This window comes from Notothenia rossii (genome assembly GCF_949606895.1).
Source record: "Notothenia rossii genome assembly, chromosome: 8".
In the NCBI taxonomy this organism is placed as follows: Eukaryota; Metazoa; Chordata; class Actinopteri; order Perciformes; family Nototheniidae; genus Notothenia; species Notothenia rossii.
The window spans coordinates 51,469,281-51,541,369 of record NC_136906.1 but is presented as its reverse complement, the minus strand read 5'-3'; the positions used below and the strand labels follow the sequence as shown (position 1 = coordinate 51,541,369).

The following is a 72,089-nucleotide window of genomic DNA, read 5'->3' as shown; positions in this document are numbered from 1 at the left end:
GGCGTGGTGCTGGGTAGTATCGCTGCGGTGCATACCCTTGTTGAAACTGAGCCGTTTCTCTTACTCGTGCCGGGTGGAATGCCGGTCGGTACTCCTGCACTGCTGCTGGTGGCTGCTGGTGGTACACGCTGTTGGCATTGAATTCAGCCCTATAGGGAGAGGGTTGTTGGGGTGAAAACACAGGATAAGGGGCGGAAATATTAGCTGGTTCTCTGCTTGGTGAGGGATGCTCTGGGGGTGCAGATGTGGCCGTTTGGATCGTTTCTCTGATTTGGGAGACCTCAGCTCTCAGGGCTTGCAACAGCACCATGTCAGAGCGCATTCCTTTGATTTCTGACAGCAGATCAGTGGGCAGAGTAACTGTGTTTTGCTGGCTGGTGCTTTTCATTTCCACCGGAACTTCAGTGGACTTGACTGTATTCACATTTGTTACTCGTGATGGGGCAGCAAGTTTCTTTTTATCCTGTCTCTCTTTTTCATTGGTGTACGCAATGTTCAATTTCTCCAGCAGCAGCTCATCCGAAGTACTTATCTGCATGAGGAGAGGCTGCAGGTCACTTTTAATATTGTCATTCTGTAGACCAGTCAGGACAGTATGCATGAAGAGACTCTGGACTAGTGCTGGGTCATATTTTAGGTTTGACTCGGCTTCTTGAGAAGCAAACAGGATTTTCTGTCTCATGTCCATAGTTCTAATCAGGAAGTTTTGAGGCGTTTCTTTACTACTCTGAACCTCAGAGGTGAGTTGTTTGTATAACTCTGTGGCACCTTTCTCCTGGTAATGAGACCTGAGAATTCAGCGAAGGGCAGGCAGTGTAAGGTTTTCCTTCCCTTCAAGGTAACTCCGTAACTGCAGGCCTGGTGTGATGGCACGGATTACAGCATCAATGATCTCTGACTCTGGGTAGCCCTTACTAAAGCCATTTTCAATTTGTCTGGCCAGACTAGAAAATGTGAGCCTATCTTTTTGTCCTGGCTCGCCTATTTGGCCTGCGATCTTAAGATCTTTGCGCCACATAGAACTACTGGGGAGTACTTGGGCCAGATTTCTTTCTGGGGGGCTGAACCCGGCAGGGTGGTTCATGCTTGTGTTCATTAGGTCATGCATTGCATTTTCTTTTTCTTGTAATGACAACCTTAGTGCCTCTACCTCCTTCTGGAGATCTTCCCTTTTGACACTGTCATGTACCTTTGTTGTAATTTTGGCTTTGTCTATGATATCCTGCACATTAAGAAGTTCGGACATGCCTTCATCCTCTAGCTCGGCCATTTCTTCACGTTCATTATGCTCTGTGACATGAGAAATTAATTGACTGCGAGATTTACCAGTCACATGCACATTATCCGGTCCTGAAATCTCCAGTTCATTGCACACTTTAATCAGTTGTTCTACAGTCAGTGTATACAATGCACCTGTAATGTCCAGCTGCAGCTTCTCCAATTCAGCCTCCATTGTATCAGAGAAGTGGGCAGAAATAGCAAATGAGGGTTTATCTTACTTAATTAGTTTTTTTTGCTGCTCCCTAGTGGTGACTTTTCACACTTCAGGATGCAGGTTACCAACGTTGTCTGAAAACGACCTTGACTGCCTTTCCAAGCTCCTTTCTCCGATGACTGGGTTGTTTAAGGGGATGATTGATCAGAGGATTCCACTAACAACTCAGGGATGGTCCTCAAATCAAATCTCCCAGCAGCGCCTCCAAATGTTATGCCCCTAATATGGGGAAAATATAAGACAAAGGAAACAGAGACGATGTTAGCTTGCTTCAAGTCTTATGTATTATGCCCGCCAACAACATGGTACACATAGCACGCTGTATAATACAGAACATGGATTCTTGATATAAAACAACCACTAACAATGCGCGTACTGCAAACATACATCCAATTTAACACACAAGATGTCACTTTTTAAATGCACAGTACAAACATACATATCCAAATTAACACCCAAACTCCCCTTCTTGGAGCTAAACTACACTATCATAGCTAGCTGCGCTAGCATAGCTAACGGCGCTCGCAAAGCTAGCATACACAGCTACAACAATTACAGAACCTAGAGAAACCCTCCAAAAATACCTCTAACAACTATCACTATTCACATTAATATTATACACAGTCAGTCTACATATATAACGTTTCTCACGGATGAACTCACCTAATATGGGGAAAATATAAGACAAAGGAAACAGAGACGATGTTAGCTTGCTTCAAGTCTTCTGTATTATGCACCCGCGGCAAGCAACACGCGCCCTCTGCTGGACAGACCCGGAAGGTCATCAACCATGACTTATATCTATTACACATTCACAATGACTTCCACAAGACAGACCAGGTTAGAGAAAACTCTAACGCAAGCACACATCACCTACACACATGAAGGAGTTAACAGCGCAGACACCATTGGCAGCGGAGAACCCCATAGGTGTGAGGAAAGAATCATCCAGGATGTGAAGCTAAGAATAGATCTCAGAGACGAGCCTATGCCACATGCAGAAAACCTGTTCACAGACGGCTGTTGTTTTAGACACCCCACCAAAGGGTTCCAAGCGGCATACGCAGTCGTGAGTCAAAAAGCTGAGGGAGAGTTTGAGGAAAGATCAACAGGAGAAGTAACAGGGAAAGTCTCAGCACAGTTGGCAGAAGTAATGGGAGTCATTGCAGCATTAGAGCTATCAAAGGGAAAAGATGTAAACATCTATACAGATTCAGCATATGTTCATGGTGTCATACATGTGGAGATGCGCCAATGGATGCGAGCAGGATTTGTAACATCCACCAATACTCCCATCAAACACGAAAAACAGATCAAAAGGCTTGCAGAAGCAGTAATGTTACCCAACAAACTAGCTTTACTTAAATGTAAAGGTCACAGCACGGTGGACAACTATTTGGCTTGGGGTAACAATGCAGCAGACAAGGCAGCTAAAGCCAAAGCCGGGTATATGCCCCAGTTTCAAATGCTGGTCTTAAAATCTGCTGACTTACTGCCCGCAGTAACAGATGATACTCTTAAAGAAGCTCAAGCAACAGGGTCTCCTCAAGACAAGACAGTATGGTTAGACAGAGGAGCTACCAACAAAGACGGGATATGGTACTCCCCAGATGGGAGACCAGTGATACCCCCAGGATGGATAAGATCAATGCTTAAAGAAGCACACGGCCCAACACATTGCGGCAAAACTCAAATGAACAGACACCTGACTCACTGGTGGCACCCTTACCTACCTGACATGATAGCTAATTACCTAGAGGAATGTGTAATTTGCTTAACCCATAACATCAGAGCCACTGTAAAACCGCACCAGGGAAAGTTTCCGTTACCTAAGATGGCAGGAGAAGAAATCATAATTGACTACACTGACATGATTGACAAAGTAAGAGGGTTCAGATACTTACTAGTTGTAGTCGATGCATACACAGGTTGGCCAGAAGCTATGCCATGCAGGAGAGAAGATGCAGACTCAGTGATCAAGTTCTTAGTCACTCATTACATTCCACTACATGGGTTTCCTAGGAAAGTGAGGTCAGACAATGGCAGCCATTTCAAGAACCACGACCTACGCACAGTAGAACAGTCTTTAGGACTAAGACACAGTTTTGGAGCTGTCTATCACCCCCAATCTCAGGGAAAGGTAGAAAGGATGAACCAGAACATCAAACAGAAACTCAGCAAAGCATGTGAGGAGACAGGCATGAAATGGTTAGAGGCCTTGCCTCTGGCTCTCATGTCAATTAGGAGCTCTATAAACAAAGGGACAGGCTTCTCCCCATTTGAGCTGACACATGGCCATCAGTTTCCTGGCCCAGGAGCCTTGAGTGTAGGAAAGGAAGTAGAGGTCCTGAGTCCGAAACCTTATTTCCAGCAGCTTAAGGGATTGGTGTCAGGATTTTCCACACAGGTTGCTGATGCCAAAGGGGGACCCGAAAAACACGAGGCCAACACAGCGGAGTTCGTCTGGCTGAAGGTCATCCGGCCCAAGTGGCTCAACCCCAGGTTCACCGGCCCCTACAGAGTGACCCAGCGGACATCCCGTGCTGTCCGCCTAGAAGGAAAGGGGGACATCTGGTACCACTGGAGCCAGTGTTCAGCGGGGAAATCACCTGGAAGGACCCTCGACGACATCCGGACGGACCTGGCTATCATCAACGCGGACATCCCTACAGCAGACGACTTGGAAGCAGGCATCAGCGGACTGGAGGAGAAGGACCTCGCGGACATCCCTACAGCAGACGACTTGGAAGCAGGCATCAGCGGACTGGAGGAGAAGGACCTCGCGGACATCCCTACAGCAGACGACTTGGAAGCAGGCATCAGCGGACTGGAGGAGAAGGACAACAAGGACATCCCTACAACCGACAGCCCAGAAGTCGCCATCAGCAGGCCGGAGCACGAAGACACAGGACTTCACGGGGGCTCCCCTCTGATCAGGTTGCTATAAGCTACACATAGCACCTCATTTACTAACCCATTTTTTGAGGGAAGTGGTATCTTAACCCACAGTTTAAAGTTATTTTAATAACCCATTTTTGGAGGGAAGTGGTATCTTAACCCACAGTGTAAAGTTATTTTAATAACTCATTTTTGAGGGAAGTGGTATCTTAATCCACAGGTTAAAGTCATTTATTAACCTATAAGAAGACCCCATTTATAAACCCAAATGTAGGGAGTTGTTTTCTAAAAAATCTATATTTAAGGGATTTGTCTTTCTTTTTACCTCATGTAATACTGACACAGGGACCAAAACCTCTCAGAGAAGAATAGAAAATGTCTGAAGGAGCCCTGAATTTCCTGATAACCTGTTGGTCACTACTAGTGTTAGGAGTAATAATCTACTTGTTCGCCCTGCTGTATGTACATTGTAACCTTTAAAATCATGGTTGAGTGACCCAGTGGTTCACAGCATTTTTTAATAACTTGGGGGTTAGAATAGACGTATACTGACACTAGAAGGGTTGGAGCTCACAGTATAACTATGTATGGTAACTGGAAATGGTTAGCAGGATTAGCCCTGGTTTCTACTGTGATTGTTACCATTATTTTAATCTTATGTGATTCCATTGACCACCCAGACTCCACTCCTCCGCCAAATGAATCCGTAACTAGAGTCAAACGGGGCCATTATGAGACAGTAGTTACCCCAATGTCTCCTAGACAAACCTTCACTCTCCATGCAGGTAGTGATGGAATAATACAACTCGACCTGTGCAAAATTGCCCCCTGCAGAAGCCTCGACCGTACCTATTCCTACCTAGCCAAATATGTCTGCTTAGCCCCTGCGGTATGTAACAGAATCACCACAGATACGGTTAAAGGTGCTCCTTACATTTACAGAGGCAGTACATACAAGACCAAAGGCGACCCTTATGTGTCCGTCACATACACATACGGGTGCACCTGCGAGTCCTGGTCCGGTGTCCTAGCAAATTCGGGTCCTGATGACTGGGGATACACGCCACCTTACCGATCGGCGGAAATTGTTAGATCCCTCAAACATAGAATGAAAGTGATTAGGAGAAACCCAAACGTCCCATGCGTTGTCAGGTTTTGTAATCCAGTACGCATAACGCTAAAAAATGTAATGCTCTCCGACGCTGGACTTTATGTCCTCGCGGTACATGCAGGGGGGGGTTCGCCACAAGGCCTCTTCGAAATTAAAGTTAAACCAAAGGTGGAACGAAACCTTCCTCGTGCAGCATCTAATATTAAATACCTGTCTAAAATTACATGTACGGATAAATGCACGGGGGATTATAGCCAACTTCAACCTCTAGACGTCATCCAAATGGCCACAGGATACACAGATGACAACCTATGGTTAAAATGGGTTGCCCAAACAGCCCAAGAACAAATGGCAGGGGATTGCCTAGCCTGTGCTACGGCCCGCCCGCAATTAGTCACTGACCCTGCGCCCCTTTTTCCCACAGATACCTTGGGGTTCAACTGTATGTTACAACTGACTAGGATGGCCAGCCCTCCTAACTGTGCCACCCTAGCCAAAGTTTTCCCTCCAATTGATAATGACACTAGGACAGGCCCATTTACGCCTGACAAAGGCGCCGGTGGGTACACATGTTTTTCCATGGTTGAAAAGTCCCCACGTTTTGACCTAGGAAATGTCTCTACGGATTGGTGTAACCTCACCATGTCTAGCACTAATATAGGACATTGGGCCAGAGCTGGGCTCTACTATTATTGTGGGGGCCACCGCCTGTTCACCCGTATTCCCGAACTATCTGTGGGATTGTGTGCTATGGTGCGCCTCCAGGCACCCCTAATGTTATTAGGCAAAAAACTGGGGCCCACGGACCCTAAAGCCACACTTAACACCAACCTAATCACTCGACGTAGGAGACACGCGCTGTCCAAACGCCACGCCCGGGCTCCTTCGATTTGTCTGTCGACTCTCCCACCTACATCGATTCCATCGGAATCCCACGAGGGGTCCCTAACGAATAAAAACTAGCGGATCAAATCGCTGCAGGGTTTGAAAGTTTGCCAATTATCTCTGCCTTCTTCCCTGTGACCCCTATCAAAAATGTAGAAAGGATCAACTATGTACATTACAACATACTCCGATTGGCCAATCTCACTAGGGACGCGGTAGACGGCCTGGCTGAACAATTGGGTCCAACGTCCCTTATGGCTGTGCAAAATAGGATGGCGTTGGATATGCTTCTTGCAGAGAAGGGTGGAGTTTGTGCAATGTTTGGGGAGATGTGCTGCACATTTATTCCCAATAACACGGCTCCGGACGGTTCCGTCACAAGGGCTTTAGAAGGCCTTCGCACCCTATCTAAGACTATGCATGAACAATCGGGGGTACACAATTTCTTAGAGGAGTGGTTTGCTAACATGTTTGGTCAATGGAAAGGTTTAATAATGTCTCTTCTGTAGCTACTTTTATGGCCATTTTAATAACATGTGGTTGTTGTTGTGTGCCTTACATCCGCTCCTTGTGTGTCAAACTAATCAGTTCCACCATTGAAGGAAAAGCTGCTCCTCCCCCACTGTACCAAATGCCCTTGTTGGCTTGGGCAGAGGGTGAGGATGAGTATGATGAAGCGGCAGACAAGGATGCAGTTTGTTAGCGTATTTTGATCTTCCTCCCCTGACACGAGAAACTGTTATGAGGAGCTGTTCCCAAATGTTTGGAGTGCTCTAAATCCCAGCTTCTAATGGATGTATATGCTGTTCGGGAGCAGACACAGTGGCAAGGAATGACATTAGTTGTGTTTCAAATGTCTTATGTGAGTTGGTCTCGTGGGGGGGAGACCAAAAGGGGGATTGAAGTATTATTGGAGTTATTTGAAGTATTAAAGTAACGTGTTAGGGCAGGAAAGTTCAATCTGGTATATTCATTTTAATGTCACCTTATATAGAATATGTGTTAAACTTGTGATTTCTGCATTGAGTGACTTCTGCCTAGCAGATACCAAGAAGAGGCCCCTAGGGTCTCTCTGTTAATTATCAATAGTCCTTGCAATTAACAGGGGAAGTCCCAGATACATTTTCAGATAATGTAGTTAAAGTCTTGTAGAATTAATGTTTATCTCCTACACATCCTGCAGGCCTGGAGACTTGGGTCACCCAGCAGTAACCAAGATAAACGTCCTTTTGAGCTTATCAATAAAATGTATTCATTCCTAGCAAGCTGACTTTGGGGTGAAGGGAAGTTCAGGGAAGCCATTAAGCCACAAGAACAATTAAACTTCTGTTAATCAACCAAAACTCATGACTTTCAGGGGACAGGACATTCGGACCTATAACAAGGGTCACTTCCTAGAGAATATGTGTGTGTATTTCTTACTGTGATCAGATGTCCTGTATAATCAATTATCAACTATTCCTGTATTGGTGTTTTATTTGATTCCTCTGCTTTTATTCTTTCATATGTGGGTACTGGAGGGCTACAAACAGTGTGGAGAAATTAGCTTAAACATGTTTTATTACTCTATGGGAAATGGAAGCAGCATGTCAAATGATCAGGGAAATCTACTTGTTTTAAATATATGTGTGTGGTTGATTACTTTGTATTAATAATAGCAGTATGTGTAAAGGAAGCTGGAAATATGCAATGTGAAACCTTTTATTTGAAATAAAGATTCTGCAGGGAATATTCTTAAAGAACAATAGCTCAAGTGTCTGGAAGAGCTGCAGGCTAAATGAGTGTGCGGTATTTTTTACTGCTTGAGATCAGAGCTGATGATTTCCTCTTGTTAGTATTGTTTGAGGTTAAGGTAACTCACATGTGTTATTTGTATAATCCAACTATAAAAAACTATATCTTAAAACTATCTTTATAAAATGCCAAAAGTATGTGAAACTTGCAAGGAGGGGTTGGTTATCTCGAATGTAAGGGTCGCCTCTGGCTCGCGCTGATTGGCTGTCTTTTCTAAGTGGAGGACCCCTCGGGGGGGGGGGGGGGGGGGCAGCCGCATAGCTCCTCCTGGGGTTTTGGATATAAGCCTATGTTTTCTTTAGACGAGCCTCTTCTTTTCTTCAAACTGACCAGATCCGTGAGATTGGAGGAAGAGCAGGAAGTACTTCCTTTGTGTTTGTATTTGTATTTGTATTTGTATTGTTACTTTTTATCATTAAAACAAGATTATTGTTTAACTTGCATTCTGGTGTTTCTTAATCCCTTCCTTTTTACGAATTTACCCAGCTTATCAAACGACACGCGGAGACGAGGTTGGTTTTGAACATCCTCCAAATCTCCAACACTACCTACATTCCGATTCCCGCCAAATCACCTCCTCAGCTGCTGCTCATCTCACTGATTGCCACTACTCACCTGCACCTGCTTAAAACCCTGGTTCCCATCTTCAGACTTCGCCAGTTCTTCGTTTATTCTTCAGTGGTAAACTATCGTCCAGGCCTACTAGTGTTTTTTCCTGGTGACTTTTTGATGCTCCTAGTGAAGGGAGATCATTTCCTAATCCTGCTTGTTTTTCCTGTTCCAGATCCACATACTCCAGCCTCTCTGCCTGCCACGTCCAGCCTCCCCTCCTGATCAGCCCAGATCCATGTCTTCCCCCTACGTGTGCTTCGTCAACTCCTTGTCAGTGTCGTGGACAAAATAAAGCCTTTTTGACACTTCACCACAGTCTCAGTTGTAGTGCTTGCATAGCGGGTTCTCATCTCCAGTCACTTCTCGGGAAACCTAATAGTATGTGGCTGCTATATCAGCTCAACATGCAAGGGTTGACAATAGAGATGCCAAATCCGGATCCTTTTACGGACTCTGAGTCTTCTGAGTCAGTCATTGAAGAGACCCGGATCATACAAGTCCTTTGAGTCATATGAGTCAGCATCACCAAGAACGTAGAAATCCTACCGGTGAAACCGAAAAGTTGTTGCATTTCACGAGCATATTAAACTAACCTTACATTAACCTCCGCTACACAGTGTCTTTTGCTTTAAAGTGGACCTATCATGCTATATTTGAAAAAGATATTGTAGGGCCATAATATAAAACATGTCTGTGAAGTTTTTTTTTCAAAATACCTAACAGATCATGCATTTTAGCCATGCCTCATTTCGCTCCATTTGCTCTATTCCAGCCCTGTTTTTGCAAGGGCTGATTCTGTGGCGTAGCTTTAATGCAAATGAGCTGCAGCTGACCACGCAGCCCTGCAGGAGAGGGGAGCGTGCTCTGATCAGCTACTGGGCTCTCAGATGAGGAGGAGAAAAAGAGATCTCTGTCCTCTGTGTATTATTCTTATATGATTATATAGAGTCGTTATTCATTTGTTTTAAAGCTCAATAAATAACAAAGAAGACCTCTGACCGGCACTTTTCTAATTTTGTCCGGAAGATTTCATGTAAATGTAATTTGTATAATCACTCTTTTGTCTTTATTCTACATGAAAATGTTAGAGATCCCATTCAAATCTGTTGATTATTCATATCTTCCTCAGGCTAGGAATAGTATGTCGAATTTGTATTGCTAAATGTATATCATTTTCTCACAGGATATAGAATGAGACAACACAGTTTTTATCCATTGTGTATGAATGCTTCAGCTCTTCAGACCAACAGTAAGATATGAGCATGTTCCTAATTGTGTTGGTATGCAACCTAGGTCTGGTCTGTTTAAAAAAGCAAATCTGCCACTTTTATATTGTAGAATTTGTTGAATTAAAGCAGTATTTAATTATTTGTCCTAAACATAGCCATATATGCTTTTGAAATGTAACATGTCTTTGAAAAAACAACAGTATACAGTTTATATTGTGTATCACCTTTAGCTTGAAAATACATACGTAGATGTGTTTTTTTTATCTATATAATAAATAAATTGACAGACACTTTATCAATCCAAAATTGGGAAATTATTTTACAGCAGCAGTGTGTTCAGGTATTAAAATATTTAAAGTTGGAATAAAGTATAAACTACACAACACAAGTATAATAAACAAGAATCCATAAGAGAAGTCCGATATTTTCATGACAACTCCCCAGGAGACACCAACACTAACGTGGCCGAGTGGACTCCGGAGTTTGCTGCATGAGTTGCACTGTTTATGATCTGTGTTGTAGTGGGCTGTCACTCAAAAACTGAGTAGCCAATGGGGATGCACCCCTGAAAGTCCCGCCCACCTGAGACGTTTGTGTCAAAATAGAAAACAAAAAATGAAGAAGCGCAAACGAGAAGAGCTGCAGCGAGAGCAAAAGTCTGATCATTGAGAAAGAAGCAAAGAGAACTGGACACAAAAATATATGTTAAAACAAAGAAAAAAGACTTATAGTTTACATGATTACACAAATGATTTGTTTGCAACTTATAGTTTTATTTTTTAAATTACATTTTTTTATTTTTTTACGGACCTTTATCCGGGCCCGAAATCGCGTAATTTGCAGGAAACAACGTCTAAGGAACCTTCATATTTAATAAACTATGAATGTTTTATAGCCATATAACGGAAAAAAAACTCAGTTAACTGATCTTTTTCATTTCTTTTTTTTTTAAACTCAAAATGCTAACAGTGACCCTCTAAATTAGCCCGAGCGAAAAATGCTAACCTATTTCTGCACCGAAAATCACTCCTAGCACCCTTATTACTTATCCTAGCTGCACATCCAACACATCGTTTATGATCGTAAGGAGACACAGAATCTATTGGTACCCTATCCAGAAAATAACAAAAACCTACATCAAAATATGTGGCGCTAGGTAGCCCAAAACGCTAAAATTGGCTTACCTTGGTCTTTTGTCTGGTTTTCTATGGCATTAAAACGATAAAAACGATGGTGTAGTTTATCCATAGGTTAACCCAATGTGTCTGTGTCCCCTTTCAAATGTTCTGATAATCCATAAATAATAAAAACTGCTTTTCCGTTTCCAGAAATCAGAGCAGGGATATTCCTACGCTCTGCAACAAGATTGCATGCAGAGAAGCACCAGCTTTCTTTTTTTAACATGAGAGTCTATGTGACGATTTCCCTTCGATTCTATTGGCTCTAATGGTCAGGAAGAGATGTCACATGTCAAAATCGAACAAGGGGGGCCAGAGATATGGAAAATCCACCCAAATGGCCCCAGAAGAGGTTTTTTTTGCTAAATCTGTCTAAAAAGGTAAAATATCACTTGTTTTGCATCAATCTTGGTACAGGGCCAGTTGTGGCGCTAGGGGGTGGCTACTTGGGCTCAAGCCCCGGATGTTTTCTGAAAAGCCCCGGATGTTTCACTTAAAAAAAAAAAAAAAAAAAATTAATTAATTTTTTTTTTTTTTAAACGCCTCGGGAGTAATGTCCAGTACCGGAGTCCACCAGAGAGGCAAACACTGCGGGACAGTAGCCTGCGTACTGCGTAGCCTTCCCTGCCCTGAAGAAGAAGTTATCCTTCCTAGTGCGCAGCGCCATATGGCTCTGCTAGTGCCTGACGGGTTTTAAGCTAATAGCCTTTAAAGTTATGGATATTAGAAAGTTATTTTCATTGAAAAAGGCACCACAAGCTGCTGCAGCAGCAGCAGTATCAGCAGCTGACAACAATGTCATCCCCAGCAGTGAAGAAATGGATGATGTGTCAAGTTTGTGAATCTAATGGTGATATCTGCAGTCTGGCTGACTGAGTAAGAAGTGAAAAAGAGTGATGTAATGTTAATGTTATAGCTATTAAACATGGAGTAACCACACTAATTATACCCTTATATGTTAGTATGTATACAGAACATGACTAAAAATTGTCCTAAGATGTAACGTTAACCCTTCATACCTCAGTCTACCTTTAAGACACTAAAATAACGTATTCCAATTTTTTATTGTTTTGGAATTATACCGGCTCTCGTTTCAGTACAATTAACAACGGAACCATAGCAACGGAACTGACAGGCAACGGAACTGACAGGCAACCCTCTGAATCAGACTTCGATTGGTTGTGACTGCATCCACTCAGAGTGTCCGATTCACAAACGTGACTCTTACACTCTTTACGTCACAAACAAAGATGGTGGATGAGAATAGATCTATAAACAATAAGCAATGCACCAGAATCCAGGTGAGACTATCCGTATCCTTTAAAACTCGTTTCACCGAAATAAGTAAACTACTGTATTTGAGTGAATTAAGGCATTAGTTTGCTTCATTAAAGGATGTTCATGAATAAATGTTCTCCAGTGCCTTTTTTCCGCTTTAAGGTGTTATTAAGGTAGGGTTAATGTTGCTTTTAACTTCAATATTTAAAAAAGAAATCTTCCCGGGAGCATGCCCCCGGACCCCCCTAAAGGTGGCGACGACCCCCCTAAAGGATGTTCGGTCAACCCCCCAGTTATAAAAAAAAAACTACCCCTGCACCCCCCAACAACTCCTGGGCTAAGCCCCGGATCTCCTACAATCCTAAATCCGGCCACTGTACAGGGCACTTATTATCTGTTGTACTTTGGATTCCTAAAGTTTTAGTCTACTAACCCATCATCCAAGGTTAGTTTTCACTATAAGCACAAAATATATTTTGGACGGACACTATAATTTACAGTTTTTTACCATGTTCAATCTGAATTTTCTTTAAAATAAAAACATCTATATTGATTTAGACTTTTCTACATCCAACTCACAGGTTTATCATTACTTTGAGAAAAAAAGATTATTAATTTAACCCTTTTAGAAGGGAAGATATGGTCATTTGTTCTGGGAATGTCATTTTCGAGCCTGAAACCTGAAAAATAGGCTTGGAGCCTAACAGGTTAAACTCTTAGTTTTGCTTGATTCTGAGAAAGTGTCGCTTTATCTTTATGAAACAAAACTAATCCCATTGTCATCCAGGATTCATAGAACCGTAGTTACATACGTAACTATCGTTGTGATGTGTGGAACTGCAGCGGACTGATGAAGAGGTTATATTGTTAGATTGTGTTTGGAGAACATTTGGACATCCACAATACACTGTCCACATTGTATAGATCACTGCTGCCCCAGTGTGTTCGAAGACGATTACTACACATCACTAAAGCTGCATGGACACAAATAATAATAAAAGACAATGTAAAAGACCAATTTGGTCATGAGAATAGTATTGTTATGCTCAACCATTACATTAAATACTTACTGATTGTGTTTTGATCATTTTCTAATCCTTATGATAGGCATTTTACTGTATTTTTTGGGCTATTGCAATTGAAACGCCTCAATTGGACTCCTTTTTTACTTCTGTAACATAATGACATTACAATGTAACACTCTCACTTCTATTGGCTAGCTCTCCGCACATTGTACGTGATAGGAAAAGGAGCGGGACATCTCTGAGCGGTTGACCAATCACAACAGAGCAGACTGGGCTCTGGTTTCAGACAGAGGGTGAAAAGAGGTGCTGCAGCACAGGCAGTATGAGAAATATAAAGAGCTTTTTGAACATTAAAGCATGGAGACATGTCACAGTAGAGTCACTAAATACTAATACGAACCCGAAAATGAGCAGAATGTCATTTTAACTCTAATACAGTTTATATCCAGTACATTCAAATACATATTTAATGAACGTCCAAATTATCGACGAGATAGAAATCTACGTCTGACGTCCAACTGATCATGTATTCTCTGCTCACCTCTTCACTCTCAACAGCCTTGTTCACATATTAAATGAACAGTTTCACATGTTACTGCAATATTTTAAATATCATGCTATGTACTTCCACTTTAACATCACATGTAACTCACCCCTTTTTGTGATCATATTTTAAACTTGACATACCATGACCATGTAGATTTCATACAAGGAATCTGTTACCAAGTGTTAATTTCGTCAGCTATTTTTTAATTTAGTTTTAGTCTTAGTCCTGTGTTAAATTTCCTTTTTAGTTTTAGTCATATTTAGTCACCTTCATCCTTTTTTTATTTAGTCAAGTTTTAGTCGACTAAAACAGTAAATATTTTAGTCAAGATTTAGTCGACTAAAAGTCTGAGCATTTTAGTCATATTTTAGTCAAAGAAAACGAATTATTTTAGTCTACTTTTTGTCAATGAAAACTGTTGGGTCTTTTTTAGTCATCAGATTATATAGAACATTTCAGTCAAACTAGTCTAGCCAAAACCAATAATTTGTCATTTTAGTCAAATTTATTTCACAATAAGATTATATCTTGTCCTTATTTGATGAAAAACACAGGTTGATTAAGAATGCAGCTTTGCAGAGAGTATCAGGTCAGGTTGTGGTGTTTTTACCTGTGTTATGGCCACATTGCTTCCCTTCTGATAAAACAATGCATTCGCTTTTTTCCTCCGCCTCATGGTAGTGCATACAGTACATGCCAACCTTTCCAAATCCAAAAGGTTTGCGCGTGGCAAATGTGCACGCCCAAATTAGGTAATCAGAAGACATGGAACCCCAGTAATTACATGTATAAACCATGTATTTAACATATATTGCATCATTTTATGCATTTTTCAGAAAAATTGGTAGTTTGGTAAACAGTGACATCAACGACATGTCTGGTCTGTAAAATGCCCGAAAAGTAAAAGAATGGGAGATAAATATCCCAAAGTCTCCACATTTTATTGTATTTTTAATGTGTTTCTGGTCCTCTTTCAGTTGAGACAGTGTAGATGAAGGATGTGTCAGGATGTAGAACTCTTGTGTGAACATTGGATAAAGCCAGGTTCATATTCTTGTTTCATGTTGTTGATATATGAGAGTCAAAGGTTTGCACAGAGCGAAATATCTTTGTGTTGCGCCATAAATCAGAAAATACTGCATTAAAAAAGTCATTTGCTGCATTTTTATACTGATAAAGTGTGATATAAATAATGTACAGGCTTTCAGATTGCTGTAGTTCACTAAATACATTAACGACATGTTTGGTGTTGAAAATGTCAGAAAAAGTGAAAGAATGGGAGATAAATATCCCCAAATCTAAAAATTGCATTATATTTGGTGTGTGTTTGTGGTCCTCTTTCAGTTGAGACACTGTAGGATGCTTCCGGAAAAGACCAAACACTGGATGTCTTTCAGTCGCCAACATGTGTTTTCGAGACACTGATATTAACGGGGAAATCCTGCAGGACTCAAATGCCTCGTCGGGGGTAATGCTGCCTTTCCCGCAGCGTTACCCCCGGTCTGCAGGTTGTTTCTCTTTCAGGAACACTGCAAACGGTGTCCACCAAAAGTCGAGTCCAGTGTCTATGGAGTGTCATTTTTATTTGTTATAGTTTGGGAAGATTGAAAATTGGTAGGGAAAGCCAGCTAAGTCGGTATAGGCGGTAGAAACATGTGAAAAGCGGTAGACTACCGCCCAAATCGGTAGGGTTGGCAGGTATGTGAACATGGGCTCAAATATCACATCGTTTCTTTCTCCCAAGAAGTGTTGGCTTTAGACTTCTTCGTTGTCAGTCATTTTGACGGACAGGATAGTAACATTTCCGTCATAATCCATTATTACCCGTCGAGTGCACAATTTATCACTCACTCGCGCTGACGGGGGGGGGGGGGGGGGGGGTATTCGGTTAACGCGACCACTGCTCCCAAGCCCTGTTGATGCCATTTTATTTTCTGTTAAATAAGGTTTGTTAGACCCAAGTCTTCCTGACAATTCACAGTGTGCCGCTGCTCGGTGTAATTCAAATGTACCGCCGCGCGCAGCACAGACACACAGCTGCTGCCCAGCCGCAGCACCGGAAATGGAACTGCTGGGAGTAAAACTGACTATCAGAGATGTAACGTTATCTTTGATAATATTTCGTCTCCTCATTTTTCGTCAACGAAAGTAAAGACAGATTTTGGCATAATTTGATTTAGTAAACTTCATTTTCGTCTCGTCACTTTTCGTCAACGATATTGCATGATGATTTCGTTACAGTTATTGTTTACTGCCGTTGGTGCCGTCTCGTCATCGTCTCGTTTTCGTCATGGAAAAAAAGGTCGTTGACGAACATATTTCGTCATAGTTTTAGTCAACGAAATTAACACTAGTGTTACCCAAGATAACAAACTGTCCTTCACTGCAAACATCGCTGCTACAACCCGCTGCAGAGACACCCTTTACATTACACAACCCAGTCTCATGGCATTTCGTGTTAACCAACATGATTTTTAATCTATTGATTCGTGTTCACCAACACAATTTTCCCCTTTTTTTTGTGTTGCACAGCACGATTTTAAAAGAGATTTATTGGTCGTCTCATGGCATTACGTGTTATAGGAATAGCTGTGTGGTTCATAAAAACATGTTCTTACTCAATATCAAGCCACAATTATTGCTTTTATTTTAAATCATATAATTTCTCACTTTTGTTGCCGTCTGTGAGGAAAATAAATGGGGCTGAGAGCCTCAGGATACTGAAATCTGTATTTTTTAAATCTATTTTCCTTCTAATTTGTTATTCTTTTCAAAATAACACACTGTTATTTACTCACCAATAACACACAATTATCCTTGTTTTTATTTATTTGTTTGATTCCATAATCTCGGGCTTTTTTGGCGTCCGCCAGGAACTGTATTTCAAAATAAAAATAACCGTAAACAGACGTAGGCATTTCGAGCGATTACCCAAAATCCTCAGCTATGGTTTAAGCTCGCTGATTGGATGTTTTAGCCACAATGCATGTTGGGATTTGGTGTTTATATGATATGAAATCGGAAAAACATTTTAAAATAATACTTAATTCTGAGTGTTCTTGCTTTTCTCTTTGAAAGTCATCACATAAAAGCATTGTAATACACGGTTCGGCTCCATTACATATTACAGATCTGCCGTAGTTCTTTATTTATAGGGCCCTGATGAAGAGACCTTTGGAAAAACTGGAAGAAATGCCGCCGAAACTGAATACTTGACGTGGATCATAAAGATATCAACAATTAAACAACATCTTCAATTTCTCTTCACACAATACGTCTCCTCGCAGTATCAACACTAATTTGGCTGACTTTTACATTTGATCTAATTCATAGATAGGTTATATTTACACCATAACGGTGCACAGCTGATATAAAAGGACTTGTAGTTTTTAAAGATATTACTGATTTTCTTTGAATATAAGAATGTAAATACTGAGTCTGAAATAGTATAGCAATATGCTGTAAAATTATGTGAAAGCATGAATAAAACTACACATCTTCAGATGTTGTACATACATAAGTGTCCTACACTAATAATAAAAAGTGATTATTTCCTTCTAATTTGTTATTCTTTTCAAAATAACACACTGTTATTTACTCAACAATAACACACAATTATCCTTGTTTTTATTTATTGGTTTATTTCCATAATCTCTGGATTTTTTGGCGTCCGTCAGGAACTGAATTTCAAAATAAAAATAACCGGAAACAGACGTAGGCCTCTAGGAGTTTAGGATGGCCGAAGACACTACACTACCCATAATCCCCAGCTATTGCTTAGAACTACAGTCCCCGTGATTAATCTTCAAGCTCTGCGATTGGATGTTGGAGTGGCAGTGTGCCAAGGTTCTATTTCGTATATGGCTTCGCCCTCTAAGGCTATCGCTATTGGGTAATCCCCCTGCGGCTCCGCGCAGCACTGAAACACTTGTAGTCCACGCCCACCCGCGAGGTGGGCCCCACCCTCGGGCCTTCTTCCGGTATAAATAGGAAGGTGGCCCGGCAATCTGCTCCCTCTTTTCTTCAGCAACCGTCAGCAGTACTGAAGCACAGGAAAGGAATTAAAGTCATGAGCAACAATTGTGTCCGTGATTGTCCCTCATGTTAAACGGGGTACATCATGAGCTATGACCTACACGCGATATGCGAATCCTGTCTGGGGCCAGAGAACGCGTACGCGGCTCTCAGCCAGCAGGTCGCGTGTTCGCATTGTGCCCGTCTCCCATCAGCCGACAGGCAGCGAAGAGCGGATGCTCTAGCTGCGGCGGCTGAGGAGGACGACTGGCCCGTCCAGGAGCACAGGCAGCCTAAGGCGGCAGCCTGCATGGGTCTCCTCGTTCCCCTAGGACGGGAAAGGGTAGCTCTGGATGACATGGCCGGAGTTTTTTCCCGGGTTTAGACGGGCAGGAGTGACCCGATCTGGCGCGCTTCCCAGCCATTAGGAGGTACCAGGAGGAGGCTGCGGCGAACCCGAGGACCCTGAGGGCTCCGGTGGCCACCTTTGTTCCCTTCACTAAGGTGGAGGGATTCACTGACGAGGGTTTCGCAACCACCCCCGCTCTGGAGCCCAGCTTGACGGCGTTCTTTGGGTTTAAGCAGGCCAACTTTGTCGCCGGACGTCGCCCTGTGTTGTTCTCCCCCAAGGACCAGTATGTCGCCCACCAGGCTGACCGGGCGCACCAGTGTGCGGTTCAGGCGTCTGCAGCGGCGAATAACATCGCGTTGCTGGCAAACTCGGTGGTTACGCTGGTGGAGCTATCCACCACCGTGGCTCCAGAGGAGGCGGAGGTGATCAGCAAGGCGGCCAGCACGGCGCTCACGCTGTGCGCGTCCATGGCTGTTTCCCAGGCGAGGATCGCAGCGTGGATGACGCAGATCCAGCGCCACTTCTGGCTGCAACAGGCGGCTGTTAAAGAGCCAGCCAGGAAGGTCTTGCTGGACGCTCCGATCAGCTCGGACGGGCTGTTCGGACCCCAGTTTTTGGCCGGATGATATCCGCCAGCACGTTGGCAAGCTCCAGCCTGCGGCGAAGCCTCAGCGGCACCAGCAGCAGCAGCGGCCAACCCGGCCACAGCGGCAGGCAGACAGACAGCCGAGGCGGCAGACTCGCCCGTCGGCGGCGGCAGGGGCACCGTCCCGCGCCTCCACCCCCAACCAGTGGAGAGGGGGGGTCCGAAGGGAGTGAGGTACTCCCGTTTGTCGTCTGCTCCACGAGAGCCGCCGAGGAAGCAGAGCCGGCCCTGACGGTTTGGGGGGGAGTGTGAAGGAAATAAAAGAAGCTTAATTTCCAACCTTTTGTCATCAGTTTCAAATGTGTTTCACATATCCCCCACTCTGGGTGAACCAGCTGCCTATGACCTATCGGTTAATAGCCAGCAGGGTTCGTTACAAAAGCCTGCACATTTTAATCTATCGGTTAATAAGTTACAGAGCGCAGTAACTACGCCAGCTGCCTCCAATCTGTTGATTAGTAGGCAGCGGGGTTCGCTGCGGAGGCCTGATGGTTATAACTTTTCGGTTATTAAACCACAGACCTCGCGGCATTCCTCTGTCCGAGATATGCCACCTACACACGGTCACAATAAGCCCATGAGCGCCGTGGTAACGCCTCATGTGGATATCACTGCACACACCTCCACTCGTCCTCTGAGCGTGTACGCGCCTCACGATGAGAGTCGGAGTGAAACGCAGCGTGTGGAGGCCCCCTCACAGCCCTTTCGCTCTAGGCCCACCTTGGGTTGCCTCACGGGCAGCGGCGGCGAGGGATCTGGCGTGGCTCGTCGTCATGACGACCACAACACATCTCGAGCATGTGCGCCCGCTCTCAGAGTCTTTCTCGGAGTGGCAGCGCGTGTGTGTGATGGACAGATGGATGAGCAGGCTGATCAGCAGAGGGTACACCCTGCAGTTCGCCTCCCCCCCCCACAGTTCAACAGGATACAGGAGACACGCCTGTCATCCCGGGAACAGTGTCGGGCACTCCAAGCAGAGCTACGGGAACTCCTGTTGAAAGAGGCTATTTCCAGGGTTCCCCGAGGGGAAGGAAATCAGGGGTATTACTCCCGCTACTTTCTTATCCTGAAAAAGACGGGGGGAATGAGACCCATCCTCGACCTGTCAGCGTCCAACAAGGCAATAATGAAAAGGCCGTTTCACATGCTGACGGTCAAAAGGGTGCTAGAGTGTGTTCACCAGGGAGACTGGTTCATTTCTATAGACCTAAGGGATGCATACTTCCACGTACCCATCATCCCACAACACAGGAAATTCCTGCGGGTTTCATTCCAGGGAATATCGTACCAGTACAACAGTCTGCCGTTCGGTTATTCCCTGGCTCCTCGCACCTTTTCAAAGTGTGTAGAGACGGCATTGCACCCGCTACACAGAGGAGGGATGAGAGTACTGTTTTACCTGGACGACCTGCTGCTGATGGCTCGCTCCAGGGAGGAAGTTGCTTTACAGACGGTACAGCTCATATCGCATCTGTCAAAGCTGGGTTTCATGATAAACTGGAAAAAGAGCTGTCCTCTTCTCTTCCAGAGTATTGTTTACCTGGGTGTGGAATTGAACTCAGCCCGCATGAGAGCGCGACTCTCACGGCAGAGAGTGGAGACGCTGACAGCTCTCCTTCGACGCGTCACACCCCGCAGCGTGGTGACAGCCCTCTCCGTGATGCGGCTGCTCGGCATGATGGCAGCCGACCACGGGTTGATTCCCCTGGGTCTCCTTCACATGAGAAGACTCCAGAGGTGGTTTATTCGCCTACGCATCGACCCTGTGCGACAGAGGAGGCGCATGGTCATCCCTCTGTCCGTGGGTTCAGACTTAACCTATTGGAAAAGTCCCCACGTCCTATCAGAGGGTGTGGCCCTGGGCAGAGTTACGTCACACATCTCGGTGTTCACAGACGCATCTCTCTCAGGGTGGGGAGGAACGTGCATGTCGCGGGCAGTGGGGGGACAGTGGCCGACTCACATGTCCTTCGACATAAACGTGCTGGAATTGATCTCCGTACGGAGAGTAATTCAGCATTTTGCCTCGCTGCTGCAGAATCAACATGTATTGATTCGCACAGACAACAGAGCCGCGGCAGCCTACATCAATCGCCAGGGCGGGGTACGCTCAGCGCAGCTTCTGAACACAGCCAGACGGCTGTTGATCTGGGCGCGCGCACACCTGCTCTCCATCAGAGCACTGTATGTGCCCGGCGAGTTGAACAAAGGGGCAGACCTCATGTCCAGAGGAGGTCCTCGCCAGGAGGACTGGAGCCTACATCCCGAGCTGATCGCCCAGGTTTGGAGCCGGTTCGGGAGGGCGGAGGCGGATCTGTTCGCCGCACGCGGGAACGCGCAATGCGCCCTCTGGTTCTCCCTGTCAGCGCGGGACCTCCCCCCCCTGGGGGTGGACGCGTTCGCACATCGTCCATGGCCCAGGGGACTGCTGTACGCCTTCCCCCCAGTCCCGCTGATTCCCCGGTTTCTGGACCGAGTGCAGGAGGAGGGGCTGTCAGTGATCCTGATTGCCCTGGAGCGCACGGGCACTTCCTGGTTTCCATGCCTACAGCGTACGCTGTCAGGCAGGCCGTGGGAAATTCCGTGGCGCGGGGACGCTCTCTCGCAGGTGGAGGGAGCGATCCACAGTCACCCAGTGATAGGCCAGCGCCTATGGGCATGGCCCCTGAACGGGAACACTTAGAGAGGTTGGGTCTCTTTCAAGATGTTGTACGCACCATTCAGGACGCCAGTGCCGCGTCTACCAGAGCGACCTACACAGCCAAGTGGGCAGCTTTCCAGCGTTGGTGTGTAGAAAGAAGCCTGGACCACACTACGTGCCCCCTGCCTCACGTGCTGTCATTCCTCCAGCTGTTGTTGGACAGGAATTTGGCTTTCAGCACAATCAAGGTATATGCGGCTGCAAAATCATCTTGTCACGTGGGTTTCGGAGCCGGGACGTTGTTCAGTCACCCCCTGATGAAACGGTTTCTGCAAGGGGTACGAAGACTCAAACCGGTGTCACGTGCACTGGCGCCTCAGTGGGATCTGGCTTTGGTGTTACGAGCACTAAGCAAAGCCCCATTTGAACCGTTAGAGCAGGTTCCCCTTAAAATGTTATCAGCCAAAGTAGTACTGCTTTTGGCAGGGTTGGCAGGACCCCCAGTAGAAGAGTAGTCGGCGGGACCCCCAACGGGACAAGACATAGGATTGACAGGACCCCCGGCAGGAAAGTAGTCGGCGGGACCTCCAACGGCACAGGACATAGGGTTGGCAGGACCCCCGGCAGAAGAGTAGTCAGCGGGACCCCCAACGGGACAGGACATAGGGTTGGCAGGACCCCCGGCAGAAGAGTAGTCGGCGGGACCCCCAACGGGACAGGCCACGGAGTTGGCAGGACCCCCAGCGGAACCTCCAACGGCACTTGAGTAGGGACTTGAGTAGGGACTGGAGAGGGGACTTGAGATGACCAGAACTGGGGCTGGAACCATGGCTGCTTGGGCCGGTACTGGAGCCGGGACCATGGCTGCTGGGGCCTGTACTGGAGCCCAAAGCATGGCTTCTGGGGCTCGGGCTGCTAGCCTGGACCTGCAACTCCTTCTCTTAAGAGCCTTTTGGAGGCTCTGTGGACCTCCAAAAGCCAGACGAGTACGCGAGTTCGGCTCCTGGACAGGAGCAGGAAATGGGGAAAAAGCAGGAGTTGACTCCAGACGGAACACACTGAGACGTATGGCGTCAGGTTGGGAATTGGGAGGCAGGGGGCTAGCATGCCTGGGGCTAGCAGGCCGGGAATCACATGTTGAAAGGAAGTCCAAAATCCAGTCAGGTAAAAACTCAACAAAACATGGTTTTTCTGCTACCAACCGGTGCGCCTCTACCAGAGCGGCCCTCTTCTGCCGAACACTGGACGCTCCCTTCCACCAATCAACGAGGCAAGTCAGTTAAAAGGTAAAATGCTGTAATTCTACCTCAAATGAATCATCTGCTGGGTCCATTTGTGGTCGGTTCATTCTGTTACGGTTGAGTGAAGCAGGCAGGACCCAAATGCAGAATAAACTGAAAAAATACATTTATTTCAAGGTCTAGAGGCACAGACAGAACACTAACACGAGAACACAGTCAAAGACAAGCAATGAACCGACAATGACAGACAGAAAAACCAGAACTTAAATAGACACAAGACTAATCACACAAACCAGACACAGGTGAGGAGGCAGGAGAAAACACAGGGGCACCAGTTGAACACAATCGGGTAATTAGGTAGGAGGGAAAACAGACAGACAGCAACAGGCAAGACAGGAGGTGAAGACTTTTCAAAATAAAACATGAAACCAAAGACAGAAAAAGACAAGACAAAACACAACACAAACAGATCGTGACACAAACCGTGTATTACAATGCCGTTATGTGATGACTTTCAAACAGAAAAGCAAGAACACTCAAAATTAAGTATTATTTTATTATTTTAAAATGTTTTTCCGAATTCATATCATATAAACACCAAATCCCAACATGCATTGCGGCTAAAACATCCAATCAGCAAGTTTAAACCATGAGGATCTTGGGTAATCGCTCGAAATGCCTACGTCTGTTTCCGGTTATTTTTATTTTGAAATTCAGTTCCTGACGGATGCCAAAAAAGCCAGAGATTATGGAATCAAACAAAAATAAAAACAAGGATAAATGTGTGTTATTGGTGAGTAAATAACAGTGTGTTATTTTGAAAAGAATAACAAATTAGAAGGAAAAGAATATTTAAAAAAATACAGATTTCACTATTCTGAGGCTCTGAGCCCAATTTATTTTCCTCACAGACGGCAACAAAAGTCAGAAATTATACGATTTAAAATAAAAGCATTATTGTGGCTTGATATTGCGTAAGAACATGTTTTTATGAACCACACAGCTTCCGGTCTTCCTATAACACGTAATGCCGTGAGACTACCAATAGAAATACATTGCTTTTAAAATTGTGCTGTGCAACACGAAAAAAAAAGGGGGAAATCCTGTTGCTGAACACGAATCGATAGATTAAAAATCGTGTTGCTGAACACGAAATGCCATGAGACTGGGTTGCATTACAACATCAGAAGGATACGTCCCCTCCTGACCCAGAAAGCGACACAACTTCTGGTCCAGACTCTTATCATCTCACGCCTAGACTACTGCAACTCCTTTCTGGCTGGTCTACCTGCATGTGCCATCCGACCACTGCAGCTCATCCAAAATGCTGCGGCTCGTCTGGGGCCTCATTTATAACGCCGTGCGTAGGATTCACGTGGGAATGTTGCTTACGTAGTAGAAATCCGAAACATAGGTACATACATTTTCCGACATTTTCCGATTCACCGAACATTGTTTACCGGCGAGGAAAAATGCGTACGGCACTTCCTACGCCGGTTTCCCTTTATAAATCCCAATCAACTTGAAATGCGGTGCAGCTTTTGCGGGCTTCCCGTCACACCCATATTTGTCTATAAATAGTCATTGATATGCCCATAATGAATATTCATCAAACCAATTTCAGGCAAAAACGAACATGGCAAAGAGCGAAAAAAGAGGTAAGAAAATAAACTTCAACAACTGTGAAGTTGAAATCCTTGTCCGAGAAGTAGAGACAAGGCAAAACATTTTGTTTGGTGGCCATAGTATTGGCGTAACGAATGCCAAAAAGGCAACAGAGTGGCAGCATGTGGCAGATGCTGTCAACTTTGCATCAGCACAGGGTCGCACTGTCGCGGAAATAAAAAAGAAGTGGTCAGACATTAAGGTGGACGCCAAAAAACGCCTGGCCTCACACAGGCAGATGTGCCACGGGAGGGGGAAAAGGGGCACCGCAGCTCACCCCTATGGATGAAAGGCTGGCCGGGATAATCGGTGAATCCCTGCATGATTGGAGTGGTGACGGAGGCAGATGGGGACACCGATGTTAAGGCTGCACTGGATGAACATAACCACATTTATATACCCGTGTTTGAAATGAGAGTAAACCAAATGCATTCAACTTGTGTGATATCTGCTGGTAGCCATATGTAAAGAAAACAATAAGTGTATTTAGAAAAACAAATCATAACTTTATTAAATCATTTTTCATAGATGCTGGTTCCAGCGGCGTAGGGGGACAGTGTACCGAGGAACCTCGTGCCTCGAGCCTCGTCGTCTCCACGGCACCTCCTGCCTCGAGCCCCGGCGTCTCCACGGCACCTCCTGCGCAGCCCTCCAGCAGCGGCCGTGTCCTCACAGATGCAGTCCTGCAGATGCAGAGGGACACAATTGCTGCAGTACACAAGGTTGCAAGAGAGCTGGGACAACTTCGTCATGTGTTGGCTGAAATAAGCACTTCGTTAAAAGATTTGGCCAATAAATAAGTTGTTTCCATACCTTGTTGTGTCTGTTTTACAAGTGACGCATCACATCCAGAGGCTGTTGCAGTCCACCAGGGTTTCTCGTCCATGCCTGGGGAAGGGGGTCGGGCTCGTCTTGGGCACAAGCAGCCTCAGGGGATAATGGGACATTTTTCAGCAGTGCCAGATTGTGAAGCACAGCACACGCCCTCACAATTTGGCACACCTTGTCAGGCTTTTAACACAGTTTGCCTCCTTTGGCATCGAGGCAGCGCCATCTGCCCTTTAGCAGCTCTATGGTGCGCTCTACCACAGCTCGTGCCTGGCTGTGGCGAGTATTATATTGTCTCTCCTCTGCGTTCTGCGGTTTGTGGAATGGGGTGAGCAGCCACCCCTTGAGGGGATATCCACTGTCACCTGTAGGGTTGATAAATAGGTCATATAACGCAGCATATATACATTATTATTTATTTAGGAGTTTTACATTAATCATTCTTACCTGTTACGGCTGTATGTATTCCCTGTTTCTTTTTCCCGTTGGTTCCTCTACCCAGGTGTGCTGCATTGCTGTAACGAGGTTCAGACGAGGTGCACCTGGAGAAGGAAGTGCTTAAAAGCTCCAGTGCAGCAGCAGAAGGGAGAAGCCTCTGGGGTGGGGACTGCTGTGTCTCTGCTGCTCATCCTAGGAGAAAAATTTGATGTGTTGTCTATAATAAATCCTATGGATTCGATGATTTTAAAAGGTGTCTTTCGTGTTATATTTGGGTCAGTGGTGGAATTTTGTCAGCTCCATAGGGCCATTTTTGTGGGGCGTAACATTACCTAAGAGCCATCCATCACGCACAGCTCCGGCCTCAAGTCTGCGGCCAACACTGCTGTTACGCCAAATGAAGCCGTCATGGGTTGACCCAGGCCACCGAGCAACTACATTTGTTAACAGCATGTTCGCATCACATATGATATGAACATTAATGGAATGAAAGTGCTTTCGATTAACGACTGCACTTTCATTCACACTAGGTGCCCTTAAAGCAACGTGAGTGCAGTCAATGGCACCGATTATATTTGGGAAACCGGACATTGCTGCAAATTGCATTTTTTTATTTGCCTGCTCACCCACCGTGTAAGGAAACGTAATGTACAAATGCGACAACACAATTATACCTCCCAACACATCTGGCATAACACGGCTGAGGGTTGGCTGGGATATCCCCGACCTGTCAGCCATTTCCCTCTGAAACGTGCCAGTTTGCCAGAAATCCAAGTGTTGTAAGCACTTGGATTGGAACCGGCACGGCTCGGTTTCTTAGTGTGCTTCTCTACAAAGCCGGGCCCAACACAGCACAAAGCTCCAACAAAATGGCTCTTGGAAGATGGAACCGACTCATGAGCCACTCATCATCATTGGCCAGCAAATCTTGCTGCTCTCTGAAATGCCGCTCCCTCCGCACTCTTCCATTCGCCAAGTCCTCTAGCAGTGCCAAATCGGCCATTGTGCGTCATTACGCATTGTGATGGCACACATTTGTATACACACCCGGTCACCTGATTGTATCTGATAAGGTACAGGTGGTGAAATGACCCTGCTTTTATTGACTGGTCCATTTGCTAGCCATAATAAGACGAAGATTCGTCATCGTAATGAATATTAATACTAGTTATATGGCTTCCTTTTTACTCTATATGGTATGTAAGGCACCTAAAGCTGAATCTGTGTTAACCCTTGTTGTAGCCTATGTTAGAAATTTAAAATCAATGTTTTGATGATATAATGTAGTTTAAACATACTGTCAAGTTAAATGCTCTTTTATACTGAAAAACCAGAAATTCTCGTGCACAACCAGTTAAGCTTTTATTCTGAAAATCCTTCATCTCCGGTTAGCATTTAGCATGTGGCTAATATACGATTTCCTAAAGAGGTGAATTTAGTAGCGAAATGACATGGTGTGGTGAAAACCGAAACCTACTGATTTAACACTACAACTATAGATGTCGAGATACTACCATGCTGAATATTAAATGAAGGTACAGTTTATTTAAATACATTATTGTTTACAGACGAGAGTAGCATGTGACAACATCCGGAATGACTGGAAACCAAACCAGCCGTGAAGCATTTTCTGTATTTTTTAGAGTATTGATTACAGCGTTTAGAATGTGTTACATGAAAAGTGATGAAAGAGAATATGAGGAGAAAAGGCGTGTTAAGCATATGTTGAATGTGAAAAGTACCAATCTTCTGTTTAAATGCAACAACGGACATTAGAGACGAGGCGAGCCGGCTGGCGGGGAGGAGCCAGCAGAGGATATATAACAGCACCGGACGAGGGATTCTATCTCTTCTCTTGCTCAGGAGAGCCGGTGTCGGTACCAGATGTGTTCGGGGTACCATATGTGTTCGGGGTCCGTCTCTTACCAGTGACGTCACGACGTCACGACGTAATGACGTCACGCATTGTGATTGGCTCTACGGTAATTTACCCACGCTGTCTAGAGTATAGAGGGGTTTTTTGATCATTACATTACATTGTATTTAGCTGACGCTTAAGTGCATTCGACCAACAAGATAAAAACTTGAAGAAATACAATAAAACTTGAAGAAAAACAAAGACGAATGAGGAGAAGAACAAGAGAAATCGAAGGTAAGAAGTATAAAACGTAATATGGTAGGTAATATGTAATATGTTCAGTGCCGTTGGTACGTTAGTTCAAACAGTAACAACGGACTATTTTTCTTAGCGTATGCATGTCAATTTAAATCAATACATACAACTATTTCACATGTACAATATTTTCTTAGCCCTAATACTTAATACTACTTATTTCGTTTTGATTGTTATATTTGATTATATTATATATTATCAATAAATTATATATTATATATCAATATGATATACTTTTCTATATAATAGATTATCAAAAAAAGTATTTATTAAGTAAGGGATAATGTGCAGCAATCACAATCAAGTCCACAATCGAATCCATAAAGACAAAGTAAATCTGTTTACAGTTGTTTCATATGTATGTTGAGAGGTATCCATATATCTCTTCATTTTGCTCTCAAAGTGCACCAGATTGATGCATTTAACTTCAATATTTAAAAAAAATCACTCCAAAGGGAGTGCTTGTTCTTCCTTCTGTCTGTCTGAATCTGTGTATTCTCATGTTCCGATTAACCCAGCCAAATGTTTCTTCTTTTGTGTCTTGATGTGATCTTGAGTCGAGGCTGATCCTCTTGCTGTGGTCCCGCATCCTGGATCCTCTATCCTGAGTTCTGGATTAAGTCGTGGACTTCGGGTCGTGGCTGAACCTGTCTCTGCGGTCCTGCCTGGGTCTCGTCGTGCTGCCTCCCTGAAGGCTCCCACAGGATTGTTGACATCTTCGTGGATTCATCCTATTATTATAGACGCATGCATTTCCTAACATTTGGTCTACCTATATTGCAAATGTATTATCTCCTCGATTTACACACGGCATCTATTGCACGTCTGTCCGTCCTGGGAGAGGGATCCCTCTTCTGTTGCTCTCCCCGAGGTTTCTCCCATTTTTCCCTTTAAACTGTGGGTTTTCTCTTGAAGTTTTTCCTTGTACGATGTGAGGGTCTAAGGACAAAGGGTGTCGTTTTCTTCTCATACTGATATTCTGAACAAACTGCTGTTGTATTTGCTGTAAAATGTCTTTACTGTAGGGTATTTTTTATTATTTGTACAGCACTTTGGCTCGACCAAAAATCGTTTATAAATGTGCTATATAAATAAAACTTGATTTGATTGATTTGATTTGAAAGGGTGTGCGCCAAGGTTCCACATTAGGACCAATAATTTCACCATATACTGTATGTAAATAATCTCGAATAATCTTTCAAATGCTGCTTTCCATTTTTATGCAGATGATACTGTTATTTATTGTTCATCCTCTTCTATAGAGCAAGTCTTGATTTCCTCCAGTCTGCCTTTGATGTTATTCCATCCCATTTATCTCAACTCAAGTTAGTATTAAATGCAGACAACTCCAAACTCATGATATTCTCAAATCGCAAAAAGTTAACTTATTTTCTCCCCAACATTTGTACTGTTCAAGGGACTGACATTGACATTGAAAGGGTCACTACATACACATATCTAGGTTTTATTATTGATCAGAACTTATCTTTCAAGTCACACACTGAAAATGTTGTTTTAAAATTAGGTTTCTCCTTTCAGACAAGGAAACATTTGATCTCTGCAACGTTTTTACCAGTATTGGATTCTGGTGATCTGCTTTACATGAATGCCTCTGACCAGTGCCTAAAGAGTTTGGATACTGTGTACCATTGTGCATGATGTTTTATTACATATATATATATATATATATATATATATATATATATTGTGAGTTTGGAATAAATATGCACTTCATGAAAATTATTAGTTGGTTACTGTTAGTAAAAAAACAGTAAGGTTAATACTGGATGTTTGTTACACTTGGATATGTTTTCTGTAACACTTGTAACATAATTATTCTCCAGTTTATGCATTTGAGTGACTTGCAGTTAATGCTCGACATTCAATTCAAAACCTTTATTTATCTAGGTAAAATCCCATTGAGATCAATGATCTATTTTTCAAGGGAGACCTGCAGCAGTAGGTTCCACATGAAGACATAAAAACATAAACAACAGAACAACAAAAGGACATCATACAGCAAAAAATACAGGGATTACAATTTACATATCTATCCACATGTACAGGTACCAACAGCATCTGACTGTGGAGCATCCAACCGAGCTTTAAAAACATGTAGTGGTACCAGCTTGGTAATTTTACATTCTTTTTGCTGACTGTTCCAAGTTAGTGGAGCTGCACATCTAAAAGCTTTCTTCCCTAAGACAGTCCTAGCACTTGGCACATTTAATAAAACCACAGCATGAGATCTCAGGCAATAAGTACTTTCAATTTGCCGAGAGATCAGGGAGCAGATATAAGATGGTACTTTATCCAACATGGCTTTTCTAAATGAAAATGTACCAGTGACTGAGCCTCAGTACAGTAAGTGATGGCAAAACCGCCTTGGTTTACAGTGTACAGTGATGCGTAAGTGCTTTACAGTTTGTCACAAATTTCAGTGCCCTGTGATAGTAAAACCTTATTGTGGTGTAATTATATATCCAAAGCAGTCAGAAGTCAGAACATCTTTAGTGATGTTTAACCACTCAGAAGACAGCCCATCAAAAAGAACACATTGGGACCTTTCAGAGAGGTAGTTCATCTTCTACATATAATAACGGACAAAGTAAAGAATGAAGTGTAGGCTATGTTTAAATGTTCGGAATTTGACCGTGTATGATGGTCCTCTTGAGTTGCCGTACAGCCAATGGCGTACAGCCATTGCTCCGTTTTCATGTTTTTTTAACATGTTTTTCACAAACATTTTCACACGCTAGGAGCATAGGAATAATTCAATTCGGTTCGTCATGATCTGTAGGTGTGATTTGCCCCCGAGCACCCCTGGGTAAATTACCGTACAGCCAATCACAATGCGTACAATGCGTGACGTCATTGGTAAGAGACGGCCCCCGAACACATATGGTACCCCGAACACATCTGGTATCGACACCGGATCACAGCTGTTTTCTGCCTGAACAATATTCTGTCTGTAACACTACCGCGCCTTTTTTAATTAAAGTATCCCATTTGAATTTTCTCAGAGACTCCATTTAGTCTCATTTTAAAGCTTCTCTCCTGGACGCGAGAATAACGAACATATTTAACAATTGACCTTTCGCAAAGCCACGCCCCCCCTTGGTTACTGTTGCTAGTCCGACAAGCTGAGAGCCAGATGCGTTAAACAAAGCCATAATGGAGGGTCTCCGTAACGTATCGCCTTAACAGACTCATTTTGGAGCAATAACGCAGCAATATCCTCCAGGTCCCGACAAAAGGGGCTACAATACGCTATGGAGGGTTATATCCACAGTATAAACATTAGAAAAGAGGGAGGCACAACATCAATAGAGGCACTTGCATACAGGTCGCAGTGCAAGAGTGAAAAACCACATGAGCTGTATGTCAAATTCGACGAGCACAATATTGTGGACCAGGCTTGTTTGTGTACTGCTGGGTATGTTCTGCTTTTGTAATATCGAGTTGTCATTGCTATTGAAATCGTACATCTAGTTATTTTTTAGGGCTAACGTTAACGTCGATGTTGATCATCCTATCCAGCTAGCTAATGTTTGCAAGTGTAGCTGTACAATAAATGAATCGAGTGAAACATGAAATAAACATGCCACCAAGCTGATCTTTTAAAATAATTTACAGTATGCCAGGTTACTGTTCACATACTGTGGGCTTGATGCACACACTGGACATTTGGCGTGCAAAAACAGAACAGATCTCCTCCACAAGTCAACCTCAACAATGGCACAAAGCCAGAGGGAAAAAAATAACTGGCCAAGCTATTTTCAATGTGGCGGTAGCCAAGGCCAAAGTCAACCGTAAGCGGAAGCCTATAACATCCAACTCTACCCACAACAAGTAAGTTATTCCATTCTGTGTAGTGTGTACTGCATATTACCATACTTACCATATTTACCATCAGTCATGCTCTTGCTAATAATGCTATTTCTGTGTCTAGGCAAACACTAGGAACAAATACATACAAGCTCATGAAAGAGATGACAGATGCGCCTATAAGCTACCTTGCCGCAGAAGACACACCTGAGGTAGAAGTTTGCGGCAGGACATATGCTGTGGGATGTGGCCTAAGCCACCAGGTGAGAAACGTATATAATTATGGAATATGATAAGACCCCCCCTATATAATACAGCTCTGTACACATACATCTGATTAACACTACACTATTAATTTGTATATTTTGTACCCAGTTTAACCACCTGTACATTGTATATAAATACAATGTACAGGTGGTTAAACTGGGTACAAATATACAAATTAATAAAAGTAATTAAAGTACTACAGCATAACTAGTAAGAGGGTAATAGTAGAAATATATAAATATAGGCATTTTAATCTAACAATATGAGAGAAATCAACAGTGTAAACAAGTGTGAGGGTCTGTATGCCCTATTGGTTATATTGATGATGCAAATTAGACAGTTTGAAATTAGTTGAATACAGAATAGAAGTACTTTATTACATTTTGGTAGTAAACAAATTAAATACAGAATAGAAGTACTATAAAAAAAAACTGGATTACACTTTTTTATATATATTAATGACTGTCATATTAAACATGTCCCACTAAACACAAATGTCACCAAGCCAAACATTTGATAACATCTATCTGTAGCTTTGTTCAATAGATTCAATGTTGTACTTTACTTGAGTATATTTCAAAGGAAATATTGTACTTTTTAACCCATTACATTTATCTGAACCCTGCATTTACTAGTCACTTTGATGTACATACATTCTAAAATATACAGTAAAATGTACAGGAAGATATACAAGGATTTATAGAGTCCGGTACCCTCACTGTTTGAGAATGTGTGGCTGGAAGTTTGAGAGCACGCTCACCACATACCAGATCTGACTTATATTCCCCAACCTAGTATTGGGAATTCGGTCTGACACCATTTTGAATTTCTTTATCTTAGCGATGGCCCTTTCCACATGAACACGGTGCTTTGCGATGCGCTTAGTTGTGAGCACATCTCCAGATGGCATTTGCCTCTTAGACCTCGCAAAGGGTGGCAGGTTTAACTGCAGTCCGACAGACTTGATATCGTCCTCTATCAAAAAGCCCTTATCGGCCATTAGGCCATCACCTCTTTGCAGATAGCCAATTTCTATCTGTTTCTCCAGTAGTGGGATGAGACCACTCTCTCTGACTATCTCCTTGTCAGACATAGAGCCTGTGAAAAGTGCAGAAGAGAAGATCACAGCACCACGGGGGTCACAGGCAACTAACGATTTCAGAGTGTTTGTGCTTTTGTAACTCGAATAGCTCTGACTTTGCAACACCAGTGAGGTAGGCCGTTCCATTTTTAGTTCAGTGCAATCCAATATTGCAAATGTTGATGGATAATCCATTTTGTAGGTGTCTGGCATATTTTCCATAATGACATCTCTGTGAGGCCAAATTGGTATTGCACCCAATACGTCGAACATATAAGGAATCCAGGAGTTGAAAAGATTACTTGCACTCTGCACGGTTATGCTGAATCTAAAGGCAAGGTTTTTCAAGTCTTCATTGTTGCGTAGTTTCATTAAAACAAATAACAGCTGGCTACGCAGGGGCATCTCAACAACTTGCCAATCATTCCGCTGGTATTTTAAGGGGACATTTATTTGAGTGGCACATGGATCATTTGGAATGCCAAATATTGTGCACAGATGGTTGAATCGTTCATATGTGAACCCAGTACTATATTCCAACATTTGGGGGATGGCACTGTTTTGGAGGAGTTCGGGTGTGAGAGTTCCTTTTCTAAGTGTGCCAATGTCTGCTTTCAGCCTTTCTACCTCTGTTTCCTTTAAAGCCAGCATCTCTTTCAGGTTACCATTTTCTAATTCTAATTTCTTCTCTTTTTCTGTGGACTGCTCCTCATCTGGTCCCCCTTCCAGTTGACCTTGTTCAGAAAGGAGGGGTGGCTCCACAGTCTCTGGAAAGACACATATTTACATGTTAATGATAGCATTTTGATCCCACCTTTTCTTTTTTACAGCTTCCCCTATTAAACAAGGGAGCCCCTTCTGCTGATGCTGAAGCGCCGCCTGTATGTCAACCAGATGACTTCCCCAGCTTTCCTCTACCATCCCAACCGACAAGTTTATGCACAGTCCTGGATGAAAATGGCACGCGTAGTTACAACAGAGTGACCATTTCCCTAACCGAATCTATAGCCCTAGAATGTGACACCAGACAACAAAACACAAACAACCTGTGGTTTAATGCAAGATCTGATCGCTTAACATCAAGCGCCTTTAAAAGAATCTGCTCCAGGAGAGCAGACCATGACACACTTGCTGTAAACCTCAAGTATAAAGGATCAGTACAAACCAAGGCCATGAAAAGGGCTACAGAACTAGAGCCCATAGCAGCAAAACAATACACAAAGCTAACAGGAAACCAAGTGTATCCATGTGGTTTTGTTGTGAATCCGCAGGCACCACACCTCGGTACATCACCTGACCGTAAGGTCTTAGAAATAGGAGAGAGTGAAAGTCCAAGCTATGGGCTTTTAGAAATTAAGTGTCCATCCAAGGAAAGCTTCACTGAGTGTGCTTACCTCTTAAAGCAGGCAGATGGCAGCTACAAGCTAAAAGAGTGTCACGATTATCACTACCAGATAACAGGGCAGCTCGGGCTCACTGGTATGTCATGGTGTGATTTCTATGTTCACTGTGCAGAAGACTACCACCTACAAAGAATATACTTTAATGTAGCAAAATGGGAGCAGATGAAGAGCAAGCTTGATGCTTTTTACTTTGATTTTTACAATCCAGCGTAAAATGTAAATGACACTATGTAATAACCCATCATCTACACTCACTGCACACACATCCACATGTACACACTCACTTTAAACAAACACTCACCTTATCACTCACTTTAGACACTTTATATGTATCTATTATTAAAGAGATTTGCACTACATTCATACCTATTTGCACCTTAACTATACAGTACAGTTCTCGGCTACTTGTTTTGTTACAATGACTTGCTTTGTCATTTTGTTTGGAATTTAGTTGGTATGTATGTGACAAATAAACCTCTTGAATCTCATTCTTTCTGTATTGTATATATGTATATAACAACTTGAAACTTGAACTTGAAATGTGGAAAAAAAGCTATGGTTCATTACTCACCATTGAAAATCACACACAGAGTCTCTTCTGGGGTTTCAATGGTGCTGGAGGTGGATGCCTCTTGCAACGTTTTGATGAGTCTTTACAACCATCATTTGTGTTATTTTGGAATAAAACAATACAATCACAAGAGACATTAAATGTTGTAGTTTGTCTAAAGTTAACTACAGTTTCCTTGGTGGCTTTCTGCATCCACCTTGTTGTTCCTTTGTGGGGGTCGGGGTGCCCACTTGTGCAGCAGGATTAGGGAAGTCAGCAGTAGGCTTTCCATTAACAAAATGCTACAAAGATTAAAGCAAAATATAAATGAATGATTACCTGTTGGCTTTCTTGTTTGTACTTTGACCACAGGTAGACTAATAACGGAGCTCAGCTGTTCAGACATTATTATGCATCAAGTGATATACATGGTCAAAACGACCTAGAAGCACACAGCTTACAGCTGTAGTCGTGTGACTTTAGCTAACGTTAGTTAGTGAAATTACTTAATTAAATTAGTTAGTTAATTTGTGAATGTAATCTTTGCTAGCTAGCTAGCTACGTTAGCACGTATTTACCTTGGAGCAAACGTATTTGTGTTTGTTGATATTCGCCATATTCAGCTGGGCATGGGGCCTGCCGCATTTCTTTATCCACTGGCGGCATCTCTCCTCTCGGGTTTTGGGTTTAGGAAACGGGTAAAATATCACCCCCCCCTCTAAGCTTATGGGATATCTGCTATCCGATTTGCAAAGACCATAAGCACAACGCTTCACCATTTTCGCAATGAATTTGAACGCTGAGCTTGTCGAACTTCCACAGGGAGCCGCGCATGTGATCGAATAGGATTGGACAACGGGCATTTAGGGGCGTGGCTTTGCGAAAGGTCAATTGGGGACCCTGACGTGATCTCGTTTCACCGGGAGAGCAGTTGCAGTTTTCAAAGGATCTTGAACAATGCTGGCAGACATACACTCGGGCCCATACAGAAAGGTAAAGAAGTACCTGTTTATTCAAAATCTTCAATAGATTACATAGTGAACAATAGGAGTGTGTGTCTGTCTGGTAAATTGGACTCCTGAGAAAGACTGCCTAAATGTAAGTTAAAACAAGCCTAAATGGATAAACATTGGTATCCTACCACACGTGGCGTTGCTTTGTCACAGGCAGGGTGAGTTCATTTTCTTTTGTTCTATTTAACCCTGCATGCTATTCGTTTGTCTGTTATTACATGTCGGCCAGAGGCCAATCACAAAATAGGTGTCTTTTGTTGCGTTTTAAGTTAACGTGAATGGTTTTAGGCCATTAAGCAGTCGGGACTGCTTGAGGCAAAGACACAGCCAAAGTTGGAAGCTAAGGTTATTGGAGTGAGTGTTTTGTGTTAACAACAGTGTGAGGCTGTTTTAAAAAAGTCCTTTTTCAAGGAAAAGGCCTGAGGAGTTTGAAGCTTTCAGTGGTTACTTTTTTCTGTTTTCAAAAAGACATTGCGTGGTGGATTACGACGAGAAAAAGCGACATTCGTGCGTTAGATAGACGATATTCTTCTGATAGTGTTTGGATAGTGTCCCATAATAGCGTGTTTAAACAGAAGAAATGACCATAATGGCTCTTAAAGTCAAAACATTTACGTACATTGGTAGAGGGCTATGACATAAGGGTATGAGGCCCACTTATCATTGTAAACTAAATAGAAATGTTATTTTAAACTACAGAGTTGTGTGTTGAATTTACTAGAGAAAATATCACCCCGCCATTATTTCAACTCCACTGTGAGAACCACACGAGCTGTTTTTTTTCAAATCCCTTTGTTCTTCAGGTCAAAGGTTGGAAAACCAGTTGTCATCTTGTCTTGACCTCATGTTCACAGTGAACCACACGGCAGTCGCCATTTCATGAAATGCTAATTGAAGTACTCTGTTTGCTTTAACACACTGAGGCTAGGCATTCCATCTTGTAAAGAACATCATACTTCTTGTTAGAGTTAGAACTATTGGAAGTACTTATGCTGGTAAAAGTGTATTGGCTGGTTTTGGGATATTCTTGTTTGCAAGTGTGTATTGGCGGTTTTGTGAATATTCTTGTTTGCAAATGTGTTTTGGCGGTTATGTGCTGTGTTGTTTAACCATAGTGTAATGTTCTTTCTATTTTAAAGATATTTTTAAGGAAAATAAATTTCTCCTTGTTAAAAACAAGTCAGTTTTGCAACCGCTATTCCCTAGTGGATTAAGCTGGAAATTAAAATAGCGCACTCTGGTGGTAGTACAGAATTATTACACAAATAAAAGAAACACCATAACATTGTGAAGTATAATTTTAAGTGTTATAAATAAACACATGCTTAATCGCCAAGATAGAATTGCAAGTGGTTTCTAATTATAAGAGAAGAAACTTTACATAATACTTTTTCAAACACCAATTTGTTGAAGCTAATACAAGTAGTGACATTAGCATAATTTCATACATTCGGTATGCACTGTACACAGGAGATTTGGATTTGAACCATATTCGTATTTCAAAGTCAAAACCATACATGGTACAATTTTTATTTTAACATTTCATATTTTAATTTTGCATAATTTTTATATTAACTTTATTAATATTTTACCTAAAACTTTTTTTTTTTAAATGTGTAAAAGCTTGAGCAACTAAAAAGGAAAAGAAAAGAAAAACAGATTTAAAGTTCGGACGAACAGCAACGAAGGTGCTAGTCAGAAGATTAGTGCTTCATCTTTGATAAGTTAATAAATAATTAGAGAACATGTCACCAAAAGAAACTAAGTTGAGACTAGACGCAGAGCCAGGCTCAACAGCAGATATCAAGGGAAGGATAAAAATCAGATCAGATGCTATAACAGTTCCAAATCTTAGACAAAAGACATGGAACCACATGGAGAAACTGTTGGAACAGTGGCAAACGAGAGGACTGTTTCCAGCAGATGATCAGCCTGGACCAACGAAAGCCCATAGAAAAGCTGTAGTTGACTATGAGAATTGAGAATACTTGCAACAGCAACACGCATGGATCAAAGCCGGACAACCCCCTTGGTATGGACCTGCTAAAAGCGCTATAAACAGAGCTGAAAAAAGAAAATCTAGAGTTACAAGTCTGGTACTCCATCTAAAATATGTCAGCCAAGAATCAACGAACAGTATGTGGCTCAAGGAGCAGAGCTCACAGCAAAGGAAGATAAGAAAGAAAAGACAGAAGAAGCTCCAGTAATCCAACCTTCAAAGCTCCTTCCAAGCCTGACAGATGCGCCTCCTCCCTACATGACAGAAGAATACAGTTTCTTTCAACCCCCAATACAAGCTCCAACGCTAGGTGTTTTAGGAGGAGTATTGGAGTTGGACGGTCCCCCCACAGCTACACGTGTCAAAGACTTGGAGTATGAGGTAAGACTCCTATCTGGTGAGCTCAACATAAGATTGGAAGAACTAGGCAGAAGAATGGAAGAGGAGCTCAACAGAAAGATGGAAGAACTCAGCAAAAGTATGGAAGCACAACTCAAGAGAAGAGAAGGCGAAGGTTCTCCAGACACCACAACCGTAACTGAAGCTGGAAGACTCAAGAACTGCTCAACACTCACGCTACCGGTGATAGCGGCTGGAGAAGGAGGATTGAAATACCAATCATGGACTCACAGAGACATGGAAGCATTAGTGTCAAAACTACCTCCACTTACACAAGGAGGTCAGAAGTGGGTGAATGATCTGGAGAAATACACAGTCCAAGACCACCTGTGCTTGGGAGACATGAGGGCACTGCTTGGACGGATAGAAGGAAGACTAGAGGCAAGAGCAGTGGATTCCAAGGCCAAATGCACCAACTCTCCAGATTACATTTCCTTCAACAAAGTCAGGTCGAGGTATTGGGCTGCCATTCGTCAAATCTACCCAACAACACGGAGTTTACATGCCCTCAACAGCCTGAGAAAAGAACCGGGGGAAGACATGTATGCCTTCCTGAAGAGATGTGAAGGAGTGTGGGAGGACTGCACTGAGGAACGACATGACGTTTCACCGTCTGTTGTAATGCTGTGGAAGAACGCGGTCATTAACGCCCTTCCCCAATCAGTGCAGGCAAGCCTGGGAGATGTGGTGGCATTAGACGCTATACCCATTGAAGAATGGAGACAACATCTCATTTACCACGATATGAAATACCAAGCAACCCAGAGGGGAAAAGACGAAGAAATTAAAACATTACAACTAAGACTCTTGAAGATACAAATGGCTGAGAAAGATACCGAAGCTAATAAAAACAAAAAAGCGGCAAGGCAAATGGCAGCTACATCAGAGAAAGCAGTGCAGATTCCTCCAACAATTCAAGCTCGGGAAGAACCAGAGAATGCAGGGCAGACATCTCAAACAGTTGAATCTCAGATAGTGCCAGAGAATCAGAGAGAACCAACAACCAGGAGGTTTCCGAGGAGGCAGAGGCAGAGGAAAAGTTCTCCGGTTTGAGGGATGCTATATATGCAATCAGCTGGGCCATTGGGCTAGAGATTGTCCACAACAACAAATGAAATACCCACCATATGCACCAAACAACGGCCCACCATGCAGTTTCCATGATGACGACGGAGGCAGGGGGTCCCAGAGATGTCAAAGACGTACAGGATTTCCAAACATGAACCAAATGCCACTGACAGCCTGGTATCAACCACAAGGAAGCTTAGAGGACCAGACCATCAGGTGATGCATCTTCAGCACTAGAGTATTTTGAAATCCAGCTACATAGAGCCACATATGTCACCACAGGAGGGAGAGGTTGAATGTTATTTAAAAGATAGTGAGTAGAATATTGCATTTACACATAAAGCATCCACAGAGTAGTAGAAGATTAAGACATAGTAGAACATTTAGCAGACTATTTTTGTAATTATGAGAAGGAAAATACATTACGAGTGATGTTTTTCCCCCACACAGAAAACGATTGTGTCCACACAGCTAGTGAGGTCAAGAAGACAGGCTTCCACCCAAAATATGCAAGGGGCGGCGATACACCTGATGTGGAGCTGTCCAGACCTGAAAACAGAAACTCGATTCTGCTTTGGTGAACTCTGGCTACAAAGGGAGGTGTTCCAATAGGGTCGCTTGTCTCAAACCAGTGAAGAAGTCAACAAGAACCCAGCTGAACTAGAGAGTGACTGTTAGTGGGAGAACTGTGACGGAGCGACAGAGACTGGCCCAACATTTTCCAGCCAGTACATAGATAGACCCCGTCAGAAGACCGGGGCTGTGTTTAAAGGGGAACTTCATTTATTCTTAGCCAAAAGTGCAGTTTTTAATCAAACAAGGATGTGATTTATGGAGTCAGATTACATTTTTCTCATAAACACAATTTTATAATCTGCCTGAAGTATCTGTTTTAAGGCATGAGCTGCAGATTAAATAACATGACACTGATTGAGAGCTTGGATGAAGAAGTCGTAGGGTTTTTACAACAGTTTCAAGAATCAGTCTTTATTTATTTATTCTTGAGTAACTTTACTGATTTATAGTGTAGTGCGTAAGGCAATATCTCATTTTGAGTGAGGGGCACCAGCCCTTCATGCAGGTCACCCTCTGTGAGAATAGTTCATATTTTCCCTCCAGTTTGGAGAAATATTATTTTATAATATGTTAGTTCAACACCAATCCTCTAATCCTATAATTATTGAGACGCATTAGCGACATCAGGGGTATTGTTTTTCGTTGCAACAAATGCATAATACCATGACAAAAGCCATTATTGAAACAAGTAAACTATTAGAAGTGCTAATGGCAACTTTTTTGTGAATATGCATTTATGCCATCAGAAAGCCATACATCATATGATATTTTTGTACCCCTTGTGGGTACACGGAGAAGTTATATTTATTTAATGCAACGTTATGGGTTTTACATGTCCTGTTTATAATAGGGTAATCATTGCAATATTAATTGAGCATTTTATGCTCAAAGGAGGGAGTGTCATGATTATACAGATATGTTGATTTCAGTGACGTTGTAGTTAATAAATAATAACATGTAGTCAACAATAGGTCTCATAACAACAAGAGGTATGCCGAAGCTAGGGCCTTCTCCAAGGAAGGAGTGGTCCAGTTTTAGATATTAGACAAATAGAAGTGGATGAATATGTCAGAACTCTGAGTAATATTATGCAAGTTTTGTCTACACAGGCTAGGAAAACTAGAGAGATACCAGACGAGACACCAGAAGAGACTCCTGTTCGGCCAGGTGATTGGGTGAGGGTGAAAGTTCACAAAAGACAGTGGGCTCATCCCCGGTGGACGGAAGCGTGAAAAGTTGTAACAAACTTCACACCCGCTCCGGTTTAAAGGTAAAAAAAAGGAGCAAATTGACACCACCTCACACATTGTCACCCTTCACTGGCAACTTCCAGAACATTATTGGGAGTTAGGACTGATTTGGCAGAGCTGGAACAAAACAATAAATAGAAATAAGATAAAGATAGAAACAGCTCAAAAGACAAATTGTCTATAGATTTTTATAGATTGTACATTAATGTGAAAACCAATTTTTTGTTTTACATCTGAAAAAGAGTCAATTTTTTCTATATGTTATTTTTGTACTCATTATTTAAATTCTGTAACGGACACACCCAGGGATAAAATAGAGATGATGACAAGAAGAAAGCCAAACCAATTGTGGGGTCCCCTAGGGATAAGAGTCAGAATAGCATTGTCGATTGTGCTCATTACACTTGGCACCTTTCTGGTTGGAAGGGGAGTACAATATCAAGTAAAACATGGAACCATTAGTTCACTCATAAAGAATGCCCACATCACTAACGAAACTCCAGCTGTGTTTCAGAGACTTCCACTTATCCCCAGAGCCAAAAGATCAGCTGAGCAACAAGAGGAGGAGTGAGAAATACTCGTTCCCAAAGGTGAGGCGGTTATAATCAAGATGATTCACCCCCCTATATGCAGTTCTTGTATCAAATGATGAGATGGGTTTAAGTGATCGGGATATGTAAGTGATGGGGATTTACAGAATTGGGGAATCTCTAAATACACTGGATCCATGTTTTAGTCTGTACCAGAAACACCCCCTGTTAAGCTATGAACAACCGACCGGTGACCTGAGCACAATTATTGAAAATGATTGTTAGACACAGGCTACTAACCCACAAGTACAGCTTTGTATGTACAAACTCTATGAACAAGACTCCCCAGCAGATAGTGGCGACATTGCAGATATGTCCAGTCACAAAAGTTACTAAGGTTCTAAATAACAGTGGGATTAAAGTGATGGAGAAAATATGGAGACGTTCTTTTATAGTGTGTGAAATATGTGGTGCTTGAAACATGTAGGTATTTAAATGTATAGAAGAAAATGGTTTCCTGAAAGAGTTAATTGGAGTAAACATGTTACAGTGGTTGAAAGCAATGTTTAGGGATATGGTAAAATTATTAGTAGACATGAATTGTGTTTAGATGACATTTAACAACTAAGATGGATAGTAAGATTAGGAAAATAGAGAGGAAAAGGTTGGATTTATTTTACCTCGGTGTGTTAGAATTTAACTATACGTAATGCCTCCCGAGATCTCTCTCTCTCTATCTATCCGCCTGTCAGACCGCTACGACCCCATCGTCCAAGCAGACAAAAGACCTAACCACGGAAGACTCCTCCTCCTCCATCGAACAGACAGAGAAGCAGAGCTGAACAATCTCCACCTGAGGAATCCAGAACTACAGGTGACATAAAAAGGCACACTCTCATCGGTCCCCCACAGGACATGAAGTTCCAAGCTGAGCCACAAGATTTGGGCACAAGAGCAGAGTGTGGGACATGAGAGCGGAATACGCCCTCCATGCAACCAGTCGAGACTGTAAAGGAGGAGATGAAATGCAAAGCAGATGGGACACTGAAAAGAGTTACAGCGGAAGGATCCAAGAGCGGATGGACTGAGGAGAAGGTGGACGGAGGAGTTGGCATGGTCCGGCAGAACGTGAGGGGGTCGTGGCTTGACAACCAGAGGGGGAGAGAAGGAAAACGGGAGTGAGTGAGTTTACACATAAACACACTTATTCACCAACGAGAAATACGTAAAGAAAAAGATTTATTAGCCATGAATTAATCAATTGGTGAATTTATAAAGAAAGAAAGAGGAAACTATTAAATAACCCTAAAAACACACTGAGGGTAGAACATATTATTCAATCTTTTCATCATATGAACAAATTATTCTTTAAGAGTTTTTTATTCATGTGGGAATTTGGGGGAGATTTAATTTGTTACAGTATAGACCTACATCTTAAAGGGATGGTTTTAGTAACCACTCTATAAAAGCAGACAAATCTTTATTTGTATGGAAAATGTTAAAGGTAGAGCTAGTACCAAGCCAAAGATAGTATTCAAATCTAGAGTATTGATTTCTCCATTGTAGCATGGTTATTACCTCAGGAGGGAAGATTAAGGTGGAAATAACATTTGTTTTTCGTCCAAGATGTAGAGTTTTAAAAAGACACTGGGCAAAGAGAGATTGCACATTTTAATTAAAAAATATATATATATAATTGGGAGTAATACATGCTTGGATACTCATTGTGATGGTGCATATTTTACAACAAATATCGTTCAGGGAGAAGGGGTCGCTCGACCCACCCTGCAGATGTTTTAAATCTTTCTTGCAGCTTCAGAGGGAGCCAGAGTATGAGTTTTAAAAGACAAGCGCCACCAGCTCCTAAAGGTCATCCATTCAATCAGTGATGACCTGACATTTAGAGATGTTATTTAAAGGAGAAACATATCTGCCATAAGTGTAAATTCCTTAATTAAACTGCAAACCATTAATGAAATGACTTCTGTTTTAAAATCCTTGTTAAAGGAGGAAGTAATTATCACATGCTCAGCACCCAAGGTTTCACACACTGTTAAAGGGTTTAGCATAGCTATTTAAGTAGACCATAATTGAAAATAAATGAGTATAATGCGTTATTGATATTCCACCGGTTCACACACCATTTCAGGGACTTTATCACTGCATTAGAACAGACCACCCAAAGGTACTTAGTAGGAACATTTAAGAGATTAAATTCTACAACTGTTGTAACTGACCAAAATCTTCTCCCAGAAATGACAGTCTAGAATGCCGTACCCCAGAGTAGAACGTACTGATTGATCACAACGGCCCCTTCTAGAGAACATATTACTTTCATACCTTAAATGGTATGAAAGGAGGTTGGGTACATTTCTCATGAAGAGACAGTTACAAATGCTAGCAGAACAAGACGACCCACCCCGTATACAGATGTTGATGACAATGATGAGTTAGTTTAAATGATATGGATGTTCGGAGATGAGATTGATCAATGAATGTCCAGCTGATGTGATTCTTTAAATTATGAAATCATGTGAAGAAGTGAGCAAAATAAAATGCTAAAATGGAGTGAATCCATTTCAATTTACTTTACACTATTCCAAGATAGTTTTATTTTTCAATTTACCTTGCCAATCCAAGATAATTTATTTTATTCTTTATTACTTTATACTATTCTAATATGGTGGATCTCATGTTGTATAAATCATTCCTATTCTAAAATGGTTTGTTTCTTTTCACTTTGTAAAAACAAGTGCCTTAACACTGAGCGTGGTATGGGAACGGTTTCTGTGAAAGGAGGGAGGAAGTAATGTTCTGATACCAAGCCATTGCTGCTATTTTTAAGAGTGATATTGAATGTAAACACTAGAAGTTATGCACAAGGGAAAACTTTTATCTTTGAGCTCAGACAAGGATTTATTTTGTATTTTTGTAAAGTTAAGGCTATAGAACCATTCCATTTTGATTGTATGTTTGTAACATGAGTTATGTGCTATACAAAGTTCAGATGAAGAACTCATTGATTTCAGTATTAGATACACACCTTTTAGGTGCGTAAGGAGGGACTGTTAGAAATTTAAAATCAATGTTTTGATGGTATAATGTAGTTTAAACATACTGTCAAGTTAAATGCTCTTTTATACTGAAAAACCAGAAATTCTCGTGCACAACCAGTTAAGCTTTTATTCTGAAAATCCTTCATCTCCGGTTAGCATTTAGCATGTGGCTAATATACGATTTCCTAAAGAGGTGAATTTAGTAGCGAAATGACATGGTGTGGTGAAAACCGAAACCTACTGATTTAACACTACAACTATAGATGTCGAGATGCTACCATGCTGAATATTAAATGAAAGTACAGTTTATTTGAATACATTATTGTTTACAGACGAGATTAGCATGTGACAACATCCGGAATGACCGGAAACCAAACCAGCCGTGAAGTATTTTCTGTATTTTTTAGAGTATTGATTACAGCGTTTAGAATGTGTTACATTAAAAGTGATGAAAGAGAATATGAGGAGAAAAGGCGTGTTAAGCATATGTTGAATGTGAAAAGTACCAATCCTCTGTTTAAATGCAACAACGGACATTAGAGACGAGGCGAGCCGGCTGGCGGGGAGGAGCCAGCAGAGGATATATAACAGCACCGGACGAGGGATTCTATCTCTTCTCTTGCTCAGGAGAGCCGGTGTCGGTACCAGATGTGTTCGGGGTACCATATGTGTTCGGGGGCCGTCTCTTACCAATGACGTCACGCATTGTACGCATTGTGATTGGCTGTACGGTAATTTACCCATGGGTGCTTGGGGGCAAATCACATCTACAGATCATGACGAACCGAATTGAATTATTCCTATGCTCCTAGCGTGTGAAAATGTTTGTGAAAAACATGTTAAAAAAACATGAAAACGGAGCAATGGCTGTACGCCATTGGCTGTACGGCAACTCAAGAGGACCATCATACACGGTCAAATTCCGAACATTTAAACATAGCCTACACTTCATTCTTTACTTTGTCCGTTATTATATGTAGAAGATGAACTACCTCTCTGAAAAGTCCCAATGTGTTCATTTTGATGGGCTGTCTTCTGAGTGGTTAAACATCACTAAAGATTTTCTGACTTCTGACTGCTTTGGATATATAATGACACCACAATAATGTTTTACTATCACAGGGCACTGAGATTTGTGACAAACTGTAAAGCACTTACGCATCACTGTACACTGTAAACCAAGGCGGTTTTGCCATCACTTACTGTACTGAGGCTCAGTCACTGGTACATTTTCATTTACAAAGCCATGTTGGATAAAGTACCATCTTATATCTGCTCCCTGATCTCTCAGCAAATTGAAAGTACTTATTGCCTGAGATCTCATGCTGTGGTTTTATTAAATGTGCCAAGTGCTAGGACTGTCTTAGGGAAGAAAGCTTTTAGATGTGCAGCTCCACTAACTTGGAACAGTCTGCAAAAAGAATGTAAAATTACCAAGCTGGTACCACTACATGTTTTTAAAGCTCGGTTGGATGCTCCACAGTCAGATGCTGTTGGTACCTGTACATGTGGATAGATATGTAAATTGTAATCCCTTTTTTTTTTTGCTGTATGATGTCCTTTTGTTGTTCTGTTGTTTATGTTTTTATGTCTTCATGTGGAACCTACTGCTGCAGGTCTCCCTTGAAAAATAGATCATTGATCTTAATGGGATTTTACCTAGATAAATAAAGGTTTTGAATTGAATGTCGAGCATTAACTGCAAGTCACTCAAATGCATAAACTGGAGAATAATTATGTTACAAGTGTTACAGAAAACATAATATCCAAGTGTAACAAACATCCAGTATTAACCTTACTGTTATTTACTAACAGTAACCAACTAATACTTTTCATAAAGTGCATATTTATTCCAAAATCACAATATATATATATATATATGTAATAAAACATAATGCACAATGGTACACAATATCCAAACTCTTTAGGCACTGGTCAGAGGCATTCATGTAAAGCAGATCACCAGAATCCAATACTGGTAAAAACGTTGCAGAGATCAAATGTTTCCTTTTCTGAAAGGAGAAACCTAATTTTAAAACAACATTTTCAGTGTGTCACTTGAAAGATAAGTTCTGATCAATAATAAAAACCTAGATATGTGTATGTAGTGACCCTTCAATGTCAATGTCAGTCCCTTGAACAGTACAAATGTTGGGGAGAAAAGAAGTTAACTTTTTGCCATTTGAGAATATCATGAGTTTGGAGTTGTCTGCATTTAATACTAACTTGAGTTGAGATAAACGGGATGGAATAACATCAAAGGCAGACTGGAGGAAATCAAGACTTTGCTCTATAGAAGAGGATGAACAATAAATAACAGTATCATCTGCATAAAAATGGAAAGCAGCATTTGAAAAATTATTAGAGATTATTTACATACAGTATATGTGGAAATTATTGGTCCTAATATGGAACCTTGGCGCACACCCTTTCAAATCAAATTAATCAAATCAAGTTTTATTTATATAGCACATTTATAAACGATTTTTGGTCGAGCCAAAGTGCTGTACAAATAATAAAAATACCCTACAGTAAAGACATTTTATAGCTAATACAACAGCAGTTTGTTCAGAATATCAGTATGAGAAGAAAACGACACCCTCTGAACCCTCTGCTCTAGTCTAGACAGCGTGGGTAAATTACCGTACAGCCGATCACGATGCGTGACTTCATTGACGTCGTAGGTCGTGACGTCACTGATAAGAGACGGACCCCGAACACATATGGTACCCCGAACACATCTGGTACCGACACCGGATCACAGCTGTTTTCTGCCTGAACAATATTCTGTCTGTAACACTACCGCGCCTTTATTAATTAAAGTATCCCATTTGAATTTTCTCAGAGACTCCATTTAGTCTCATTTTAAAGCTTCTCTCCTGGACGCGAGAATAACGAACATATTTAACACTTACCACTGTTAAAAGTTATTATCGATAATTGATTTTAGACCATGCAAGCTTTTTTAATCACTGAAACGTATAGTTGCACACTGAGGTGTGACCGTCACCAGACGCACAGGATAGCCTACCTCAGATGTAACGTAATGTTCTTCCCTTTTTAGAAATTATAGTAAACCGAGTGCAATTAAGCTGGGTTTGCACATGTATGTACAAACAGTTGGGGCTTTGTTTACAAATGTGTTGTGTTAAATCAGCTGTACAATTATCCAAATATATGGTGTTCTTAGTTTTCATACCTCCTGTGTTTTACGAGCGACTTATCAAGTCTTGGCAAACGGCATAAAACATGATTAAACGTGATAGTATAAAACCATGCTCGTATCTACAACCTATAGAAATGCAAAACGGTGTCAGTTTAGACGTAATTATGTCCTCCTGCTTACCGCATCATTTATGAGAAAACATTTCATAACATTAACACAACATATTCGAGGTGGTTTTAAATAACATATCCGTATTTATTTATTTATCCAAGTTATGTTTTTGTGTGCACTGAGGAGTCTCAAACAGGCGTTTGTTTAATCATTTTAAGATTGGCTTTAATCAATGTTTGAAAATGAATTCTTCATATATGATAAATGAGAGGTAACATTTTATTTATGGTTTTATTTCCACATATTTCTCTCCATTCTTCCTTCTGCCAACGATGTCGCAGTTTTTCGTCTCTCCCGTTTTTGTGCTTAGTGCGTACGCATGTGAGTGGTAATATTCATGCCGCTTCCATCAAATTAGTATGCATACAAAGTGACAGATGGGCCCGACCCCAATTATGCTAATGAGCTAAGTCCCACCTCCCTTTGTTCGAGGTGGATGTCACACCTAGGTGTGATATCACACGTAGGTGTGAGATCCTTTGATGTGAGGGGTGAGGTGTCATCACACATAGGTGTGAAATGCCCCCCTGTTTAGCGCCTTTGTTGTCTAATCCTTTGATGTGAGGGTTGAGGTGTTATAACAGGCAGGTGTGATTTCACACCTGCCTGTCATAAGCCTATGATGTTAATCTAGGTGTTGATTAAGGCAGTCTCTTTGAAGTTGTGCGTGAGACTGTCTCGCCCCCGTCACCTCACAGCCCTTTGTTGTCTAATCTAATTAGCCTCTGTTGTCTGTCCTTTGATGCACCCTGGCCGTTGAGCCTTTGTTTTCTAATCTAATTAGCCTTTGATGTCTGTTATTTGATGTGAGGGTTGAGGTGTTATAACAGGCCGGTGTGATTTCGCACCGGCCTGTTAAAAGCTTTGGATGTTAATCTATGTGTTGATTAAGACGCGAGGGGGTGGAGTTAGTTTTTTTTTAAAGTATTACGCTCAAACTAAATAAAACAGCCATTATTTTTCATTCACTAAGACACCTAAAAACGTTATGGTCCTCTCTAAATTTGATTTAGTTTTTTTTTTAAATGATTTGTGTTTGCTAAGGATGTCTCTTTTTAAGTTTTGTGAGACTGTTAACTACAAGGAAGTCTCTTTTTGAGAAGAGGGTATTCATATTAATTAAAAAAGATCTGAATTAAGTTTTAATATGATTGGTGATAACCAGTGTTGGGCAAGTTACTTTTAAAAAGTAACTAGTAATAGTTATAGTTACTGCTCTCAAAAAAGTAACTAGTTACTTTATTAGTTCCTAAATTATAAAAGTAACTAGTAACAAGTTACTTTACTTTACTTTAAAAATAATAAAAATACAAGTTTTTGTGTTATTTTTTGCTGACTAGTTCTCTGAAGGCATGCAACAGACTTGACCGTTGCGATGGGCAGCATGTCCTCAACAACATACCTGGCAATCAATCTGTTTAGTTGACTCTGGGTGACATGTGGCGATTTAAAAAAATAGTTTTTTGGGTGTTTAGATGGTGTTGCTCCATCTGGGTCACTGCCGGTGGTTGAGATGGTGGGGTCTTTGGCGACTAGTTTTAGTTTTATATGTGTTAGCATTAGCAAGTGTTCGTGTGTGTATTTTCCCCATAAGGCAAGACCCGCCCAACTCTGTCTCTGATTGGCTTACCCTGAAATGTTACCCCGCGTTAACCAATCATCACTCCTCTCTGGTTACTTTCACTTTTATATGGTGCTGTGAGAGGACATCACTGTATTGGCCTGTAAGTTACATCCGCAGGGAGATTCGGTTCAGTTACATCCCATAATGTAACGCAGTAACGCGCCCATTTAAATCACAGTAACTATAACGGCGTTACTTAATGTGAATAGGTAACTGGTAACGCTATTAGTTACCGCTGAAAGTAGTTGCGTTACAGTAACGCGTTAGTCCCAACACTGGTGATAACTAAGGATGTTCTCTTAAGTTGTATGGCTTGTGAACTAATGTTTAAGTATTTTATTAACTACATGGGAGTCTCTTTGAAGAGGGTAATACTAATTTAAAATATCTTAATGACCCCTTGATATTGTCTTTTTTTTTTGGGATTGTTTATTTGTGAGGGTGTATAGGGGTAATATTAGAATATTGCTGTATGCAGAAAAGCGAAGTTTTTAAAAATGTGTTTCTGCTCCATTCACTCCAGGGCGGCTCCAGTGGGGCTGATCAGAACAAAGAAAGGCTTTAAACACTTAAAATACATAGAATTAAGAGTGTGGAGGGAAATTAAATCATTCATTTACAAACATACAAGGCTTTTGTCTCCTGAAGATCAATGCAAGGGCAGAGTTTCACTTAGTGGGGGGTCAAAAGAAGCATCGTTAATCACCTGGACAAAGGACTCTTTAAAGCAGAGATACCATCTGCAGACACACACCTGAATATCAGCAGGAGAGGACTCTTTAAAGTAAATACATTATAAGGTTAAAATAAGATATATATATATATATATGTGGTGGAATTACTTTTAAAAAGTCACCTTAGATTTAAGGTTTTTTAAAATGATTAGTGTTAATTAAGGGCTATTGTTATTTTGGTTTATAAGGGGATAGGAGTTCAACTTTAAAAATGCACAGGATCATTCTAAGAAGAGGGAGAGGGCTAATGAGCCAGCACCATACTTCCTCTATGCGTTTTCTTGACCTGTATCTGATCTTGAAAAATCTGGTAAGCACTTTTAATTTAATTTTATAATATCATGTAATTGGTTAATGTTGCTCGGTCTGTGTTAAACAACCTCTGTTGTATCTGTTGTATTTATTTTGTAACAGCACTATGGCTCATAATGATTTAGAAACTTTGGGGGAAAAGTATCCTTCTATGTACAAATAATGTGGTGTAGATTTTTAATCAAATCTTTTTTGTGGGTGTCTCAGTTCAGGAAAGTCTGAACCAAATACGAATTGGAATATTAGAGAGGATTAACTATTTTGGTGGAACCCCATATGATTCATTCCCTGTGGAAAGTGAGTGTATTTAAAACTGTATGTGTTTGTATCTAGCTTATTTTTCAAATCAAATATGTTTTTTGTTGATGTGTAAAGTATCCAGAAATAACGTTTTTTTTTTTTCTCTGTGTAACATCCCGTCATGTCTGCTAAATTATTCATGTCATGTTAATCAGGTTCATGTTATTGTTTCACGTTTAGTTCATAGCCCAGGTTAGATTTATGTTTAGTCAAGTCCTTTTGTTCACCTGTCTAGTCCTGTCATTGCACTTCCTGTTTTATTTTTGTACTTACCTCTTGTCTCTCATTTCAGGTCCCCTTACTTCCTCCCTTTGTGTGTTTTCCCGCCATCGTCAGCGTCTGCCCCGCCCCTGATTGTTTCCACCTGTTCCCCCTTACCTCATGTATAAATAGTCCTGTCTCCCTTTTTCCTGTGCCAGTTCGTCTTGTGCCTTGTGCCATTTAGAGAGCCAGCTTGTCTCGCCAGGAGATTATTGTACTTTGTGACCATAGTCAAGTTTATTTAGTTTGTAATTTGCTTTGCTACGTTTTGCCTCTCAGGAGTGATTTTTGTTTGAACTTTATACTTTTCCAAAGTAAAGACTTTTTTTGAACAAACTTTCTTTTGAGTCGTGCGTTTGAGTCCAAGTGTCTGTCAAGGTTCCTAACACTCTGGAGTTTACACACAGCCTACCTTCTGCGACAAGTGCTGATCTAAGTTTGATCTTCAGTGATCCTCTCACACACCATCCCTCAGAGAGCCAGACAGACTCGTCCCACTGTAATGCCCCCCTTCAACAGGTCTGATGCTAACCCCCAACACAACTAAGGAATTTGGTTTTCTTTTAAATGGCCTAGGCAGATTTTGGCTTTTTTTCTCTTGCCAAGATACTTTTAGACACACTTTGAGGTATGCAAAACCTTTAAACTAGATAATGAAGTACATTGTCTGATTAGATTTTTTCTTAAAGACTGTTTCTCTAAAAGGCAAGTTTGTGATTTTAACACTTTTTACTGACACTCGGCAGATTTGTGTGTAATTCTCTCACAAAGGAACTGTAAGATACACTTTTTATGTGTGCCAAACCTTAAACATTTTTGAAACCAAGATACTTTTGTGATACACTTTTATGTAGGAACATTTTTACAACTGGTAGAATGTCATTTACTTTGTAACAAATGTATTTTCTTAAAGACTGTGACTCTAAAAAGGCACGTTTGTGATTTTAACACTTTTGTACTGGCACTAGGCAGATTTTTTTTTTTCTCGAGTTGTTTTTTCTCTTACTTGTGGATATAGTTTTACGTTGGTCAACTTTACAACTGGTATAAAGTTAAGTACTTTTTCCGAACAAATTTTCTAAAATAATCAAACTCTAAATGGAAAGTTTGTGATTTTAACACTTATTTACTGACACTAGGCAGATTTTGGCTTTTTCTCTTTTCTTGTGTTACTAAGATACTTTTAGATACACTTTGATGTATGCAACACTTAACAACTGGTAGAATATGAAGTAATTTGTAAGGAATTCGGTTTCTTTTTAATGGCCTAGGCAGATTTTGGCTTTTTTCTCTTGCCAAGACACTTTTAGACACACTTTGAGGTATGCAAAACTTTAAAACTAGAAAATTAAGTACATTGTCTGATAAGATTTTTTCTTAAAGACTGTTTCTCTAAAAGGCTAGTTTGTGATTTTAACACTTTTTACTGACACTCGGCAGATTTGTGTGTAATTCTCTCACAAAGGAACTGTAAAATACACTTTTTATGTATGCAAAACCTTAAACATTTTTGAAAATAAAATACTGAATACATTTTCTTTAAAGGCACTTTTGATTTTAACGCTATTTCAGTGGAACAATCCAGTTTTGTTAACATCTATGCTTTTTTCTTTTTTCTTGTGTTACTAAGATACTGTTAGACACACTTTGATGTATGCAACACTTAACAACTGGTAGACTATGAAGTACTTTGTAAGGAATTCAGTTTCTTTTAATGGCCGTTTTTTAAACACTTTTTCAGTTAAACAATGTTTTCTTTTTCTGATAACCTTATATATTTTATTTATTTTATGCTACCAAGTTACTTTTAGATACACTTTGATGTATGCGACACTTAACAAATGGTATAATATGAAGGACTTTGTAAGGAATGGGATTTTCTTTAATAGGTGCACAACTTTAGAACTGGGTAAAATATTAATTCATGAAACATTCTGCCATCGACTTTTTCAAATACTGATTTGTTTATTCAAAAACCATACTAGCACACAAGCCTGTTTTTTGTGTTTTCAGTGTTTTCTGTGTTTTAGTTTTTTCAGTGTTTCTGTGTGTTTCAGTGTTTTTGTGTTTTTGTGTTTCTGTGTTTTCTGTGTTTTTGTGTTTCTATGTTTTTGTGTTTCTGTGTTTCCCTGTGTCAGTGTTTCTGTGTTTTTGTGGTTCTGTGTCTCTGTGTTTCGGTGTGTCTGTGTTTCTGTGTTTCTGTGGTTTCAGTGTTTCAGTGTTTCTGTGGTTTCTGTGTTTCAGTGGTTTCAGTGTTTTCAGTGTTTCTGTGTTTCAGTGTTTCTGTGGTTTTGTGTTTTCTGTGTTTTATCATACATCTTCCCTGTTATCCTCCCCTTGTTATAATGAAAACAACAGAGCATGTGAAGGACTGTAATACACATGTATCAGACACGTTCCCCTTGCTATAATGAAGACAACAGTTTTTAAATGTAAAAAACACTTTTTTTATTTTTTAAATATTTCCTATTTACATTTTGTATTTTTTCACACACAAAATCAATAGTTATACTGATTGTAACATCCCCAGGACCGTCTCCAGCTTAAAATTCCCCAGATTAATGGAAATATCATGATGGAGTTTTTTCACTTCAGTCAAAATATTCATGTGTATGCTGTTTTTGACACAAAGATGCATGACATCTACAAACAGAGCATACAATGAGAACACATGATACACTTTTGATGTTTGTTTCATTTCATCGGTAATGTTTCGGAAAATGAAGATTCCAAGACCACTTTAAATGTTTTGTTTACAATCGTTTCCCAATGACCCGGAATAGTACTGCCAGAACGAACGATATCCAAAATGTCTTCCAGTTTACAAACTTCAGCCATTCTGTTTACACGGGGGTCACTACTCACTCTGTTTTCAATCGTCCTCATCACCACACTTATTAAAAGGGTATTGACTACATTCTGATCAATATATACAGAGCGTTTTGCATAGTAATTCCCGATTTGTATTTTACTTTAAAGAAAAAGCCAATGTATCGAAAAAGAAAAAAAAATCCCTGGTTTCAATCAACCGCTGGTTATTAGTCTTCTTCTTCTCCATCCAATTCGGCATGGATCTTTTCAAGTCTCTCCTTGAGGCGTCTGCAATTTTTGAGATTGTGCAGAAAAGCCTCCGAAGCGCCTTGGATCCTCCATTCGTCCGTGAAAATGTCTTTATCAGTAAGAGTCTGGTCCATCTCAGTAATGAAGTCGGTGAGCCAGAGTCTTTTCATTAACGCATTGTAATTATTTCTGAAGAAAAAAATCGGGCATATCATTCAGCCAATCGTGTTGCCTCTGGCCGGGGTGACTGACTCGGCATCCGTTGCAGATTTCTTCTCTGTACCGATGTATCACCCTCTCCACAATATCAACCAACACCGATTTCACTGTGTCCATAAACAGAGACGTCTTGGCCCAAGGAGCAAAATCAGCAGGAGTAGTACTGCAAGATTCGGGTGTCCAAAATGGTGATGATGATGGTAGTCCAGGTGTTTGTTCCTGGCTGCAACTCGTGGGGGGAGACTTGGTTTTTCTCAGATCCATGGCTAGTTTTCAACGGTCATCTTAGTGGGGTCCTTCGTTTTAGATGATTTACTGAGCGGAGGGTGGGACTTATTGCATTGAATCGGGGGAGCCATCTGTAGAATTGAGAGTTTAAAAAAAAGTTCTTTAAGCTTTGTAGCTTTTTCATCTATCATTTCCAACCAAGCAGGAAGAGGTCACATTTAAGAATAAGTAATATTTTGTCATGATTTCACGGAAAAAGTCAAAAGTATAGTTTGTCAGAAAAAAAAATAATGGAAATGTCATTGTGTAAAAATAGTATGTTGAAAATTAAAATAAAGAAACTCGATTCATTACAAATAAGTGAATATTTTACCCAGTTCTAAAGTTTTGCACCCATTAAAGAAAACCCCATTCCTTACAAAGTACTTCATGTTATACCCTTTGTTAAGTGTTGCGTACATCAAAGTGTATCTAAAGTATCTTGGTAGGTAGCAGAAAATAACTAAAATATGTAAGGTTACCAGAAAAAACCCCATTGTTTAACTGAACAAGTGTTTAAAAAAACGGCCATTAAAAAGAAACCGAATTCCTTACAAAGTACTTCATATTCTACCAGTTGTTAAGTGTTGCATACACCAAAGTGTGTCTAAAAGTAACTTAGTAACACAAGAAAAGAGAAAAAAAACAAAGCACAAAAATGTTTAAGGTTTTGCATACATAAAAAGTGTATCTTACAGTTCCTTTGTGAGAGAATTACAAACAAATCTGCCGAGTGTCAGTAAAAAGTGTTAAAATGACAAACTTACCTTCTAGAGAAACAGTCTTTAAAGAGCCTGTGACAGCATCCAAACAACTGTTGTGCAATGAAATATTGGGCTACTAGTCATCTCCAACCGTCAGTTTAAAAAAGAAGATGCGATACCGTTCCGATAAATATCAATAATTTCGAACATCGCGGGGAAATTCCTTCGACTCATTTTGAAGTTTTGGGGGAAGCCGGAAGTGACGTCAATGCGGGAACGCTTCACTGTGCGGCGTAGGATGTGTTATAAAAACAAATCGATTATTTTTGTAGATGTAAACTCAAGTGGATGAAACTACATTTATTAGTGCTTTCATGTAAATTCGGCAAACATATGATTATCGTGAGGATGATGATTTAAAAATAGTTTGTTTGAGCAATTTAAAAAGAAACCGAATTCCTTACAAATTACTTCATATTCTACCCGTTGTTAAGTGTTGCATACATCAAAGTGTATCTAAAAGTATCTTAGCAACACAAGAAAAGAGAAAAAGCCAAAATCTGCCTAGTGTCAGTAAATAAGTGTTAAAATCACAAACTTTCCATTTAGAGTTTGATTCTTTAAGAAAATCTGTTCAGAAAAAGTACTTAACTTTATACCAGTTGTAAAGTTCACCGATGTAAAACTATATCCACAAGTAAGAGAAAAAACAACGAGAGAAAAAAAAAAATTTGCCTAGTGCCAGTAGAAAATTGTTAAAATCACAAACTTGCCTTTTTAGAGTCACAGTCTTTAAGAAAATAAAATGTTACAAAGTGGTTGACATTCTACAAGTTGTACAATGTTCCTACATAAAAGTGTATCACAAAAGTATCTTGGTTTCAAAAATGTTTAAGGTTTTGCATACATAAAAAGTGTATCTTACAGTTCCTTTGTGAGAGAATTACACACAAATCTGCCGAGTGTCAGTAAAAAAAAGTGTTAAAATCACAAACTTACCTTTTAGAAAAACAGTCTTTATGAGCAAATCTAATCAGATAATGTACTTCATTTCTAGTTTTAAGGTTTTGCATACCTCAAAGTGTGTCTAAAAGTATCTTGGCAAGAGAAAAAAAGCCAAAATCTGCCTAGGCCATTAAAAAGAAAACCGAATTCCTTAGTTGTGTTGGGGGTTAGCATCAGACCTATTGAAGGGGGGCGTTACAGTGGGACGAGTCTGTCTGGCTCTCTGAGGGATGGTGTGTGAGAGGATCACTGAATATCAAACTTAGATCAGCACTTGTTACAGAAGGTAGGCTGTGTGTAAACTCCAGAGAGGGGGAGTTTTCACGCTGTATAGATCTGTCATCGTGATGGTACACTGATGGCTGGCCTATGCTGTAAAATTCAGCACCTTTTAACAAAAGAGTAAGTATATAAAAACGTTATTTCTGGATACTTTACACATCAACAAAAAACATATTTGATTTTAAAAATAAGCTAGATACAAACACATACAGTTTTAAATACACTCACTTTCCACAGGGAATGAATCATATGGGGTTCCACCAAAATAGTTAATCCTCTCTAATATTCCAATTCGTATTTGGTTCAGACTTTCCTGAACTGAGACACACACAAAAAAGATTTGATTAAAAATCTACACCACATTATTTGTAAATAGATGGGTACTTTTCCCCCAAAGCTTCTAAATCAATACGAGCCATAGTGCTATTAAAAAAAAAATACAACAGATGCACAGAGGTTGTTTAACACACACCAAGCAACATTAACTAATTACATGATATATAAAATAAAATAAAAAGTGCTTACCAGAGTTTTTCAAGATCAGATACAGGTCAAGAAAAACGCATAGAGGAAGTATGGTGCTGGCTCATTATCCCTCTCCCTCTTCTTAGAATGATCCTGTGCATTTTTAAAGTTGAACTCCTATCCCCTTATAAACCAAAATAACAATAGCACTTAATTAACACTAATCATTTTAAAAAACCTTAAATCTAATTTAGAGAGGACAACTAAAAGTGTAAGGTGACTGTTTAAAACTAATTCCACCACATATATATATATATATCTTATTTTAACCTTATAATGTATTTACTTTAAAGAGTTAGACCCTCCAGAAAAACGCGATTCTGCGATCGCAGAATTTACCGCATAATCAGCAAAATGGCGCAGATTTTTTAAAAGGCCGCATAATCCCCGCATTTTTCCACACAAAGTTGAGAAAGAAAAAAAGTTAACTCGTCTTGACGTGACGTCATCAGCTCGCGCATCACAGAATGTAAACAACACTGTATAGAGTGAACGTGTGGAGCTCACACGATAGAGAAAACAACAAGATAAAAAAATCTAATCCATCTCATTTACCGACGAACATTTCTACTAAAGACTGGGCAAATTTAGAGAGGACAATCATGTTTTTAGGTGTCTTAGTGAGTGAAAATGAATGGCTGTTTTGTTTAGTTTGAGCGTATTGCTTTAAAAAAAAAAACTAACTCCACCCCCTCGCGTCTTAATCAACACATCGATTAACACCTCAACCCTCACATCAAATAACAGACATCAAAGGCTAATTAGATTAGACAACAAAGGCTCAACTGCCAGGGTGCATCAAAGGACAGACAACAGAGGCTAATTAGATTAGACGACAAAGGGCTGTGAGGGGACGGGAGCGAGACAGTCTCACGCACAACTTCAAAGAGACTGCCTTAATCAACACCTAGATTTACATCAGAGGCTTATAACACGCCGGTGTGAAATCACACCTGCCTGTTATAACACCTCAACCCTCACATCAAAGGATTAGACAACAAAGGCGCTACACAGGGGGGCATTTCACACCTACGTGTGATGACACCTCACATCAAAGGATCTCAGACCTACGTGTGATATCACACCTAGGTGTGACATCCACCTCGAACAAAGGGAGGCGGAACTTAGCTCATTAGCATAATTGGGGGCGGGCCCATCTGTCACTTGTTATGCATACTAATGTGATGGAAGCGGCATGAATATTACTACTCATGGGTTAGAGTTTACGTGGAGGACCGCACATTTTCCAGTCAAGTTAGTATTTTATAAATCGCAAACATTGCGTAGAAACTGCCGTAAGCAATTTTTTGAGCGTATATCCCTTCATAAATGAGGCCCCAGGTCTTCAACCTTCCAAAATGTTCCTTCACTGGCTTCCAGTAACTGCCATACTCCACTTCTAGCAGTGGTCCGGAGTACTTTTCCCCGTACTTTTTCCGTTTAGTCCTGTTAGTACCCCTTATGTTGCGTTCACACCAAAAAGAGTACTTAGTGGCGGGAACTTTTACTCCCATTTTTAGTGCCTGCTAGAGAGGTGGTACCAAAAAAGTACCAATTTCTATTGGCTGGGCTAATTGCAAATCACGCCCCGTAAAACTCTGAAAAGTTTTGTGAAGCCGCCATTGTATTTGTGGCATTAGCATTATTAGCATTAGCCCCGCGCACCAACGGAGAGAGAATAACTTATGGCAACACAACAAAAAAACATGGGAGCGGTGGAGATGAGGAGGTGTCGGCGTTCTGGCGATTTACTCGGAAGGCTTCAGTAGAAGCTGCTGGGAGTCCCAGGCTCGCTACACCAGCACTGCAAGGGGGACCCAAGTTCCCTTCAGCAAAAACCAACACATTTTCACTCCAAACTCGGCCTATGTTGACGTTATGTCAGGGTCCCTGTCGTCACTTTCCAACGCAAGGGGGGGCCCTTTAGTGTCGAGTTTCAACTATCAGGGAGTCCCATTGACTTGCATAGAGCTCCCTGAACGTTGGTAATAGACGAGTTGGGATCGCGGCGAAATGCTCTCCGCAAAATCCATTCTCACAGCGTTTATCAACCTTTTTCTTACTCAATATCAAGCCAAACTTATTGTTTTTACTTCTTTATTTTAATTGAATAATGTCTGACTTTTGTTGCCGTCAGTTATGGGGAGAGGGGCTCAGAATACTGAAATCTGTATTGTTTCATCTTTTTTCCTTCTAATTTTGTATTCTTTTCTAAACCACGCACTGTTATTTACTCAACAATAACACACAATTATCCTTGTGTTTACTTATTTGTTTGATTAATAAACACAAGTTGGATTCCGTCAGGACCGAGGGTCGGAGCAGCTCATAGTAGTTGAGAGAGAGAATTTTACACCCGGAAGTAAGTATTCTCTCCGCTTCGCTTGACAAACCCTGTGATAGTCCTCAAGCTCTGTGATTGGACGCTTGAGTGTGCGCAGAGAGTTATGCCGAGTGTCGAAGAGCACTTTGAAATGGGATGGAACCACGGCAGACTGTCCAAACCTGGATTTGTCCAAACCTGGATTTGAATGATTTATTTGTAATCATTTAGTATAATCACACAAATTCTGTGTTTTATATTTAATAAATCTGTGTTCTTTATTTATTGAATGTTCAATACCTGACAAGGTCGGAGATGAAAAACTTGGGTCGCAGGTTCCTCAACAGTGCATTACAAGAAATCTATCAATATTTGTGCATATCTCCACCATTAAACTGTCATATTCTGCACATTTCTTATACTATCTACATACATCTTATAAGAGTATAATACATATGTATAATATCAGCTAAAATAAGTACTTAAACATACAGTGTTGTGCACCGACAGAAAGGTTGAGTCTAGTCATGTTTCATGTTTTGTTTACCCATTTTCTGTCTTGTCTCCCACTTCCTATCCTGGTGTGTGTCTCCCGCCCTCATCAGCGTCAGCCCCGCCCCTGATTGTCCCCACCTGTGTCTTGTTATACTGTGTTTAAATTCCCCTGTCTCCCATGTGTTCTTTGTCAGTTTGTCTTGTCTCTTGCCATGGTCAGGTCTATGCTCTCTTTGTGCTTTTGTAAAGTTTTGTTCCTCACTATGTGAGCGCTTTCATTTTGTTCTCAATTTTTGTCATCTTAGCTAGAGATTCGATAGTGACCATTTTTTGTTCATCTTGCTGTTTTTGGAAAGTAAAGTATCTTACCAATACTTTACCTCTGTCTCCCGGGTCGTGCAATTGGGTCCTATATCCTAGGTCTCTGAGTTCTTAACAGAACGAACTGACCACAATGGACTCAGCCGACCCAAAGAAATGTCATGCCGTCCTGTCGGCCCAAGAAGAGAAGATTTTTTTCCATGAGGAACAGCTGGGTTTAATCAGCCAAGGAGTTAAAGAGCTTGTAGGAAGCCAGGCCAAGCTCCAGGATTCCGTCTCTATCCAGATACAACAACTGATGGATCACATGCAGCAATTCTTTGCTCACCTACAGACTACTCCGCCGATGACGTCATTCACAGCTGACTGCCTTCCTGTCGAGGATCCTGCTGACGCTGTCAAACCGAGCCAGGCAGTTTCCTCCTCACTACGGCTGGCTCTTCCGGAGAGGTTCTCCGGAGATTCCATGAACTGTAGAGCTTTCCTGCTTCAGTGCGATCTGCATTTCCAGCACATCCCAGGGGCTTTCTTATCAGACCATGGTAAAGTGGCGTTTATTATGTCCCATTTAACAGGAAGAGCAGCAGCCTGGGCTACTGCAGAATGGTCCAGAGACTCTATGCTTTGTTATTCATTAGCCGACTTCACAGACACTATGAGTCACATTTTTGACCACTCGTCACCTGCTACAGAGGCCAGCAGAAGGCTTCTTCAGATGCGCCAGCACAACCGTCAGGTGGTTGATTATGCCATTGAGTTTTGCACGGCAGCAGCAGACAGCGGGTGGAATGTTCCGGCTCTTTGTGACGGTTTCCTGACTGGACATTCGGATCCAATAAAGGACCAGCTGGCTCCTCTGGAGGTGCCACGAGACCTGGAGTCTCTCATCGCTGTATCCATCCGGATCGACAACCGACTTCGGGAGAGGGAGAGAGAACGCCGGCGCACCCATGACGGACATCCCAGTTTCCAGGGCTTTCCTCGGAGAGCCGCTCCGCCGGGGGAAATTTTCCTGCCCGCGGCTTCGGACCGTCAGAGGGCGGTGCCTCCGCCTGAATCAGACGAACCCATGCAGTTGGGTAGGACCAGGCTTTCTTTGGAGGAGAGACAGCGCCGCCTTCGAGAGAGTTGCTCTTTCAACTGTGGCCAGTCGGATCGCCAACTCGCCTCATGTCCGGGAAAAGACAGAGCTCACCAGCCAAGAAGAGGGCGCTGGTGAGCAAGGTTCCCACAGACTTCCCTCGTCTACTTGTTACTCAGGTAAACATTTTGACCAGGGAGTGCTTATAGACTCAGGGGCTGACGAAAGTCTTATGGACTGGGGCATAGTCTAACAGCTAAGATAGCCAAGATATTCACCAAGTTGGATTTAAGAAATGCATATCACTTGGTTCGAATAAGGAAGGGGGGTGAGTGGAAGACAGGATTCAACACTCAAGAGTGGCCACTATGAGTATCTTGTAATGCCTTTTTTTACTGTGTAATGCACCGGCTGTGTTTCAGGGTTTTGTGAATGAGATTTTGCGGGAGTTTTTGAATGTTTCGGTGTTTGTGTATCTCGATGACATTTTGATTTTCTCACCAGATAGTGAGAAAGTCCCATGTTAACCATGTCCGTCAGGTTCTGCAGAAGCTGCTTGAGAATCAATTATATGTCAAGGCAGAAAACTGTGAGTTCCATGCAGAAACTGTGTCTTTCTTAGGATACATAATATCTCCTAACCAGATACAAATGGATCCTGTCAAAGTCAGTGCAGTTTCCGATTGGCCAACACCAGACTCCAGGAAAAGGTTCAGCAGTTCCTGGGGTTTGCAAATTTCTACAGGAAGTTTATTAGAAACTTCAGTTCTGTTGATGATCCTCTGCATGTTCTCACTTCTCCTAAGGTTCCCTTCAAGTGGACTCCCCAGGTTGACGTCATCTTCCAGCGCCTCAGGAAAAGGTTCACCACAGCTCCCATACTCACCATTCTGGATCCGCAGCGCCAGTTTGTGGTCGACGTCGATGCTTCCGATGAGGGTATTGGAGGGGTGTTGTCTCAAAGATCCGGTGAAGACAACAAGATGCACCCGTGTGCTTACCTGTCGCGTAAGTTGACAACAGCTGAGAAGAACTACGATGTGGGAAATAAAGAACTGTTAGCAGTTAAAGCGGCCCTTGAGGAATAGAGACACTAGTTAGAGGGGGCAGAGCAGCCTTTCTCAGTCTGGACAGACCATAAAAATCTGGAGTACATCAGAAAAGCTAAACGCCTTAACTCTCGCCAGGCTAGGTGGACACTATTTTTTAGTAGGTTCCACTTCACACTCTCTTTTCGCCCCGGACCTCAGAATCGAAAATCTGATGCCTTGTCTCGCCTCTACGACCCAGAACCACTTGCCATAGAGCCCAAGACCTTCCTTCCACTAAACCGTGTGGTCGGAGCGTTTTCCTGGCAAGTAGAGTCGGATGTAAAACAGGCTAATGTTTTGAACCCGGCACCTTGCGAGTGTCCAAACAACCTGTTGTTTGTCCCCGTGTCTCTCCACTCCAAGGTCATCCACTAGGCCCACACGTCTGTGATCTCGTGCTACCCTGGTGTAGAGAGGACCATGTTCAGGATCAAGCAGCGGTTCTGGTGGCCAGCCATGAAGAAGGATGTGGCGGAGTATGTAGCGGTTTGCCCTGTGTGTTCTCGGAATAAAATCTCGTCCCAGCTCAAGATGGGCTTGCTTCAGCCGTTGCCGGTTCCCCAACGTCCCTGGTCACACATTTCCATGGACTTTGTGAAAGGACTCCCATCATCCAGAGGCAAAACTACGGTCCTGACAGTGGTGGACCGGTCCTCCAAGATGGTTCATTTCCTTCCCCTAACCAAGATCCCCTCTGCCAAGGGTACAGCCGAGGTCATGATGAACCAGATATTTAGGATCCATGGATTCCCTAATGACATTGTTTTTCTGACAGGGGTCCACAATTAATTTCCGCCTTCTGGAAGGAGTTTTGCAGGCTTATACGCGCCACTGTCAGCTTGTCTTCAGGTTATCATTCTCAATCAAGTGGACAGTCGGAGCGTCTGAACCAGGAACTGGAGACTACGCTACGTTGTCTCGTCTCCCAGAATCAGACCACCTGGAGCGAACACCTCACATGGGTCGAGTTGGCCCACAATACTCTTCCCATGGCGACCACAGGTCTCTCTCCTTTCCATTGTGCCAATGGCTACCAGCCTCCGCTGTTTTCAGCCAACGAAAGAGAAGTAACGGTTCCATCAGTCCATGCCATGATCAGACGCTGTCGCCGAACCTAGGCAGGTGCTCGTCAGTTACTACTCAGAAGTTCGGCTGGGATGAAGGCTGTAGCAGACTTCCATCGCAGGGCCGCTCCCCTCTAAAAACCGGGTCAGAAGGTTTGGCTTTCTACCAAGGACCTACCGCTTCATGTCGCCTCCAAGAAATTGGCTCCGAGGTTTGTGGGTCCATTCCCGGCATTTAAGGTCATCAACCCTGTATCTGTGCGCCTACAACTTCCCAGGACTATGAGAGTACATCCCACCTTCCATGTCAGCAAGATCAAGCCTGTGCATGAGAGCACACTCGTACCACCTCCAAGCCCCCTCCACCGCCCCAGTTCTTTGAGGGTGGTGAGGTTTACAAGGTCCGTAAACTGCTGGAGGTTCGTAATAGGGGGAGGGGTAAGCAATTTCTGGTAGACTGGAGGGGTCATTTATTGTAGACAAGACTCTGATCCGAGATTTCTACAATCAGCCTGGGCCATCAGGAGTCGGCCCTAGAGGGGGGGGTACTGTTGTGCACCGACAGAAATGTTGAGTCTAGTCATGTTTCATGTTTTGTTTAACAATTTTCTGTCTTCTCTCCCACTTCCTATCCTGGTGTGTGTCTCCCGCCCTCATCAGCATCAGCCCCGCCCCTGATTGTCCCCACCTGTGTCTTGTTATCCTGTGTTTAAATTCCCCTGTCTCCCATGTGTTCTTTGTCAGTCTGTCTTGTCTCTTGCCATGGTCAGGTCTATGCTCTCTTTGTGATTTTGTAAAGGTTTGTTCCTCACTACGTGAGCGCTTTAATTTTGTTCTCAATTTTTGTCATCTCAGCTAGAGATTCGATAGTGACCATTTTTTGTTCATCTTGCTGTTTTTGGAAAATAAAGTATCTTACCAATACTTTACCTTGGTCTCCCGGGTCGTGCAATTGGGTCCTACAGATGTAGCACCTAATTTCGGACAGTTTGAAACACGAGGGCCGTGATTGTTACGTGATCTGCCCTCGCTCAAGGGAAAACCTCCAGCTTGACTTGAGACCGCCCCTCCCGCAAGCGCTGTGTTGGTTGCAGTGGTCCATTCCTTCCTTCCAGCCTCGCGTGAGGCAGTCGCAATTTTTACAGGCTCCCACTACCTGTTAGCATCTGGCATCTGTTAGCATAGATCTAGCTCTCCGGCTTAGGCTCCATCTATGTCCATCTATGTTCCATCTTTAACGCCATTGATCTGTGGAGGATCTGCCGCGGTTTGAGGGCCTGCCGTCCACCCATTTCTGCTTCTGCTGGTGGTGGTTCCCACGGCTGAAGGCCGCTATCCACCTGCTGTTAGAGGCCTACTCCCACCTGTTGGGTGCTACTGTGCGGGGGAGGCCTGGTCTGGAGATACCGCGGAGAAACCGGAGTGTTGCCACACTGCTGATTGCCTATTTCCTTGCTGCTGTCCTGACGTGGTTTTGCTTCGGGAACATCGTGGATGCTGTTGAGCTGGTCTGGGAAAATGGCAAATGTCGTGTTTCTGCTGTGCCTTTTTTTGACTGTGCTGGACAAGGAGAAGTTCGCTAGTCATCCTGACAATTCTGCTGGATGCGGGTCCGTTCTGCCGCCCGCAGTGGACATCCCCTGTACAGGTTCGGATGGGTTGCACAAACAATTGCTAGTTGCACTGTCGCGGACATTCATTTCGTCAAATGTCTGTCTTTCTCACATGCCTGCCACAATGGTCCTTCAGAATTGTTTTTTGAACTCTAATCTCACTTTTGCGAAGTTTGCTGGTGACTCTAGAACAGCTGAAAATGTATGTGTGTTGATTAAGAGGAAAAGGTGCTTGGTATTTTTATTGTTGTTACTATCAGGAAATGTACAGCCAAATCCGGGTCCACCTGGTAGTTTTAGTCAAATAGCTACTCCTGCTGATTTTAGTTCTAGATCGGGGTTAGGTTTAATTCATTTAAATGTGCGCAGTCTGTTACCTAAATTAGATTTTGTCCGTATTTGGGCGAGTTCAACTGATGCTGATGTCATTGTCTTATCAGAAACGTGGCTAGACAAATCGATCTTGGCCTCTGACATTTACATAAATGGTTACAATGTATATCGCACTGACCGTCCTAAAAAAGGTGGTGGCGTTGCCATTTATGTGAAAAATAAGTTTTGTGTAACAAAAATGGTTTCCAAATCTGTTAGTAAACAACTAGAATTTTTAGCTGTGAATGTCGAAGTAACAAAGGGTCAACAGGTCATGGTGGTGGGTTGCTACAGGGCCCCCTCGGCTGTCAAGGACTCCTTATCTTCATTGGCAAAACTGTTATCTCAACTTTCCTACAAGGAAATAGTGCTGCTTGGTGATTTTAATTGGGATTGGTTAACTTCTGTGTCAGAGGATTTTAAAAACCTGTGTACCTCTTTGAACATTACTCAGATTATAGACAGTCCTACTCGCCCAAATATTAAGTCCCCAAATAAATCCTCCTTAATTGATCTAATTTTAACAAATGTTCCATATAAATACTCATCTGTGGGAGTATTTGCTAATGATGTGAGTGACCACTGTGTTGTAGCCACAATTAGGGACACTAAGGTCCAAAAAGTTAAACCACGCATCATCACAAAGAGAGATAAAAAACACTTAGTGGAGCAGGGTTTTTTACATGATCTGTTTGATTTTGATTGGGGAAAAATCGATCTGTGTGCTGATGTAGAAACTGCATGGTCTTATTTTTATCTTGGTTTTATAAAAATTATAGATAAACATGCACCTCTGCGTAAATTTAGAGTGAAGGGACGAAACAATCCCTGGTTTTCTGCTGAAATGTCCAGTCTCCTTCATGAGAGAAACAATGCCTGGGCAAAGGCTAGGAAATCAGGCTCAGAGGTAGAATGGCTACGCTTTAGGCAGCTAAGGAATAGCTTTACTTCAAATGTCAAAAGTGCTAAGTCAAAGTACTATTTGTCAGTTACCACAGAAAACCTGAATAATCCTAGTAAATTTTGGAAAGCCATAAAATCGATTTCCACTGGTGATATCCCAAATGAGCTACCTCCGTACCTCACCACAGCATCTGGCATTATATCAGACAGGGCCACCATGCTAAATTGCTTTAATAAGCATTTTGTCTCTTGTGGCTCTCTGTTTGATTCTGTCACTGACTGTGCTTCTGCTTCTGTGAACGCTCCAGTCCTTGACTCTGAACAATGTGGTCTGGAAAACCCTTTCAGTTTTACTCCTTTAACTGTTGGTATTGTCCATGAAGCTTTATCCAAGTTAGATCCTAAGAAACCGGCTGGCCCGGACAACGTAGAACCTTTCTTTTTAAAGATAGCTGCAGATTTTATTGCTCCACCTCTTACTTCTCTTTTTAACCTCTCCCTCAGCACAAATACAATTCCTAAAGTATGGAAGTCTGCTTATGTCCTGCCTCTACTGAAAGGAGGGGAGGCAACTATTTTAAATAACTATAGGCCAATCTCTAAATTGTCAGTTTTGGCTAAGGTGCTCGAACGACTTGTGAGTGAACAAGTAAAGGAGTTTTTATGTATAAATGATATCCTGTCTAAACATCAGTCAGGCTTCAGGAAGAAACATAGCACCATCACTGCAACAATGAAAGTGGTAAATGATATTACTAGTATGCTAGATAATAAACAGAGTTGTGCAGCTCTGTTTATTGACCTTTCCAAAGCGTTTGACACCGTTGATCATCGTGTCTTAAAACAGAGGCTACTCAGTACTGGCATATCCAGCCATGCAGTGGGGTGGTTTGTGAACTACCTCTCTGAAAGGTCCCAATGTGTTCACTTTGATGGGCTGTCTTCTGAGTGGTTAAACATTGCTAATGGTGTTCCTCAAGGTTCTGTTTTAGGTCCACTTTTATTCTCCATATATATCAACAGTTTAGGTGAAAATGTGGATGAAGCTACTTTACATTTTTATGCGGACGATACCGTGATGTATTGTGCAGGTCCCTCCATTCAGGAGGCGGTTGTTAAATTACAGGCTGTTTTTAACATTATTCAGACTCAGCTCTCTGAACTAAAGCTTCTTTTAAATGTGGATAAAACCAAGATAATGCTCTTTTCAAAAGCTAAAAAGTCACCAGAGCCTGTTTTAGATATTGTATCAACGCAAGGAACAAAACTTGAAGTTGTTGCCTGTTACAAATACCTTGGTATCTTGCTTGATGACTGTCTCTCTTTTAAACGTCATGTCAATAACCTGCTTAAAAAACTGAGGGTTAGGCTAGGTTTCTTTTTCAGGAATAAGTCCTGTTTCTCGCTTGAGGCCAGGAAAAGGCTAGTCACTGTGACCTTTTTACCTGTGCTGGACTATGGTGATCTGCTGTATATGAATGCACCTGCCAACTACCTAAGCAAACTAGATGCTGCGTATCATAGTGCTCTGAGATTTGTCACTAACTGTAAAGCACTTACTCATCACTGTACACTGTATACCAAGGCAGGTTTACCATCACTCACTGTACGGAGGCTCAGTCACTGGTACACTTTTATCTATAAAGCTATGTTGGGCAAACTCCCGTATTATATCTGTTCATTGATAAAGCAGAAAGTTGCAAGCAGCTATTGTCTGCGATCACAGGATATAGTCTTGTTAGATGTGCCAAGAGTAAGGACTGTCTTAGGTAAGACAGCTTTTATGTGCGCAGCTCCACTTGCTTGGAACAGTCTACAGGCAAAATTGAAATTGAGCATTTTTATTTCTTTGAATGTATTTAAGGCATGTCTAAATGAAATGCTTTCTGACACTCTGGGTAGTTGTAAATGTTGAATATGTAAATATGATATCCTCTGTTGTTTGTATGTTGTTTTTATGTTTCATGTGGAACTAAATGATGCAGGTCTCCCTTGTAAATGAGATCGATGATCTCAAGGGACTAATCTGTCTAAATAAAGGTTTGAAATGAAATGAAATGAAATATAATCGTAATGAAGCCAGCTGCAATGGATCATTGATCCACCTGGGGGTGCAGTGGGGTTCCACACTGGAGCTCATGTGAAATAAAGTCAGATACAGTACGCTGGATGTACAGCGGAACTTTGTTAAGATCCATATGTCACGGATATCATACTCTGTGCTAAATAAGAGACATGTAATCATTTACAAAACATCACCATGTTGTTATTTAACAAAATAGTGTTGTTTAGTCGAAAGAAACGAACGGGAGGAAATGCAGCCCGGCTCTTGATTTTTAATCATCATCTTCACCACGATCATTTGTTTATGTTCGCCGAATTGACATGAAATCACTGACACATATACTGTATTCAACTTCATTAAAACGTTATTATTAACGTGCCTAAACTCAGTAATTCACTAAAATATTTATATTTGAATGGAGCCTCGTCGGCAGATAAGCGTCGGGATCTTGATCAGCATGAAGGGTGTTATTTTCCCCATAAGGAACAAGTCGCTGCAAATTATCGCGCTTTTTACATGGCCACATTCTCAACAAAGTAACGACATGACTCCCAATATTAATTGAAATGCTTTTATGGATTTAGAAAATGTTTTTATTGATTTAAAAAATAGTTGTATGTATTGATTTAAACTGACATGCATCCGCTAAGAAAAAGTCATTTTTTACCGTTTTTTAAACAGTCTGAATGAAACGGCAGCTCTCAGCTGTGTATTTAGACAACTAATGGCCCATCAACCCCAGCTCTCTCCCCCCCCCTCCCCCCCTGATATTTATTCTCCATCAGCTAAATTGACTGTAGGTTTAAACGCAGACTTTTGTTCCTCCATGTTTCGTTGTTATTGTTTCACTGAGCGGACCCGAATCTTTTTTCAAACGCTCCATTTTTTGGTCCATCTGCGGCGATAATAGGTTTTGTGCGCTGTGATGATTTGGCTGTTCCTTTAGTTATGAATATTAAATGTTGTGAGGAAATCTTTCCACCAATAAGTAATCCAAAATGTATTCACTTCAGGTCTACGAAAGTAACTGTAAGAGACTTTAATATTTTATTGAAAAAAAGTTGCATTGCACACACACATCACAGAAATTGACCCGATTGGCGGTTCTAGTGTTAAATAAACTCATGTGGTGATTGACATTATTCACCCGCGGATCTATGGGTTGGGGTATTGTTCTGCACGGACATTTGAGTGAGCCGGACTTCCTGTTTCCGCCGGTCTTCGCTTCCCGGGCTTGAAGTGTTTACATGTGTTTGCAGATGCTTAATAAAAGTCTAGCTTGTACCTTCGATACCCCGCATCCGACTCCCGTCTCTCGGCACCACTTTGGTGACCCCGACATAAGTCTTGTTGAAGGATCCGAGACTGAACCGAGCACGGCAAGTAACGCCATTTTTTTCAAACTACCAGAGTTTTGGGAGACATCTGCGGCTGCATGGTTCACTCAGGCGGAGGCTCAGTTCGCCCTCGGTGGAGTGACTGACGACGCAGCACGCTATTTTCACGTCGTTTCGGCGCTGGGGAGCTCCACTGCGACCCGGACGGTGGGGTTTATTACATCTCCTCCTGCTGTTAGAAATTAAAATCAATCTTTTGATGGTATAATGTAGCTTAAACATACCGTCAATTTAAATGCTGTTTTATACTGAAAGACCAGAAATTCTTGCGCACAACCAGTTAAGCTTTTATTCTGAAAATCCTTCATCTCGGGTTAGCATTTAGCATGTGGCTAATATACCATTTCCTATAGAGGTGAATTTAGTAGCGAAATGACATGGAGTGATGTACACCGAAACCTACTGATTTAAACACTACAACTATAGACGTAGAGATATTATTATTGCTGAATATTAAATGAAGGTACAGTTTATTTGAATAAAGTTATTGTTTTCAGACGTGGGTAGCATGTTACAACATCCGGAACGACCGGAAACCAAACCAGCCACGAAGTATTTTCTGTATTTTTAAGAGTATTGATTACAGCGTTTAGAATGCCTTTTTTAATCAAAGTACCCAATTGAACCTTCTCAGATACTCCATTTAGTTTCCTTTTTAAAGCTTCTCTCCTGGACGCGAAGAAAACAAACACAGTTAACAATTGACGTGATATTCGTTGGACCGGGAGAGACTAACAACCAGCTGTTTTCCGGAGACGTGGCTTCCATTCGACACACAACCAGCTCGAATCCATTCGGTAAGAAGAAGCTTGTTATATCCCATTCTTCATAGTTTATGCAAAAATAAGTTTGTGTGTTTGATGGCGGCCAGCGGATCCTGAAAATAGCTGTGCATTTAATGTCAAAACAACCTAAATTCATAAATATAAGCATCCTATAAAACGTGGCGCTGCTCTGTCGAAGGCAGGGTGAGTTCACACTTTCTTTTGTTCTTCTATTTAACCCTGCATGCTATTAACTTTGTGTGTGTGTGTGTGTGTGTGTGTGTGTGTGTGTGTGTGTGTGTGTGTGTGTGTGTGTGTGTGTGTGTGTTAAATTTTAAATATAAATGTGTGGGGTCATTGTACTTCGGATAGGTGTCTTGTTGCGTTTTCATGTAGGTGTCTCTTGTTACGTTAGTAGGTAGTTAGCCTATGACGTAAGGGTATTTATGCCCATTTAACGATTTTTGTTAAGATCTATGAGACATAGCGAGTCGGTTAAGCATAGAGTAAGTGAAAACCAACAAGGCATAGCGAGTTAACCCGAGGTTAAGTAACTGAAGTCAGTGCTAACAGAAAACAGTTGAGAACTGTTTTAAAAAAGTCATTTTCGAGGAAAACGGCTTGATTAAGGTGTAAGCCTTTATCAGTGGTCGTACTGTTCTGTTTTCGACCAAGATATTGCAGGGTGGATTACGGTAATCTGAGTTACAGCAGCATTACGTTAACTTTGGAAGACGGTCAGTTAATAGTCACTGGCAAGTCTCAATATTGGTCCCACCTAACGTGTCTAAATAGCAACAGTTAACCAATAGTGGACTATAAAGTCAAATATTTCGTAGATAGGTTTATTGCTTATGCGTAAAGGTTCCTAACTCTACGTGATGATATCAATAAGATAAA

At 41.8% G+C, this 72,089-nt stretch overlaps 1 protein-coding gene and 1 long non-coding RNA gene across 3 annotated transcripts; one reads left to right on the top strand and one right to left on the bottom strand.

Annotated features, from left to right (window-relative positions):
• Positions 1-25,096: 25,096 nt before the first annotated feature.
• LOC307014865 lies at positions 25,097-27,758 on the bottom strand. Its single transcript, XR_013801340.1, has 4 exons — positions 27,620-27,758; positions 25,887-26,069; positions 25,425-25,804; positions 25,097-25,294 (listed from the first exon to the last, which is right to left on the bottom strand). It is a non-coding gene; the product is annotated as an uncharacterized lncRNA (long non-coding RNA).
• On the top strand, positions 26,095-35,134 carry LOC307014863 (uncharacterized protein). 2 transcript variants are annotated; one of them, XM_079643078.1, is made up of 4 exons: positions 26,095-27,412; positions 31,687-31,902; positions 32,003-32,141; positions 34,057-35,134. In XM_079643078.1, the coding sequence occupies exons 2-4, from the start codon at positions 31,688-31,690 to the stop codon at positions 34,840-34,842; spliced, it is 1,140 nt and encodes a 379-aa protein (XP_079499204.1). In that variant the 5' UTR covers positions 26,095-27,412; position 31,687; the 3' UTR covers positions 34,843-35,134. The 2 variants fall into 2 exon arrangements, 1 of the variants encoding a protein (XP_079499204.1); XR_013801338.1 differs by lacking the exons at positions 31,687-31,902; positions 32,003-32,141; positions 34,057-35,134 and adding an exon at positions 27,654-27,788.
• Positions 35,135-72,089: the final 36,955 nt, after the last annotated feature.

What these genes read in the sequence shown, in the direction of transcription:
- LOC307014863 (XM_079643078.1), top strand. Translation starts at nt 31,688, where the DNA reads ATGCCAGGTTACTGTTCACATACTGTGGGCTTGATGCACACACTGGAC. An exon ending in TCCAACTCTACCCACAACAA is followed by an intron (nt 31,903 to 32,002) that starts GTAAGTTATTCC and finishes TTCTGTGTCTAG; the next exon opens with GCAAACACTAGGAACAAATA. An exon ending in GATGTGGCCTAAGCCACCAG is followed by an intron (nt 32,142 to 34,056) that starts GTGAGAAACGTA and finishes TCTTTTTTACAG; the next exon opens with CTTCCCCTATTAAACAAGGG.